The sequence below is a fragment of the Macrotis lagotis genome, chromosome 7, assembly GCF_037893015.1.
Source record: "Macrotis lagotis isolate mMagLag1 chromosome 7, bilby.v1.9.chrom.fasta, whole genome shotgun sequence".
Classification (NCBI taxonomy): Eukaryota; Metazoa; Chordata; class Mammalia; order Peramelemorphia; family Peramelidae; genus Macrotis; species Macrotis lagotis.
Window position 1 is genome coordinate 121,632,460 of NC_133664.1, and position 71,926 is coordinate 121,704,385.

The following is a 71,926-nucleotide window of genomic DNA, read 5'->3' on the forward strand; positions in this document are numbered from 1 at the left end:
AACTGCCCCTGGAATAGCTTTTACAAAGGAATATTTACTTCAAAAGATAAAATCATAAATATACAAACTTGCTGTCCAACATGTGGGCTTCATCTCCCTTTCCCCTTGCACTACCTCAGGCTTGGGGGGGGGGGGATTAGATTCATAGAATAATTCAGTTCCAAATTCCAAATCCAGAGTCCCTTTGGCTTCTTGGGTCCAGCCCCTGGCTTCTTGGGCAGGGCCTCTATGCCAGACTCCCTGACTGCAACATCATGCCTACAATCCTGACTCCAAGGTCAGCATGGATACAACTCCTAAGACAAAGGGCAATCCTAAAACTGATAAAATAAAAGAACAGAATTCCCCCCACCCCAGACCCATTTCTCAAATCTGGGATAAAGGTTGAAAGAAGGTATCCCCTGAATACCATTTGTATTCAGAGAAAGAATTGTGGAGTTTGAACAAAGACCAAGGACTGTTACTTTTAATTTAGGAAAAAACTGATATCTTATTGTCTGATCTTGCTGTCTCTTATACTTTGTTTCTTCCTTAAGGATATGATTTCTCTCTCATCACATTCAATTTGGATCAGTGTATACCATGGAAACAATGTAAAGACGGACAAATTGCCTTCTGTGGGGGGGTGAGGGGAGGGTAGTAAGATTAGGGGAAAAATTGTAACAAATCTTTAAAAAAAAAACAAAAGAAGGTATCTCCCTTTCCAGTTCAGCTCATGGAAGCCACATTGTGATCTTCACCCTCCAGTTGCAGCAAGAAAGAAATTGTTTTAGTCTGGCCTTTTTTGGCCACACAGACAAGGAGGATACCCTACCCATGTGGTAGAAAAAGCATTATACTAGGGGCCTCCAATTGGGAGATCAGGAAATACCCCCCCCCATCAGTCCCCTTATACAAGCATATATATAGGAAATGCAAATTAAGACTGAAGGGCAAAGATAATAAATTCACTCTGCTCTGCAACATCTCACTCTTGGCTCATCCTGATCATTAGGAAAATCTTATTTCAAGGGTAAATTTACCTCTGTATTAAATTTGAGCCATTGCTTTTGTTATCAAGCAAAACAGATCTAATTAATCTTCCATGAGACATCTTTTCAAGTATTTTAAGACAGTTCTGATGCTTTTCCCCACCTTCTAAGGCACCCTTTCTCTAAAACATTTTCAGTTCCTTTAATGATCCTCACACAGTGAGTACTCTAACTCCATCATTCTCATTGCCCTCCTTTGGCAATCTGAATTATCTATGTCCTTCTTAAAGTGTAGTCTCTGGAACTGAATACAAAATGGCAGCCTTACCTCTTGACACTTCCTCTTTTAATGTAGTCAGAACTAACATTTCAATGACACTTTGCAATCAGTTTTATCAATATGACCTCAGTTGATTCTCATAACCACATTTGAGAGGCAGCTGCTGTTATCTTCCCCATTTTAGAAATAAAGCACTTATGAGGCATTTTAGAAATGAGGCACTTAAGTGACTTGCCCAGAGTTACCAACTAGTAAGTGACCTAGAATGGATTTGAAATCAGGTCTGTTCTTACTCCAAGGTTTACTCCACCTAAGTGGCTAGATTTCATTACCTTTCCTCAATGCCATACCACATATTGATTGGGGAAGTGATGACCTTCACTGGAGATCTTCTGGTTTTAAGTTTTATTCATTTTTATTCCGAATATAACACACACACACACACACACAATATGCTTTTTCATATATAATGTAGGAAAGGAAATTATATATTGAAACTGTGCATCAGGGGCAGCTAGGTGGCACAGTGGATAGAACACCAACCCTGGAGTCAGGGGCACTTGAGTTCAAATATGACCTCAGACACGAAATATATTACCTAGCTGTGTGGCCTTGGGCAAGCCACTTAAACCCCATTGCCTAGCAAAAACCTAAAAAAAACCCCCCAAAAACTGTGTATCTATAATATATACTGCTTGTTTTTAAGCATATAATAAATTGAGCATATAACTTTCTTTTTTTAGGTTTTTGCAAGGCAATGGGGTTAAGTGACTTGCCCAGGGCCACACAACTAGGTAATTAGTAAATGTCTGAGGTCTGATTTGAATTCAGAACTCTCCTGATCCAGGGCTGGTGCTCTATTCACGGTGCCACCTAGCTGCCCCAATGCTGTTCTACTAGTCTAGAATACCTTCTGGCTTTCTTTTTGTTCTTTCCTAATTTTAAAAGGAGGAGACCCCTACCCCTACCTATCCCTCTTACCTCCCTACCTATTGCAGCTCCCCACTGAAAAGAAAGGGAGGGAACCCTAAATAACAAATAACTCATGAAAAACAAATTCCTACATGATCACAGCTAAGAATGTGTGTCTTGGGGCAGTTAGGTGGTACAGTGAGACAGCACCCTGGAGTCAGCAGGACCTGAGCTGTGTGGTCTTGGGCAAGTCACTTAACCCCATTGCCCCACAAAAACAAAACAAAAAAAGAATGTGTGTCTCATTTTGCTACTTGAGTCTGGCACCTTTCTGTCAGGAGGTAGGTGATACACATTATCTTTGGTCCTCTGGAATCTTGCTTGAACATTATAATTATCAGAATCCCTATGACTTTCAGTTGTTTGTCTGTAAAAATTGTTATATTGGTTCTTCATACTTCACTATGTAATAGTTCATATCAAGTTTCTCTGAAACCATGGCTTTCATCATTTTTATGGCATAATTATATTTCATTATATTTATATACCATAACTTGTTCAACCATTCCTCAATGGAATGGACATTCAATTTCAAGTTCTTTGCTACTAAAAAAAAGCTGTTTGGGGATGGCTAGGTGGTGCAGTGGATACAGCACCGGTCCTGGAGTCAGGAGTACCTGAGTTCACATCTGGCCTCAGACACTTTCTAATTACCTAGCTGTGTGGCTTTGGGCAAGCCACTTAACCCCACTGCCTTGCAAAAACCTAAAAAAAAGCTCTTTTTACATATTTTTTGTATTTATGAGTCCTTGTTCTCTTTCTATGATCTCTCTTTGGGGATATAAGTCTAGTAATTGGATCAAATAGTATGCAAAATTTAATAACTTTAGGGTGGACCAAGTAACTTTCCAAAATGTGTGAATGTAAAGCTACACTGACAATGCATTAATGTGCCTGTTTTCCCACAGTCTCCAATATGAAAAAGGCTACATGACTTGTTCAGGTTCATATGGCCAGAATGACCTGGAAACCAGATCTTCCTAATTCCAAGATTGTATGATAAATGTCATTTTCCCCTTAAATCATAGCAATAGATGAAACTAGTAATTAATGGAAGTATAATGGGAGTTCATGACCCTATGCAATATGTTGAGCTAAGTTCCCATACCTAAATGTTGCTGGGGAGAGTGGTTCTGAAAAACCTTTGATCACATGTAATAGAAGTTCCTTGAAGCAGCTAGGTGGTCCAGTGGATAGAGTCTGATGTCAGGAAGACCTCAGCTCAAACCTAATTTCTGACATTTACTATTATGTGACCCTGCACAAGTCCTTTTTATTTTTATTTTTTGCCTTAATTATAATAGTTTTCAAGATTATTGTGAGGCTCAACTAAGATATTTATAAAGAGCTTAGCACAGTGTCTGGCCCATAGCAAGCACTATTTTAATGCTTATTCCATTCTTGTATCCCTAATTTGGAGTATGTGAAGATGTTCTGTAATGGGTTCAGGTCTGCTGACCATATGAGAGAGACAGAGAGTTGATTGGATGGCCTAAGGTACATTCAAAAATCATTAGCAGCAAGGAGGTCCTCATTCCTACCTGTATGTGTCCAAGTGTGGAGGTGAAGTTTGAGTCCTCAGTGGGAAGAGAAACTTCAGGTTTTTAGCTCCTTACTAGAGTTGTGTGGATTGGGAGTGCATGACCCTATTGTTGTTCCTATCCCTGTTGTATCTATGTTTTCCTGTTTTTAGTTGAAGGATATTAGAGATGGTTATGAAGTTGTGAGCTTCAAAAGGTCAGAAGAATGAATCACTAGGAGTCCATGCTGGGATTTGCCAGAAGTCAGATGGTACAAAGAAAGTCCAAAGTGACCTGTTTGATCCAGCCCAACAATAACAAAGATGTGGATTCATCTCACCATAAGCCATGCCTTATTTGGGAAGTGAATTTGGTGGAGTGAACACTCAGTAAAAATTGTGTTAAACCTGAGCCCACTCTCTCCAGGGACTGATATGATATAAGAAACGGTGTGTTCCCCACATGTTGAGGAAAAAATGTTTATAACTTCTGTCCTTGTTATATCTTTCCAGTAAATATCCTTTTGTAAAAAACAATTCATGTTGATTAGTTAAATGGAATCAAGGCACTTATTGGGGAAAACATCCAGGAGATATCCTTAGAGAAAGATATGCCCCAATCCCTGAAGGTAATCCTAGAATTGTGAAGGGCAGGTGTAGCGAGTTCCCCTTTGGAATAATGAGTTCAGAATAATTAAAACATCGTAAAAACAAAAAACAAAAAAAAAAGAGTACCAGAGAGGAATGCTGGTCCTTAGAGAAAGAAAGAGTACTACAGAGGTTTTGTTTTTATTTTACACAAGGGAGCAATAATACTGAAAATTGGAAAGAGGGCATTCCTTGCCTTTACTAAGAAACTTTGATTTACAAAGTTGATGAGAGCCAGAAAAATAACTAAAAGAGATGGAGGAAAAAACAACACTCTGGTTTCCCTCTTTAGTGAGCAGAGAGAAGTGGTGGAAGATGGGGTTGAAGGTTCTCCATCATACTGAGGATGGAACACGCCTGAGGATCTCCATGTAGCCTTGGGACTGGGTCCTGCTCTGAAGTGGCAGTCAGCCATCATTTATTAGACACAGCTGCCTTCCATTCATAAAAACGCAGGCGTGAGTCAGAGACCTCTTCCAGTCCGGCTTTGATCAGGAGTCAGCTCACAAGGAGCCCTATGACACTTTCTGTAAGCTGTTAGGATGCTTGGAGCCTCCCTTTGACCTGTCCTATTTCTGCTTCTGGCAGATATTTGATCTGACTCCATCCTGGTTCAATACAATACAATATAGTAACATGCCTCCTCTTACCTCTATCTCTGTTCAGACTATGGGAAACCTAGTGTTGTTATTAATATTATATGGTGTAGGAGCATTAAGATGATCAGTGTTTTCCTAATAGCAACTCCTTGAATTGTCTCTTGCAACTTTCACTCATTGTTCCTAGTTGTTACCTTCTGAGTCCAAGCAGAACAAATAACAGTAGCTTATATTTATATAGCATTTTAAAATTGGCAAAGTACTCTACATATGTTCTCATCTCATCTCATCCTCATAACAACCTTGTGAAGTAGGTGCTATGAATGAATGAATGAATGAATGAATGAATGAAATGGGCAAAGTGCTGTGTAAAGCACCAGATACAAACAGAAACATGGGATAGTCCCTGTTCTCAAGGGTTTAAATTCGGTTGGAGGAGACAATACACATGGAAGGTTTTAGTTGTAGGTTGTGTGAAAAGGTCTCATAGTTCTTGAGGTACACTTTTAAAGCAGAACACAATAACTCTTCTTTAATATAATTTCCATTCATAAAATCATATTTTTTTTTTTAGGTTTTTGCAGGCAAACGGGGTTAAGTGGCTTGCCCAAGGCCGCACAGCTAGGTAATGATAAGTGTCTGAGACCGGACTTGGACCCAGGTACTCCTGATTCCAGGGCAGGTGCTTTATCCACTACGCCACCTAGCCGCTCCTAGTTTCCAATGTCTATTTGATAATGTAAAGGACTTTGGTGACACGAACTTTCTTTGGTAGATGTAACTGTAGTAGCACTAGTTGGAGCAGGTACCAGTTTGAATCTCCATCAAATTTCTTCCTGGGATGATAGCTGATGGCTGTGGGCTGGCAGCATTGCTGTTCATAAGACTTGGCTTCATGGTACTGAGTTATTGATATCCTTAAGGATCTATGGTTTGACTTGTCTGCCCCCCCCCCCTTCTCCACAGCAATTGCCTTCCTAAATGATGGTTATGGAGGCTGGGTTAGAAGAACTGAGAGAGACTGGAGATGAGAGAGGGGCAATCTGCCAGAAAATTCAGTGCTGTGATTTTTTCCCTGGCCAGGGCCAGGTAGAAGAGGATGTGAACAATCAGGTACCAAGGTATGGGTGCAGGCCATAGGAGTTTGTTCAAGAGAGATTGACTTAGGCTTGAGTACTGAGGGATGGTATCATGAGGGGAGTGGATCTTAAGTAGTAGCCTTGAAAGAATCAACAAACATTTATTAAAAGCCTATTGTAGAGGTGGCTAGGTGGCACAGTGGATAGAGCGCCAGCCCTGGAGTCAGGAGTACCTGAGTTCAAATCCGCTCTCAGACACTTAATAATTACCTAGCTGTGCGGCCTTAGGCAAGCCACTTAACCCCATTTGCCTTGTTAAAAAACTAAAAAAAAAAAGCCTATTGTAGGGGTGGCTAGGTGGCACAGTATGGGGCAGCTAAGTGGCACAGTGGATAGAGCACTGGCCCTGGAGTCAAAAGGACCTGAGTTCAAATGTGACTTCAGACACTTAATAAATGCTTAGCTATGTGTCCTTGGGCAAGTCACTTAACCCCATTGCCTAAAATAAAAAAAGTCTATTGTATGCTAGACAGGCACTGTGTTAAATGCTAAAGGATAGGATAGGATTAAAGTCTGGATCTTTGATTTCACTGGCAGAGGGAAATCCAGGAGAAAAACATTTATGTCATTGCTGGCCACTATACTAGATTTGGGCATAAAAATACAAATAAGTCCTTGCCTTTAAAGAGCTTATATTGTTTTTTTTTCTCCACAGAATCTCATTTTTATTTTATTGGGTACACTGAAGGGGATCTATTATGAATCACTTGCTTGGAATATATTACTTAATTTTTAGAGGGAAAACAGGTATAAAATGTCATAGAAGTTTTGGGAGAAAGTATAGGAGAAAATGTATTTCAATATCCTTTTGAAAGTTATCCTATACGAGTAATAACCTACTCTTTCATTTTTAAACATAACAAAATACACAAGAGAATGTACCTTAATTTTCTTTGCTTGAATTGAATGAATCATGTATTAAAATAACTAGCAATGAAATGGATGTTTTGATATCTGGAGAGACATGATTCCAGTTGAGGTGCTTTGTTCTTTTATTATTTTAACATTAACTCATTGTTTAAAAAGAACACTCAATTTTTTCTGTTCTGCATTTGAACTATTGATAAATAACCTATTTACTGTCCTTTTTACTCTACCAAGGCATTTATTTCCTTCTTTGAAGAGGGAGAGTTTGATACTTCCAGAAAAGTCAGCTCTCATGATCTTATGCTTCAAAAGTGGCAAAGAGGAACAGAATCTTGTGAGTCATTGGAAAGTAATGAGGGCTAAACAGGCCATTTTAGGAGCTTACATTCTAAGAAAGGAAGACAACACAAAAAGGAGAACCGAGGGAGGAGGGGAGGGAAGAAGAAAGATGTTATTGGGGCAAGTTATGGAGCTGGCCAGGAAGTGAGGTGGAGTCCTGTATTGGGCCAAGGTAAAGGGTGAAATCACACTTAATAGTGTGATTCCAGGAATGAAGTCCAGTGTCCAGTGTCTTTATATATTTGTCTAGAACATTGTTGTTGCTGTTCATCCTTTATTATTATTATTATTTTTTTGCAAGGCAATGGGGTTAAGTGGCTTGCCCAAGGCCACACAGCTAGGTAATTATGAAGTGTCTGAGGCGGGATTTGAATTCAGGTGCTCCTGACTCCAGGGCCGGTGCTCTACCCATTGTTCCACCTAGCTGCCTCCATCCTTCATTTTCAAAAGGATCAACAACATCCACAAAGATGATAACTTGACTCCCCAGTGAGTTGGATTGAAGTGGAGCAGAGTTGAGCAAAGTCATCACTCACTCTCTCCTCCAGAGTCATCACCTTAATTTAGAAAAGCCAAGGTGACCCATCACTGGAGCAATGAGAATTCAGTGACTTGTCTGGGGTTAATGTGTCAGAGGCAGGATTTAAATATCAGGGATATAAGAGCTGAGGAAACAGACACACTCCTTTTTCTCAAGGTGTTTACAATCTATGGATAGTAGTGGAGAGACAGGTACTGTATAAATACATACATAAAGGGGCGGCTAGGTGGCGCAGTGGATAAAGCACCGGCTCTGGAGTCAGGAGCACCTGGGTTCAAATCCGGTCTCAGACACTTCATAATTACCTAGCTGTGTGGCCTTGGGCAAGACACTTAACCCCGTTTGCCTTACAAAAAAATACAAACATAAGAAACACATGGTAGTTTAAGAAAGCTTGGAGGTAGGTAGGATTTAGACTAGCTTAGAAGAGATGAATAGGGTAGTAGAGGTATGAGAAAATTATGAGCTCAGACACCCCTAAAGATAAAAATTCATTTTTTGTTTAGCAGGTGGTGCAGAGCAAGTCCTCTAAGACTTCATCTTGTGCACAGTTGACCCTCACTTCTCAAAAGCTAAGCCAGCAGGGCAGAAACATCTTCAGATCCTTTCCAAACATTAAATACTAGCCTGTTCTGGAGCAGATTTGACTTACAGGGCCAGGTCAGCCCAAAAGTTCCTAACTATATTGGCTACAGGACAATGGATTTGTTTAACCATAGGAACTCTCACCAAGTAGAAGGGGGTTTCAATTTCCATCAGTGGAATAAGTAGAAACCAAGAGAACTATAGGTCTTGGGGCAGCCAGGTGGCACAGTGGATAAAACTGGCCCTGGAGTCAGGAGTACCTGGGTTCAAATCCAGTCTCAGACACTTACTAATTACCTAGCTGTGTGGCTTTAGGCAAGCCACTTAACCCCATTTGCCTTGCAAAAACCTTAAAAAAAAGAACTATAGGTCTTTAAAGTTATTAAATTAGTGGAGGCTGATAGGAACAGCATTTATGTCTTAGAATAGTGAAAGAACTGGAAATTGAGGAGTTGCCCATCAACTGGGAGTGACTGAAGAAGTTATGGTATATGAAGGTGATGGTATGCCATTGTGTTGTAAGAAGGTGGTACAGTGGATTAAACACTGGTCCTGCAATCAGGAGGACCTGAGACACTTAATACTTACTTAGCTGTGGGACCTTGGGCAAGTCACTTAACCCCATTGTCTTGCAAAAAAAAGAAAAAACAAACAAAAAAGAAATGATGAGCAGGGTGATTTTAGAAAAACGTGATTATTACCTAGCTGTGTGACCATGGGCAAGTCACTTAACTCTCCCATTGCCTTGCAAAAACCAAAAACAAACATAGAAAAACATGGCAAGATTTCCTGACATAATGCTCAGTATAATGAGCAGAAACCAGAGAACACTGAATATACAGTAACAGCAATATCTTTCCAAGAATAACTGAATGATTAAGCTATTCTGGGGAATAGTCTAGGGCAGATAGTTGGCACAGTGGAGAGGGCACTAGATCTGAAGTCAAGAAGTCTCATTTTCATGAGTTCAGATCTAGTCTCAGACACTAGCTGGATGATCCTGGGAAAGTCACTTAGCCCAGTTTGCCTCCATTTTTTCAACAGTAAAATGAGCAGAGGAAGGAAATGGCAAATCACTCTTGTATTTTTTAAGAAAACCTCAAATGAGATTATGAAAGTTGGACACAAGAGAAATGAAAGAACAACAAAAGCTACTCTTAGAGATATGAATATGCAAATTAATTATGAAGGATTTATCTAGGAAAATATTACCTCCAGAGAAAGAACTGATAAATGGAAGTATGTATTTTATGTTTCCATATATATATATATATATATATGTACATATATATATATATATATATCCATATTAATGTTGGCCTTCCCTAATGAGGGGTTGAGAGGGAGGGAAGGAAACAACTCAGAACATAAAAATAAACAATAAAAGAATAGTGAGAGAGAGAGAGAGAGAGAGAGAGAGAGAGAGAGAGAGAGAGAGAGAGAGAGAGAGATTAAGGGGAAAGACAAGGAGGAGAGGGCTGTTTGCAAAAAGTTTGCTTTAACATGTCACCATCAACATGTTCTTGGTGAACTTATTGACTCTTTATATGCCCCCCTGAGCTGGCATCACAGCCTGGCAGCACTGATTCTCTGGTCCTTGACCTTTCTGTTCATCCTGGTTCTCATCCTGGGGGTGGGGGTGGGGGCAAGAGGGAGTTCCAGGGGGAGGTGATTTGGGAAACAGGGAGGGCTCAGGGGAGAAGGTAGATTGGGCAGAGAGCAGGAAGCCCTGCTGCAGAACAAGACCCCCAAGTAGCACACTGGTGTTGAGTAATGAGAAGGTAGCCTCTATAGCTCTTAAAGGCTTCATAAAAAGGATAATGAAAACAAGAGTCCATTTTGTCTGAACATTACTGAGGAAATTTCTGAGGAACTGATGATCTAACCCCAGACTCAAACTCCCTGACTATATACAAACAGCTCTGGGGACAGGGATCAAAAAACCCAGGAGGATTAGAGAGGTCAAGGGTCCCTAATCTCAAACTTTGTCTTTAGGATTTAAGATCCTCACTAATCTTCTAGGGGACCCATAAGTGGCTTTGAGGGACTTTTCAAGGTGGTTTGTGGAAGGGGTGGGGGAGCATCATAATCTATAAGAGGAAGCAAGTGGGTGGATTGAAAGACAATTCAAGAGCAAGATGTCAGGGGAGGAGGAGTTCTACCTGTTCAAAAACATCTCATCTGTGGGGCCATGGGATGGCCCTCAGTACCAAATTGCTCCTGCCTGGGCCTTCCACTTCCAGACAGCTTTCATGGGCTTTGTCTTTTTTGCAGGGACACCACTCAATGCTGTGGTGCTTGTTGCTACACTTCGCTATAAGAAATTGCGTCAGCCACTCAACTACATCTTGGTTAACGTCTCCTTGGCTGGTTTCATTTTCTGCATCTTTTCTGTCTTCGCTGTCTTTATCTCTAGCTCCCAAGGCTACTTCATCTTTGGTCGTCATGTTTGTGCTATGGAGGCTTTCCTGGGCTCTGTGGCAGGTATTGGCAAGGTCTTTGACAAGGCAAAGGCAAGCTGAAGGCAGGGCCCAAATGGTGGGCCCTTCAAGGATCAGGCTGTTGGGTTTGAGGTATACTACCAAAGAAACCTATTGGGAAGGAGAATATTGGGAATATTTTGAGTTTTGGAGTTCATGACACATAGGAGAGGGGAGGAGGGCAGAAGTCTAGCCTGTTCTCACCAAAATGGGATGTTTATGTCCTATACTTTATTCTTTTCTCATTCCATCTCCTCAGAGGATGCTTCTCTATGTCCTGAACTTGAGTGTCCATACATTTGGTTTTCCCTAGAGTGAAAGTGCCTTACCTGAGATCCATGAACTCCTCAAGGGATCTATGAACTTGTATGGGAAAGTCACATCTTTATTTCAACATAATTGGCTTCCTTAGTAACCATGTGTATTTTATGTTTATTTTATGCTATAAAAACTTGCAACACATAAGAAAAGGTTTAGATCTTCTGTTCCATTCAAACCATCTATCATTTTTTCCCCCTGCCTTTCATGCCCCACATGCTGTGTGCCTTTGCTTTATTAGCTTGTCGTCATGTTTGGCCTCAGGTTTGGTGACGGGCTGGTCATTGGCCTTCCTTGCCTTTGAGCGTTTCATTGTCATCTGTAAACCCCTTGGCAACTTCCGCTTCCACTCCAAGCATGCGATGATGGTGGTTCTGGCTACTTGGGTCATTGGCATTGGTGTTTCCATTCCACCTTTCTTTGGCTGGAGCCGGTGAGATTAAAGAGAGGGGTACTGTCTGGTTTCCCAATGTTAGGAACCAGGGGGGCTGGGAAAGGTGCTCAAAATGTGATCTGCTTCCACCAGAATTTCTATTCCCTAAACATTAAAACTGTATTTGGTGAAAATTTCAGGAGCTAAGTGAGGTCCTAGATGTAGGTGGATGAGGTTTAAATGAGAGAAATGTATTCTGCTGTGAAACTAGTCTATATTAAGGCAGCTAGGTGGTGCAGTGGATAGAGCACTGGACTTGGAGTCAGGAGGATAAGTTTGAATCTGGCCTCAGGCACTTGATTCTTACTAGCTGTGTGATCTTGGGTAAATCACTTAACCCTGATTGTCTCACATCCAGGGCCATCTCCAGTCATCCAGATTCATGTCTGGCCACTGGACCCAGATGACTCTGGAGGAGAAAGTGAGAGTGGTGACTTACAGCCCCCCCCAATCCAGTTCATGTGCTTGTCATGGCATCACCTCCCTGATATCATGTTCTTCCAGAATGAAGAACATTACAGTCCTGTATTATGACTGATAGTTACCATGGATGATGAAAACTTTCCTGCCTAGTGGTCAGGTCACAGATCCAGAAATTCTAACTTCCCAACACTTAGGGATTAGTTTTTTTTAATTAAATTTTATTTTTAGTTCTGAATTTTCTTCTTTCCCCCCTTATCTCCCCTTTGAGACAGCAAGAAAATCCAAATCCATTACAAATAGTCAATATGTGAAGCAAATCCTGACATTAGCCATGATGACTTTCCTGGAACAGTCTTTCCCATCCATACCTGATTTCCCCTTGACCATTGCAGGTTCATTCCTGAGGGCCTACAGTGCTCCTGTGGCCCTGACTGGTATACTGTAGGCACAAAATACCGCAGTGAATACTATACTTGGTTCCTCTTCATCTTCTGTTTCATCATTCCTCTCTCCCTCATCTGCTTCTCCTACTCCCAGCTGCTGGGAGCCCTCAGAACTGTGAGTACTTTCTTGAACTGAAGATCAAGGGAGGGGTCTGGGCCTCTGGGAGTGGTGTTGGTCAGGGTGAATGCTTTCTAACAATTGTGATGTGAATCCTTGCAGCAGAGAGAACAGTTGAGTCCAAAAGTGCTTCTTCCCATGAAGCTTCTATATCAAGGCAAGAGATGTAAGACTGGGGACTGAGAAGGTATTAGGAGCCAGGTGTGAGGAACAATCGCGAGTCAAGTTACTGTCCTGACAGAAAAGATATCAGAGATCACCAGCAGTGACTCCCTCCTGGATGAGTCTTTAAATGTTTCCATGAATCAACTTGTGAATCCATCTGGTTTTAGGGATTTTTTTTCTTAGGAAGTTCATTAATGACCTGTTCTAATTTTTTTATTATAATAATGATTTATTTAAATATTTCTTCTGTTCATCTGAGTGTACAGACATAAGACAAGCCAGAACCTGGGGTCAAAGTCTGTGAGAATGACAAGGCCCCAAGTTCTGAAGGCTAGAGAAGTTGGCTCTCCCATCTTTTCCAGGTTGCGGCCCAGCAACAAGAGTCAGCCACAACGCAGAAGGCAGAGCGGGAGGTAAGCCGCATGGTGGTGATGATGGTGGGTTCTTTCTGCCTTTGTTACGTGCCCTATGCTGCCCTGGCCATGTACATGGTCAACAATCGGAATCACGGGCTGGATCTGCGGCTTGTCACCATCCCTGCCTTCTTCTCTAAGAGTGCTTGCGTCTACAACCCCATCATCTATTGCTTCATGAATAAGCAGGTAAAGTTTCTAAGTGTACTTGCTACCACCCCATCTGTTGCTTCAAGAATAAACTTCTAAGGTTTGATTTCTACTCTGGGTCCTTTTCTTGGCAATATTGGAGCTCTCATACACTCTTAGTGGCCTAGGAAACAATTGCTAACTACAGGGAAGGTAGAGGTCATTTTGGCTGAACTTGACAGTGGATGTCCAAGGGATAGCACAAGATTAGTCATGAACAAAATGGACATTCTCCATGTTCTTAAAAAAAGGCTCCGTCCACCCCCAAGTCCTCTTTAAAAACTGGGTATTCAGAGGGCAGCTAGGTGGCGCAGCGGATAAAGCACCGGCTCTGGAGTCAGGAGTACCTGGGTTCAAATCCGATCTCAGACACTTAATAATTACCCAGCCATGTGGCCTTGGGCAAGCCACTTAACCCTGTTTGCCTTGCAAAAACCTAAAAAATAAAAACTGGGTATTCCCCCAAACTTTGTGCCCCAAATTATCTTAATCCCAGTCCTTTCACTTCACCTATTTGGAGCTTTCTCAAGGCCATTGGAGTATAAAGAATGATAGCTCTCTCCTAGGCTTCCTAAAAATCTCTTAAGTACTAAAGAAACTTTGAATCAGGTTAGAGAAGCGCTCAGCCTTAAATCCAATTTTACTTCTCTATGCTCTCTGAACGTGACCTGCACAAGGTTGGTTTAAAGAAAACAATCTCGCAAGGCAAAAGCACTGGAGTAATTGATGGATACCATATTTTCTCCTTCCTTCAAAGGATAATGCAATACTAAGTTGGATACGGACCTACATTCCAGTAGGAGTTAGTTCCACCCAGATCAGTCCTCTCCAGAGTATGTTCTGGGGGGTTGGTGCCATTCTAGCATTAACTCCCGAGTTTGGTTATTCCTTTGGGCAGTCTCCTGATCTGGCTTCTTAGGTTGGGAATCTCCCCTAAAAGACGTATCCAACCCACAACCATCCATGTCCATTCATGAAGACATTACCTTATAATACTTAGTAATATGGGTTAAAACTAGTCATGAATATTACTGTGTGGAGTTTGACAAGTTTTTTTTTTAAGTTTTTGCAAGGGAATGGGGTTAAGTGGCTTGCCCAAGGCCACATAGCTGGGTAATTATTAAGTGTCTGAGACCGGATTTGAACCCAGGTACTCCTGACTCCTGGCCTGGTGCTCTATTGCATCACGTAGCCGCCCCTTGACAAGTTTTTATTGAGCAATATGGCCCAGACCTAAAAGGTTGGATACTCAGGCAATAATCATTTTGATAACTTCTAATATATCCATTTCTACTTTTATCTTAAACACTTTTCTGCAGATTGAAGATACTTTTTCACTTTTTGTATTTTTTCCCTTTGGGTCTGCCTTCTTTCACATGATGAATACGGCAATATTTTACATGAATGAACATGTGTAACCAATATCAAATTGCTTTTTGTCTCACCTGGTGAGGGAGAGAAAACTGATAAAAAAACCCTCAAAAACTTGAAAAACAAATCATTAAGAGTTGTCTAATTGAAACTGGGTAAATTTTTTTTTAAAAGCAGCATTCTGTGAAGGGCTCCATGATACATATAAAAGTTTAAGGTGGGGCAGCTAGGTGGCGCAGTGGATAGAGCACCGGCCCTGGAGTCAAAAGGACCTGAGTTCAAATACAGTCTCAGACACTTAATATTTACCTAGCTGTGTGGCTTTGGGCAAGCCACTTAACCCCGTTTGCCTTGAAAAAACCTTAAAAAAAAAAAGTTTAAGGAGTTCCAATCTAGAATAGCCCCAAATGTAACAAAACCAGGATTATGGATTGGGGAGATGAAGTTTCTCTTTTCTGTAATAGACCATTCAGAATTCTAGATTATTTCCTACTTGACACTGATTTCAATTCTTATCCCTGTAGTTCCATGCCTGCATCATGGAGATGATATGTAGAAAGCCAATGACAGATGACTCTGAAACATCCAGCTCTCAGAAGACCGAAGTCTCCACTGTTTCTTCCAGTCAAGTTGGCCCTAGTTGAGGGATCCCCTAGTGGCTTAACCTTAATCTACTTGGTTATAAGTTTTCAATTTCTTTGAATCCTCTGTTCAGTATCATGTTTTCTTCAAATCCTTTTTACCTTCATCTTAACTAGTCATTTGGCTGAGTTAAACAAACTAAACTGGTGTAGCTTCCATTTTGAAACAATTTCCACATGAGATTCTGAAGGAATTACTTATTTTCACATGACTTGTGGAATTAATCTCATTTAACAATGTATATAGATTTCTTAGTTTATCCCAAGATCCTTTACTCTCCTCCTTTGCTGTTACAAGATCCTGAAAAATGAGGTCAGAAATAGCCCATCAGGCCTAGACTTGCTCTGGCCGATGCTTTAGATAATTTCTGGTAACCAGACTTCTGAGCCAACATGAGCTGCTTTGTTCATTTGCTGAGAGCTGGATGGTTTTTGAACACATTTGCATTTTATTCAAGAAACCCCAACCCCTTGAATAAAAATGACAGACTGAGCCCTATTCATGAAGTTGTCCTTCTTTGGCATGACAATTTTACTAAACATTTGACCTCCAGGAATGTCCCCACAGCTCCAAAAAAACCTAGGCATCATTATGAAAGAATCCAACTGGTATAAATGTAGGTTTGCCTCCAGGAGTGGCTCCTGTTTTGGCATCAAATTAACAGTATGTGTTCCCATTACAAGGGTGTGCAGCTCCTCCTTCTTAGCAGAGATATGCCGGGGAGACAGAATCAGCAAGATTTGTTACCACTGCAGTGGGAGAAAAGACTGCCTATGAGATTTTAGAAAGGATGTTTGCCAGGCTGGTGGCTGGCAGCGTCCAAGGTGGAGTGTTTTCCTCTCTATATCCACCCCATTTCCTTTAGTCCCTTCTTGTGGGTGACCTTGATTATAAAGGTACCAAGTGTTACATACCCCTGGCCTGAAGAGGAGATATATATATATATATATATATAATATATGTATGTATGTATACGCAGATACAATGAATGTAAACAGTTTTATTGAGAAACAGATAAGAACCTGTTTGCATTACAGAATATAAAACTTGGTTTACACTCCATAAAAAAACCAAACACCCAAATCAAGAAGAGAACCAGCATCCACAGGACACATGCTATGGAGGAGTGGCCTGTTTGCTCATCAGCTTCATACTTTCTTGAAACCAAAAAGAACCCAGGGGCTTCATTAGGGATTGAAGTAAAATGCACGCTGCTGAGCACCCAGCAGGCAAAAACTGCTGCTGCTGTAACATGCTAAGATTCACTCTTTGGATGGGTGATTGAAAAACTAGAGCTGGAGTGCGTGTAGGAAGCGGGCTGGGTGACCCCTCCCCAATAACGCAAGACAGAGCTGCATCAGTCAGTTTGGCACTGAAACCAGGGGTCTAGTAGAATAGAGGACCTCAAACCAGGGACTGAACCTAATGGAGAAGAGTCACCCACCCGATCCAGTCTTTCTCCACACAGCCAGTAGAAGATCAAAGTCCTGATCTTGTTTAAGAGTTTTCACCCAGTCCCACCTGATGCTATCAAGTTCTATCAAAGGTCTGTTTATCTATAAAGAGATACATGAAGTAATAAAGGATATATATATATATATACACACACACATATGTCCTTAGTGACCCCCAAAATTGCTCACTTGAAACACAAATGTGTCTTCTTAAGAGGTTTTACCTACAATTAGGATCCCTCAAAAGATATAGTTAGTGTTGTATGAAGCAGGGAGGGAGTCTAGAGTTGAAAAAGAGCCATTTCCTTGATCATATTTAAGTGGAAAACATAATTCCATTCCCAAATTCCTCTTTTCTTCTAAGAAGGTTTGGCAGCCTGCTTAGCCATGTTAAGTTTTATTTTGGGGGTGTGGGCAATGGCACTCAAACCATAGGACTCCTGCCAGGAAAGCCATCTGTTGGGGGTATTCCCATCTCCTTGAGACCTGAGCCATGGAGTTCCCTGGCTGACGCTGAGGTCTGGGCAATTTTCAACTTAGGAGAAAGTGGGAATAAGTGGTTTGCATTTTGAGGTATGAGGATCCCTGGTAAATTCGGCAGCATGTGGTTTTTGGAAACCAGCCCACAAGGATATAATGAACACTGCAACTGAAATTTTTACTAATACTGAAAGAGGGAAATTAGAATTCCCCCATCCTGCCTTGGGGCATTTCCAAGCTCAGCAGCTATCATAAGGTATGTTTTCTGAAGTTTCTCTGCTCCAAACCATGTTCCATTTGAACAGATTTTACCTTTGGGTTCCATAAAAGAAATGCCTTCACTGATCATTTCTCTTGGCAGGTAAAGGCACTTCAATGACATGATTGGAAAGGAGTAAATCATATAACTTTTTAAAGTGGGCATATTAACCATGTACCACCAGGCTGGCCTGGAAAGCATAGGGCAGGGGGGTCTGTCACCCACCTGCCTGCTGATTAGTCAACTCAGCAGATAGTAAAGATGATTTCAACAGCTATTATACAAGTCTGCCCTGGGTATTTCAATGAGCAAATTCACATAGACCTGAGAGAGACAATTAAGAAACCCATCTACTTTTCCTTCAGTTCTTCAGCTGTCCCCAGCATTAGCTTTGTAAAAGGCTTAGATCATACCCATTACATGAGTAATTTTTCAAGTCACTGGTCCTAACCCTTTTTAGCCCAGCTGTGCTTGTCAGAATGAGTAAATGCAACTCTTTTGGCTACACCAGGTTTACAAGTAAGAATCCTTCCTTGCCCAAGACATGATGAGGAGGGTCAGGTGCTACAGAGCTAACCAGTCACAATGAACAGTTGGGAAATGTCATAATTTTAGGCAGACAGTGCCAAGATGTTGTCTCTTTACTATGAAATACAGGGCACATTTTTCTTTTTCCCTCCCCTGGACCTCTCCTTGTTGATCGTAGGCTTTACAAAATTAGTTAGCTAAGTAAAAAGTACAAAAAAATTATAGAAAGGGTTGGGGATGGTGATGAACTAATGTGAGTCTGTGAGTGTGAGGTGAGGATGGGCATCCTTCATTTCATACTCCCAACCAGAACACAAATACAAAAATAAACACAACTTGTTATACATAAAACAAAGTGTAAGTCTAAAAAACACAAGTGTCATAATTACAGTTTCTCATCAGAAGCACAGAATGCCCCTCCAGTTCCGTTGGGAGGAGGAAAAGGGACAGGATATGTTTTGTTGTTGTTTTTTCACTGCTTTAAAGTTTGTAATAACAGTCTCAGTAGCGAAAACAATTTTCATGTGAAACCAGAAGCTGTAAAAAATAAATTATTTTTGAAGAAAAAATGGGTTTTGTCTGTCAACAATTCAGAATTCATCGTGTCGTACTAAGGCTTCGCCGAAATCTGTAGCTTGGCTGCCCACAAACAAATCATACTTGTCAACTATCTCCTCCTTAGTAAGTTTGCCATCCTGAAAGCAAAGATTACATATCAGTAAGAAAGACTTTTTCCCACCACAAGTTCAGAACCATTAACAGAGTACAGAGGCTAAGAAAGATTTAAGATTACAAGTCTACTCTTCACTGTAAATATGAACCCTAATGCCACCAGAAAGTAATCAGTAAGAAATACACTTATTTTACTGATAAGAAAAATAAACTGTGGCAGAGGGAAGTGGGTAGGTTAGTTAAAGATGATTTATTTAGCTTAGTGACAGAGTTTTGCTCCTGGGTGAGAGACCTCTCCAATAGATTAAAGGCAAATACTTCAAAGTTGTTATACTTGTCTGACTATTGTCAAATGGAAATCTGCCTATTAAAACCCCCAAAACCCTTCCAACCTATATCAGAGCTGCTTTTCCTCATGTCAAAGGTTAACAAGAACTAGAAGACAGATTTCAAAAGTAGTTTTTTTCCTCAAATGACAAAGTCAAAAACTAAAGGAGGGCCTTCTTTATCAAAGACACTAAGCTAGAAAATTTTGTGAGACTCTGATTTGGTTTAGATAAAAGAATGAAAATTCTTGGAGTTCTATGAAGCTCTTATTTCAGCTTAATCCAAATGAAACATCCTGGAATTGATTTTACCATACTTGGGAAATTTCTTCAGTTCTGTGTGTTAACCTAAGCAGCTCCTAAATGTTCAAGGACAATAAGATATTGAAGAAATGCCAATTAACACCCCAACACATAGGACTTCCAACTGTCTCTAAAAGAGACAGTAAAAAGTATTTCTAACTTGGAAAGAAAAAGGACAGAGTTCATTAAACAGTATCCAAAATATCAATAATATTCTGTTCCATTTCCTTAAAAAATTAAAAAAAAAAAGGTGACTATAGAAAGGGAGCAGTTACTTATACTGCCAAGTAGGTTACTTTTAACAAAGCGCAGCCTATACTGGCAAGATGTACTTTCACTAGCACTGGGCTAGTGGAGTCTATTAGATGTGATAAAGAAGATAGGTACTGACCTTAAATATCTACAACAAAAATTAAATCCTTAACAGGTTCTGCTAAGACTGCTGAGTTTTATGGGAATTATTCAAGAAATGAACAGAACTGGACTTGGATAACTTCCAGGTTCAGCTAGACTTGCCTTGTTTTGGTCTGATTCATAAACCAGATGCCTGGCCTCAGCTTCTGCATGATCGTAGTCAGAAGGCAGGATCCAGTCTTTGGTTTCCTCTTTATCCATCTTCCCATCACGGTTTTTATCTCGGAATTCCACAAATTGCTCACGTTCGGTCTTCACCCACTCTGGCTCATCAGCATTGCCATCGTGGCTATACATGTCACCTATATGTGTCCAAATTGTACACAAGATTTTCAAAAGTCTGTTCCAATGCCATTCAGAGTCAGCTCTTTCTCCTTCCCATTGAACTATAGCCTATAGATCAGCACCAAATAACAAAAACTAGCTATCCTGAACAAAGAAGCCTCAGTTATTTGAGTTTCAGCACTGTTTTTGCTATTAAACAAGGATTTTTATAACAATAAATAGGATAATTTTACAATTTAAAAAATAAAAAATATGGGAGGACAATCATACTCAAAAAACCTAAAAAGATGAAAAGGCTTACTATAAAAATATCTCCCTGACTGTCAAAGCACCACTGTGAAACATTTCTTTAAAATCTGTATTTGATTTTGCTGAAGGCAAAGTAGCATAATGGTCAGCATTTCAAGGTAACTAGTAAATGTAAGTGGCATGAAAATACAGTGACATCCATCTATGTGCAACATTCTATCATATTCAATTAATGACTATGGACAGATTCTAAGCACCATGAAACTTAAGATCTGAAGATCTGACTGAGGCTAGCATTACTCCTTTAGATTTATTCTATTTTGGGGGAACCAGGCAAACCCTTGCTCTGTCCCTTTGCTACCTTTCACCAAATGACTCACCTCATTTTCATTTCTGATCATACATATGCTAGAAGTAAATGCTGGGTTAGCCTTGGAAAGAAGAAGAACTATTATACACAAGATGATTAGCATTCTGGCAGTGATCAGAAGGTAACTAGTTAACACTCTAAAACAAATTGCTGGGGCAGGTAGGTGGATAGAGCACCGACCCTGGAGTCTGGAGGGCCTGGGTTCAAATCCAGCTGCAGACACTTAATAATTACCTAGCTATGTGACTTTGGGCCAAGTCACTTAACCCCATTGCCTTGCAAAAACAACAACAAAAACCTGCTGATCTGCACTGAGTATATTCCAATGAAATTTCAATCACAACTAACTAAAAATTATCTTTTACCACTTTTTTCATGTTGTTCCACATCTTAAAAGGGGATTTTTAAAAAACTTTGTGCAACTTCCCAAAGGCAAACTTCTTCCTCTTAAATGAATTTTGGGTCTAGCTCACTGCAGTTTGCAATAGTTAACATTTGCATGTATATATATAAATGTGAACATATGTACATATAAACACATATAAATGTATGAGCCAGAAACTCAATGACTGGATGGGACATCCAATAGCATGCCAGGATCAGTACAGCAAGTGTTTCTTCATCCATTTAGTTTTCCTATATAGTTTATTAAGACATTTTTTCTTGAATATTCATGATTTCATTAAGAAAGATTCCAATAATCTTTTGAGGCTGAAGCAATCAGTATATCATCTAATAAAAGAAGCACCTAGAGGGCTATATGGAATCCTTCTTCCACTTGAAACTTCATATAAAACACTGCCATGACAAGGTTAATTTATCAAGAAATCTCATATAATTTTAAAATATGTATCAAAGATTCCTTTGTTGGAGAACAGTCCTTAAGGACACTTTCTTCTATAATCAAATGCTTTTTGGTTAAAAAAAACAAACAACAAATATGGTCAGGTGATCTTGTATTATTTGCACTTTCAATCAAACTAACTGGAACTCTTCCCAGTCAACTGCTGTATAATATGCATTACTGAATAGGGCTAATAACTCTCCAAATTCCTCTCTAGCAAACACAAAATGTTATTGTTGCTCAAGTCATATCATCATGACAAACTACTCATGACCCCATTGAGGTTTTCTTGGCAGAGATACTGAAGTGGTTTGCCATGTTCTTCTCCAGTTCATTTTACAGATGAGAAACCTGAAGTAAACAAGGTTAATTGACTTGTCCAGGGTCACACTAGTGATTGACTAAGCTAGATTTGAACTCAAAATGAGTTTTCCTGACCCAAGTCTAGCACTCTATCCATTGCACTTTCTAGTTGCCCAGGATCCAGTAATAAGAAGGTCAAGCAATGGCCATTTTCCAAAATAACTTCTGCTTCTCTGAAGAACAGCTAAATCAGAATTAATGAGGGCAGCTATATATGGCATGGTAGATAGAGAATCGGCCCTGGAGTCAGGAGACCTGCTCAAATCCAGCCTCAGCACTTGACACTTACTAGCTGTGTGACCCTGGGCAAGTCACTTAACTCCACTGCTCCAACAAAAACAAGCAAAAAAATAAAAAATAGGAATGAATAATTTCTTTTTTTTAGATTTTTCAAGGCAATTGGGTTAAGTGGCTTGCCCAAGGCCACATGGCTAGGTAATTATTAAGTGTCTGAGGCCGGATTTGAACTCAAGTATTCCTGACTCCAAGACCAGTGCTCTATCCACTGAACCACCTAGCCGCCCCTAGGAATAATTCTAATCCATTTATTTTGAATTCCTGTAATTGAAGGACCCAATCTGAAAAAAAAATTAATTTTAATGAAAGTCAGAATATTCAATATCACTTAGGTGCTTTTTTTCAATTCATGGGGTTAAAAACAAAATGATCAACTTTCAATATTCAACAAGTGGGACTTTCCTAATTTCCATAGAAGTGGCAGAAGGTCTTTACCATTAAAGATCTCTTAGGTCAAAGCTGCTTTGTTAAGGAATGTTCATGTGCAAAACTGCACATATTCTCTAAGAATATGCATTTTCATACATAAATCCCTATCCTATCCCAGATGGAGAAGATTCTGCCTATTAACCAGCTGAGAGCTTAAACCTAAAGCTTTTCTTCCTGAAACTAGGAATACTCTGAATAAAGGGCTGAAAGTTCTGAAATCTTGTGACTTAGGAGATCAACACTAGAAAAATCATTGTTATTCAGGTATAGAGAAAGGCAGTGTGAAGCAGAGAACTAGCCTTGGAATCAAGAAGACCTGGGTTCAAATCCTGATGAACACTTACTTAAAAGCCTCATGAATACACTACTTAAATCCTCAGTGCTCTTGAGCAACTCTCTAAAATTCCAAGTTGTAGAAAAGTTGACAACTTGTACTGCTAGGAGTTTCTTCATTTAGGAGTTCCCAAATGAAGACCAGTCTCCATCAGGTTTTTTTAGCTACCTAGATCAAAGAGTAAGAACTCAGTACCTAAAAGAGAAAAGCCACAATTTCCTGGAAAACTGCTACCTTACAAATCTTTCCAAGCATGTCATTTACAGGGGGCAGCTAGCTAGGTGGCACAGTGGATAGAGCACTGGCCCTGGAGTCAGGAGTACCTAAGTTCATATCTGGCCTCAGACACTTAATAATTACCTAGCTGTATGGCCTTGGGCGAGCCACTTAACCCCATTGCCTTGCAAAAACCAAAAAAAACCCCTAAATATGTCACTAGCCCCCAAAAGCTCTCTCTCCTATCTTAAGTGGTTCAAAGTCCTTTATGGAGGTGTGGGAGAAAATGAGAAAATGTCAGAATTACTCATCTAAATCCATTGTAAAGTCTGAAGAGGTTATTTCTGGAAACACTAAAGCTCAAGATAAAGTTGTCCAATGCAATTTGAAAAAACTATTGGTATGCCTAGCCAAGGACTAAGGTCTCTCCTTCAGAAATGAACTTTCATTTAAAAGGAAGAATTTCAGAACCCTAAAGTGACCTGTGAAACTTATTTATTAATACATGACTCTGGATATACCTAATTAGCAAGAACAGATTGCTAATTGCTGTTAACAAAGGACAACAAAATTCTATAAAATGTGGAACAAGCAGATGCTATCTCTTAAACAGCTTATTTGAGGAGTCACTTATATAACCACATTCTGACATCGCTGCTCCAAAGTTTCCTACTGCTCTCCTCTATTCCTCATCACATACTTGAGTTTCCAAAGATGCAATCTGGACTCAGAATAATTTTTTTTTCTGTACCTTAAGACAATATGATAACTACTATTAAATGTCAATGCACATCTGTTGCTAATATCAGCTACTAGAATCTTCCTCTTTGCAGGAAAAATTGCTAACAATTTTGACTGGCCTAAAGGTTAAAACTATTCCTCTAGTTGGGCACAACTTCCAAAATTTCTCAGCTTTTTTTTTTTTTGCAAGGTCCAAGGCCACACAGCTAGGCAATTATTAAGTATCTGAGTCTGGATTTGAACTCAGATACTCCTGATTCCAGGGCCAGTGTGCTCTATCCACTGCGCCACCTAGCTGCCCACTTCTTCTCAGTTTCATTAAGGAAAAACTGTTAAGAGGAACTTACCAATGTATTCTTCTAGATCAATGAAACCATCAGCATTCTTATCTATGTCTTCCATTGTTTCCTAATGAGGAAAGGAATAAAGTTAGTCTATAGTTGTGAAAACTTGTGGAACTAGAAGTATAATCTAACTTCAAGTATAAAACAGCAACTACTCACATATACATATGTGTAGCACTTTCCTTGTAACAAACCTTTGACCAGTAGTAGGACTATTATTATCCCATTTTATCAATGAAAACTCTAATCATCAGAGTAGTTAAACATCTTGCCCATAGTCACACATTCTGTAAGTTCTGGAGCTGAAATATGAACCCAGGTCTCCAGAATCCAAGGTCTAGACTCCATTACAGAGATGAGATTAAGATTAAAAAAAAAAAGACAGGGGTGGCTAGGTGGCGCAGTGGATAGAGCACCAGCCCTGGAGTCAGGAGTACCCTGAGTTCAAATCCGGCCTCAGACACTTAATAATTACCTAGCTGTGTGGCCTTGGGCAAGCCACTTAAGCCTTGCAAACCCCCCCCCACCCCCAAAAAGTGACACTGAGGATACTACATCCCAAAGTCAGTTTCATCCCCCTTCTCTTTATCTGTGATTCTCACAGTCTGCCAGTGTTAAATGGCTTCTAAGATGATCAAACATGTTTTCCTTAACAAGTTCAATTCAGTTTTTTTTCCCAGTCATGTTCAACTCTTCAAGACCCAATTTGGGGTGGTCTTAACAAAGACAGTGAAGAGGTTTTGCATTTCTTAGTCTTATTTTACATAATATCAGGACTTCAAATAACCTGGTAAAAAAAATGTTATTTAGGGTATAGCTAGATGAGGCAGTAGATAGAGTACTGGTCCTGGAGTCAGGAGGACCTGAGTTCAAATCTGACCTCAGACATTTAATAATTACTGAGCTGTGGGTCCTTAAGCAAGTCACTTGACCCCATTGCCTTGCAAATACCAAAAAAAAAAAGTTATTTATAGCATGGCAAAATTGAGGTTCACTACAAAGAAACTTGTTTCCTCAAGAGCACAGGGAAGTGTCAAAGCTCTGACTAGCCTAGCCACTCTATACAGAAGACCATTCAGTCAAACACACTGGAAAAAGGATAGAGAAGAGAAATACACAGCAACTAGCAGCATGGATAGTATATAACATGGAATCACCTGGTTTGACACCCACCTGAACAACTATATCTTTCATGTAGTCATACTCTTCAGGGTGGAGAAAAGCTGTGAACTCTTCTTTTGTGGCAATGAGATCTCCATCTTTATCAGCCATTTTGAACCTTCGCTCATCTCTCATCATCATCTGTTTATAGTTAAACCCATCATCAGGGTCTGGATCATCTAGACAATAACAATAAGTCATATCCATTAGAATCCCAGAGAACAAAAAGTGCTAGAACAGGGAACACATCAAGGTAAGCACAAACCTCACAGCCTAAATACCAAGATATATTATATTTTAGGCTGAAACAACAGAAGATAAAAAGAATATCAGACTCTGGCTTTATGTTACTAGCTGTTGGCCAACTGGAGGACCGGTTACTAGACTAACATTGAAGACATCATCTTAATTTAGACTCTATATTAATAGTAGAACTAAAGTTTCTGACCACTTTACTGTTTATAAATGCCTGTATTGAAGCAGAATGAGGCAGCAAAGAGTTTTTTGTCTCTGGAGTGGTCCAATTCCTTCCAGCTAGATCCTATCCAAGTTAAGAGGCTAGATTCTAAAGGTCCTTTGACCTTAATCCTAACCTTAGTTAAGTCCTAACCTCTCCATGAGTTCATGTAATAGATTTTCCATGTATTGAAAAGGTAGAAATTTAAAAGCTTGGCTCCTTTTCCTTTGGAGATGCCATACTTGGTACATTTGTTGTTCCCAAACAAAGTTCTAATACTCATGGAACTACTGGAATCTAACATGGAGATGTGTCTACCCTTGGAAATAAATTCATAAAGATTTTTTAACCAGTCCATTATTTGGACCCACCCAAGACTTTTAATAAACTGAACTGAAAAAAAAACCCAGCTGAATTAAAAAACAATTTATTTTCTATAGATAATGCTGCTCCCTCTAAACTGAGAATTATGAAGGAACCACTAAAAAATAATAAAAGTTTATTCTCTGCCTATCTCACAAGATATTATTGTGAGGATAAAATAAGAGGACAGGCAGAGTGCTAGAATTAAAAGTCAGAAAACAGCCTGGTTTCTCAGGGTTGGAGAGATGGCCTCTAAGGGCTTTCTATAATCTTACATAGCAGAACATGCTTAAAAGTAAAAAAACATTACAAAAGTGTAAGGTATTATTATTACAATAAATAAATCAAATTCAATTAGATATGACGTCAACTTTATAAAAAGAACTGTGGGCCTCTTCAGAAGTAATACTGCACTGGCGACCTACTAAAGCAGTTCTGAGACCAGCTTTTCCATACACTTAAAAGTACAGCTGTATAAATGTTACAGCTCTATTTTAAGAGTATAACTGAAGCTTCACTCCTTAGTCTCAAAAAATTCCATAAGATCATAGGATACAGACCCAGAATCACATATTTAGAGCTGAAAAGAATTTTAAAGGTTATAGTTTCTTCTCTCCACCCTCTGCCCCTTCCCCCCTTATTTTTTTACATATAAGGACACAAGAGACCCAGAGAGATTGAATGATTTGTTCCTGATCGAATAGCTACTATGTATCAGGTAGTATTGTTCTTCTCAAGTATAACACTTTTTAAACTCTATACCACACTGTCAATAATCTACACTTTCATTGAAAGGAAGTGACACAGGGGTGGGGGGGTGGGGGGAGAAAGGAAGTGATAATAAGAAAGACCAAAGACTTGTTTCAAATAGCAAGTCATCTTTTCACTTCTAAGCAAAATATAGCAGCAACTATGAAAGAAATATATGTAAGATACAAGATTAATATAGGATACTTAGTAAACAGTCTTTATAAAAGGTAAATAAAGAAAAAAAGACTCCTAATCCCTTGAGAGCCATACCTTCCACACTACGGGGAGAGATGCCTTATAAAGACATTGCTATTCCCAGCTAACGCTTCAGAACTGTATAATCTGTCCACAGAATTACAAATACCCTTTATGTTGAATCATCTTCTCTGGGAGGCAGCAGACCTCTCAGAGAGAGAGACACACACACACACACACACACACACACACACACACACACACACACACATACAATTTTCAGTGAAAAAGGTGAAGAGAGCCACCTCAGACTGAACCATCATTTATTATCATGCCATTCTGCTTAGATCACCAACAGTTTAATATTTGTTCTTAATACCAGATAAATCAGGAAGACGTCTGCATGCCAGCTATCTAGCCAGGAAAGCCATACTTGATGGCTCACCATCTGCCTGACTTCTGAATACACATGTTCTTAAATTAGGTGAAGGGATCTGTGAAGTTCTTGGCTAGAAGCCAAGCATTTGAGAGATTTCCACTTTAGACTTAGGAATGAGAACAAGCTGGTCAGACATGAAAGCCTCCTTATAAGAAATGCATCAGGTCCTACAATTAATACAAACAGTTGGTTCTCTAGCAGTAAAAGATCATTACACAGGCATCAGCTGTTAATATGTATGTGTTTGTGTGAAATAGACCATGTTAAAAAAAGAAGCTTGCTTAATTTATAGGCTAAAGGTATATAGGAAGGAATGACTGTCAGTATCCTATCTACAGTTAATGTTACCAGGGCAAGGGAGGCAATCTCACTACTCCTAACTCTTCCTGAATAAAATTCGTAAAGACATCAACACAATGTTTAGCAATAAGCAATCCAAAAAGTGTTAAGTTGTTAACAGGTGGTTTATCATATAACAATGTTAAGGCTACCTATACCAAGTTAATAGAAAGCAATCAAAAGTACCATGAGCCTGAAAATCCAAAAGGAAGGATCAAGCTTCAGAAAGATTTGGGAGAAAACACTCCACAGCAATTAATTTCATCAGGAAAATAAAATGACTCTATTCAACCCATTTTGTAATTTATTCATCATTATTTACTTTGGTATCTAGCATAGTACCGTGTGTGTGTGTGTGTGTGTGTGTGTGTGTGTGTGTGTGTGTATGTACTTTCTAATAAACATTTTTTTCTTTTATTCTCACCAATTATCATGAAGATAACTGATGTGATTTCTGAGGTGTAATGCTGTTAATCGAATGGCACGAAGAGCTGGAGCTCTTATATTTTGTGCCACAAGCTGCTCATGTGAGATGATGTCTACTACAAATAAACCTTTGTGCAGTATATAACGGGGAAAAAAAAAGGGTCAGAGAAAAACATACTTTCAGAAAAAAAGTTGAACCTGTAGCAACAGCAAAATCACAGGAGCAAAAAAAAAAAAATCGCACATGCTTAAAATTATTAAGATATAAGTAAACCAGCTCAGTTTTTTGAACTGAAGTTATTAAAGGCACAGCAATTTTTTTTATCCTTTCCCTATTTTGCGACCCTTTTATTTGATTCAAGAGTCAGCCTCTGTTAGGCCGACATCTTGCCCCTTACCCAGGTAAGTGCCATAGGTCACGTTTCTGTACTCATCCCAGGAGATTAAGCCGTCTTGGTTCATGTCAAACTCCTGCCATTGGCGTTCAACATTGTCAGACATGTATTTCTTCTGGGTGTGCTTAAGCCAGGATTTCAGCTCCCCCTCGGTCACAAACCCATCTTTATCCACGTCTATTTTATCTACAATCATTCTACAAGACAAAACAGTTACGTTTCAAGGTGCCGGCTTCACAAGACTTTTGCCCAGACAAGACCTACCTAATATGTAGCCGTAGGTGGCATTTTTATATTCCTCCCAAGAAACGAGGCCGTCCTCATTGAGGTCATGCCCCTTCCACTGTCGCTCTACATCCTCGTAAATCCAGCGCTTTTGTGCAAATTTAATCCAGTCTTTGAGCTCATCCACAGTGACAAACCCGTCCTTGTCGCCATCTATTTTACTTACAATCTTTCTGTAGAAAATGTAGAAAAATCCAGCAAGAGGTTAAAGGATATAAGGTTCTAGATTTAGCAGTGCTGAATGTTGTGACCACATGTGCTGATCTATACTACAGCAACAGAAATAAACTAATTGTCTCTAAAGCTGAATAGCCAGTGCTGGAGTACTTAATAAATTCATTATTACTCATGAAATGTTTCACCAAAAAAAGTTAGGGTCTGCCTCTTCTAGCACTGGCATACACGAGGGCAGCCCAGGGTGAGGGTGGGCTGAAGGCCATAATCAGACTACAAGAGTACAAGTATGACTTCTTCTAGGTTCTCTAGACTTTAGATCTATTAATACTGTATAGTCCTCAGGGAGGAAAATTCCAAGTGCTTGGTAAAAGCACAACCACTGACATAATTTTTTTTTTTAATTCATGATACTTTAAGATTTAAAGCAGATTTCATTGAGGGGAGAGAGAAAATGTTGAAAACACTGTTCTGGGATAACATCCACATCCACAAAGTTCAGGTGCACAACAAACCAGGGGAAAAAAAATCACGACTGCTGCAGTTTAGTCCAGGCAGTGAAAAGGGTACTTACTGTAAGGGGAGTAGGTTGACTGGAACAAGCTGTTAAATTTGAATTTTATGTATAGCTATAGAAAAAGACAGCTTCCAATAAAAATGTACCCTTTATAGATGTAGTTAACTTAGGACAACACACCCTTCAATGTGAGTCTGTTAAACTAAAAGTATCTTGGGCTATAAAATGGCTTTCCCTTTTTCATTAGTCCTTCCAATCTATCCCTGTTTTACAGGAGGCATTATGTACATAATCCCTACCACTTCAACAATTATATAAAGCCACCAGCAAAGTAAGCCATGTAGCTGCCTTGTGCCACAGCTGGAGGGGTGGCAGTTCTGAAAGACACTCTCCTCAGTGACAGCTACTGTCTTTTCTACTTACCTAAGTTTCATCCTTTAAGCTTTACTATACAGGGATGTCAAGCAAAAACCACAACTCTTCAGCAAAATAGACTTAATGCTCTGGTTCATGCTAAAGAATTTCCAAGAAGATGTTTGGGAGGAGTCAATGGGTCTAGGTTTAAGTCTACCACTTACTAGCTGAGGGCCTTTGAGAAAGTCAAAACTTCAAAAATATTTCTTCCTACAAAATGGGGAAATTTACACAATTTACATAGTAGGAGGAATAAAATTAGTTATTTCATTTCATGCAAATTGGAATGGCTATGAGTAAAAAGGGACTAGATTTGTGATTTAAATGGTATTAAGGTACTTCTGGGTGAGGACATTCACTCTTACCAATGCAGGTGAATTATTTCCTCTGCAAGTTAAAGAGTTTTAGGAAAGCTGCTTAGAGTGCTGAGAGGTTAAGAGATTGCTCAGGTGGGGTGGCTAGGTGGTGCAGTGGATAAAGCACCGGCCCTGGAGTCAGGAGGTACCTGAGTTCAAATCCGGCCTCAGACACTTAAAAATTACCTAGCTGTGTGGCCTTGGGCAAGCCACTTAAGCCCATTTGCCTCACAAAAATCTAAAAAAAAAAAAAAAAAAAAAAAAAAAAAAATTAAAAAAGAGATTGTTTAGGGTTCCATTTCTTGGCATGTAAGGAGGGAGATAGGACTTGGAGCCCTGCTCTTTCTGGCTTCCTGAAGTTCTATCAACTTCACACAATGACTCTCACTTTCACATAAATATTTTAACAACAGTAATTTGCTATTCTGTTTATGGAAAAGTAATATCAACGTTTGGCAAAATCTTAACTACAGCTATATTATACCCGTAATTAAGCTCTGAAATTTTCCTACAAGAGCGATGAGCTTAGAATGATACTAGTTGCCAATATAAACCACAGTACAATTAACTAAAAGTCAAATTACCATATCCACAGATCAAGAACTACCAAACTAATAAAGAGGTCATATAGTACAACGAGAGAAAGATTCTGGGAATAAGGGAACCAAAGATGGTATTCCTTTGAGACTCAATTCTATTTTCATTACTAATGGAAGCATCCTAACTGTGGCTTCCTCATAAAAGATTAGGGTTTTTTTTTTTGTTACAAGGAAGAAGTGTGGTATATACACAAAAGATTGTGATATTTAAACAAAAGATTAAAACTTTAAAAAAAATTGGGTGCATGAGAAAAATGGAGAATCCTATTTTAGAAAAAGTTTTAAACTTTGAGCTGAATAACTTTTACAAATTCATAGTGTTTAGATACCACAGATCCTTCAAGAAACTGTAAAATTACTTATGTAGATATAAATTACCATACAAATATTTAGACACAAATGAGATTGACAGCTTTGTACTGCAATTAATACAAGAAAACGAAAAATATTTATTTCTAAGTTCTATAGCACAGAGGACTTTTTTTCTATTTAAAAACACTGGATCACAAAGGAAAAAAGTAAAATCCTTTGTTAAAAAAATTTTAAATTTACAACAAGAGAAGCAAAAATATTTTATTTATTCATATTCTCTATTATGGACTGTTTAAAGAGGAACTGACCAAATGAGAACAAAGAGAGGAGAAAATGGAGAAGGGGAGAAAGGAAAAGAAAAAAACCAACTCACAGGATTGAAGTCAGCCAAGTGGTTTGCAAAAAAGAAAAACCTGTTAAGTGCTATGTAAACATTAGCTGTTATTACAAAGAGAGATAATCAAAAGCCAACATTCAGAGAGAAAGGTCTTCATCTAGTGGCTGCTTAAGGTATTACATTTATACTTAAATATATCACATATTTGCGACAATAAGCATTTCAAATGCTTCTCTTAAAGCACTAGTCTCATAAACAGCTCAAAGTTCGGGACCAAAATATATGGTTTATTTAAATTTTGTTTTCCACTAATATCCAATGACCTCCTTGGACTTAGTTTCCACACCTTAAAACTGAGGAGGTTGGTTTAGATGATCTCTTTAGTTCCTTTCAGCTCCCTATCTAGAATTCTAGAATACTGTATTCTAGACAGAATTAATCCTGGTTTATTGAATTTCAAGTCAACAGATAAGTTTTGCAATCAAGATTGTCAGCAAAGCCACTCTCATGAGAACAGAAACCAAATCTCTGGGCCTTTAAAAGTTTAAGAATAATCCTGGGAAGTGAGTTATATTAAGGCAAAGTGGGCTAAGCATGGCACAAAAGGAAAATGGAAAATGGTTTGAACTGGCAGACAGGTGCTTGAAGGACAATTGAAAAAATACACATTAGGTGGCACAGTGGATAGAGCACCAGTCCTAGAGTCAGGAGAATCTGAGTTCAAATCCAACCTCAGCCACTTAATAATTAACTAGAGTGCAACCTTGGGCGTGTCACTTAACCCCATTGTCTTGCAAAAATAAAAAAAAAAAATACACTTACCATCTATCCAAGAAGATTCATAAGTTACAAAGCAAGCATGCAACTGAACATGAAACTTGTGTATTCTGTTTAACAACATGTGTGTGGCACTTGTTCAAAATAAAGCTTATTTTTGCCATGGACTCTGTTGTTGGAAGTCTGGTGAAGCTTATGGATCTATTCTCAGAATAAGGTTTTATAATAACTGAAGGAAATGTTACATTTCAGTGAAAATAAAGATGCAGTTTTTTTCCTTATCCAAGTTTACAGATCAATTGAAATAAACCTTTGCTTGATGAAGTAAACATATTTGATTGTTTCTTTCATCATTCCAAGATATATCTCCTTTTTTGTGAACAAGTTTGTAAGGAAGGTTTCAATACCTAACAAAAAAGTAATCTAGATATATTCCTTACAAGAAATCCTATAACAAATAACTGGAGTCAAGCATTTTTTTTGAAGGTTACACAGGAAAACAGGGCTTAAATCTTAGAAAAAGCAACTTATATGAAGAGTTCCTGGTTCAATTTAAAATTTGTATTAATGCAAAACAATATTTTCTACCTCACTGACATAAAAACCTACGGGTATGTAATTTTGTGATAAATGAAGAGAATAACTGTTTCTTCCCTCAGGGTCAAAAACCCCCTTAAAGATCTTAGAATAGGGGAAAAGGTTCTTGAAACAAACGTGGCTTAATTATAACAAAACAACTATCACACTTATAAAGAAAACAGGAATAGTATTGCAGCTTGACACATTTATCCAGAAGAGCCCCCAACAGACAGAATAAGGAGTATAGTATTATATATAGTATATATTGTCTCTAATGAAATGCTACTCTGATACATCTTACCTGGCAAGAAAAACTTAAGTGATAAAATATTTTATCTAATAGTTGAACTCAGAAGAAAAGTAATAATCACCTATATGTAACGGGTGATATTTTTCAGCTCTGGAAAATACATGAAATTTATTATCAGTAAGGAGGTACCCTTTTGCTAATGAAAGCATGAATCCATTCAAAAATTTCCAATTTAATATTAGCTAGGAGAGGATATGCTCCCAAGGTCTATGGAAACTGGACTTACAATAGTTTTTAAACCAAAGGGATATGGAACTGAAAAAGTTCAGATCCCAAAAATGACAAAAGGAAAGGCTTCCAAAATTACCATGGTCCCACTCTGTGTCAATTCTTATATTCTAGCACTAAAAGCTATAATTGGCACAAATCTATAACCACTAAGCTTTTTAGCAGCAATTGGAGTATCTGGAGGCTAAGAAGCTAACAAAGAAGGCAGTTTTGAGAAGGCAAAGAATTCAAAGTATAATTTATTACTCACACAGGAAGTGTGACCTCAGATTTTGAGATAGCATGCTGTTGATTAAAACTAATAAAATAGCATTGTATCAAAATAATTGTCACATACAAGGAAAAGCCTTTAGCTGCTCTTCTTGTTATGTTCTACCAAAATATAATGGTATGAATTATTTTGTAAGATTTAGGGAAACAGGAATGGCATTAATTCTGTAGCAGGGCTTCAGAGATTACACTTAATATAGATCTAATGGACAGGAAAGTTAGAGAAGAAAAAGGGAGAATGATTTAACTATCTCTCTCACGGCTAACCCCTTACCCAAGCCGTTCCTTGCTTTCCTCTGGTGTCAGTTGATCAAAGGTCTTTGCCTCTTCCGCACCAAGGAACGCATCATGGTCATAGTCAAAATTCTGAGCATCATCATGAGGTTTGTCACTGAGCTGAGGCTCATGGTGTACTCTTTCCTTCTTCTCTGTGGGCTTGCTCAAGGCACAGACTGTACACAGGGATAGGCACATGAGAAACTGTCGCAGGTCCATGACTTGATTAGACCTTAAAAAAAGGAAGTAGAGAATTCATATAGCAGTTAAGTATGTTTTCCTCATTTTAGCATCAATTTGCTCTTATTGTATGAACCTGGACAAATCCCTCAAGTCTTCATGTTTTACATCTTAAGAAACAGGATGGAGCACTTAACAGATAAAATGTACTACAGTTCTAAGGAAATGTTGTGTCAGATTCCTCTATTTGTCCACAGATTGAAAGTAAATTTGTTTCATTTTGTTCAACTTCTCTTCAAAGCCTATGGCCTTGGGGAAAGTGGTGGTGGGAGAGAATTTAGAAGTGAAAATAAAACCAAAACCAAAACCTACCAAAGCATAAAGGCAAAGTACAGACAGTTTCAGTTGAAGGAACAGATCAACTTGCATTGAAACTCCTAGATCCTACTATCAATTTAACTAAAATTAAGAATCTACAATTATATTCATATAATACTTAAGTATGAGCCTTAAAAAATTAAATAGGACAGTTCCTTCACTCAAAAAGTTCATATTCCAGTAATTAATACATTATCTTCTATCCCTTAAATATTGTCTATCATCTCAGCTAAATATAGAAAGTTGCACACTCCTTCGTTCTCGAAGACCATGATATCTGGGAGGTGAGGCCATAACATGCATATGATTTGGATGTGTGGAAGGGGGTGCTGTGCAAGCAAAGTCATCAGCCTCACTTTCTCCTCTGAAGCCATTTGGGTCTAATGGCCAGATATGAATCCAGGACAACTGGAGAAAACCCTGGATGCAAGGCAATCAGGTTTAAATGACTTGCCCAAGGTCACACAACTAACTAGTTAAACCAGAAATCAAATAAAGAGACAAATAACAAAGAAAAAAAATTAAATTTCATTAGTAGAGAGGAGTAAATGATATGTCACAATTGACTAGAGGTATGAAAGCTCAGGGGAGGGAAAATAATGGCTAAAGTCATTCATGTGAAAGTCATTCTCCTCCCATTCAACCTTTTATACTTTTCTGAAGAAAAAAAACTTCACCTAGATTTGTCTCAGTTTTTCCTCTCAAAGGATCATAGATTTGGGGCTGAAAGGGTCCTTCAAAGTCATCTAATCCAACAAGGGAGGAATCTGAGGCTCAGAGAAGTTGGGATTTGATTTTGTGTCAATCATTCATGGAGTCAAGTGGCAGAATCAGGATCTGACTCCTCACCCAGCACTTTTCCACTGGACTTTTTAACTAACCCACAAGTAGATTGATAATTTAAATTATTTCCTCAGTACTGAGAGCAGGTTTGTGCTCATCCACTGACTCATTCATTCACTCATTACCTCATTCACCATTCCAGTGGTGAATAAACTTGTCTACTTTGAAAGACAACAGACTGGTAGCTGATTGCAAAGTATGTGGTATAGAACAAAGGGGAGTAAAATGGCCAACAAGGAATATAAATCTACAACCCTGCATAATGAGTTCAGTGCTCTTACCAGAAGATTTTTAATTCATCAAATAAGAAATCATTGGTAGAGGATCTGGTTTATGTCTTTATCTCTTTATAAGTCAATTCCTAAACAAACCATTTTTTAAAAAGGAAAAAACCCTTTGACTTTAATTAATGACACTTTAATCAGGACTGAAATCAAGACATAGAAATTTCATTGAAGTCTAAAGCATAGTTTACAAGACAGTCACAATTAAAGAACTTATTCTGTAGATATCTGAGAAAGGAACATTTATCTAATACTACTCCATTAAGTTCTATGATTTAGCCAAAATTTGGGAAACAGGAAGAAAAAGTCTGAAGGGAATGGAAGTTGGAGGGTTGAGAAGGGATAGTACCCTAAAAAAAAAAAATCAATGGAAGCAGAAAAATGTACTTTCCTCCACATGTGAATTTCTGTAATCAATCAACCAACCAAGAGAGTCTACTATGTACCAGGCACTATGCATACAAATATAAAGAATGAAACAAATCCCTACCCTCAGGGGATTTAACAATCTAACAAGGGAGCCAATAAGTATATGCATTCACATACGTGTATATATACACATGCATGCATACACACATATATACATATACATACATGCATATATATATATATATATATATATATAAAACAAAGAATAAATAAAAGTAGTCAAATATAAGATAACCGAAGGTGGAGGTTCCTAGCAACTGAGGGATCAGGAAAAGTAATGCTTGAGTTTATTTTTTTTTAGATTTTTTTTCAAGGAAATGGGGTTAAGTGGCTTACCCAAGGCCACATGCTAAATAATTATTAAGTGTCTGAGGTTGGATCTGAACCCAGGTACTCCTGACTCAAAGGCTGGTGCTCTATCCACTGTGCCACCTAGCTGCCCTATGCTTGAGTCTATCTTAAAGGAAGACAGGAATTCTATGATCAGGAAAGAGTCCATTTCAGGCAAGAGAGTCAGCCAGTGCAAAGATATAAGACAGGAAATGGGGCAGTATGAAGAACAGGGTGCAACCAGATCATTCTGGGGGAGAGGGAAGAAGGGAAAAATACATCTAGAATGTTCCCAGTTTTCTAAACTGAATAAAGTTCTATTGTATTACCTTACATCAATGTATTTTTTAAACCACAAAATATTGCTTTTCCCCTAAAGCAGCTCAAAGGATAAATCATAAATATATTAGTTAAAGCCAAAGGAAGGAAAAAGAAAAGGATAAATCATAAATATATTACTTAAAGCCAAAGGAAGGAAAAAGAAAAGATAAAGTAAAAAAAAAAACAAACAACCTTACAACTGAGGAAGTCAATTGCACTAAGGTATGACCCTGATTCATCATTAAAGATTTCTGGATTATCAAAGAACAGAAACAATGTGAAAACCAACAAACCAAAAAAACCCCAAAACAAAACCCTTGAAAAAGAAGAGATTTATTTATTAAGCCAAGTTTTTCATGCAGAGAAAGGTTTCTAGAACACAGGCCAACTAACATGGTAGATCAAAATTCTTTATGCAGGTGGTATGGGAAAACTCTTCCTATTGTCTTTTCTAGACTGAGATAATAGTTTATATTCAGTGTTAATGTTATGAAAATTGTTTCTAGGGGTGGCTAGGTGTCGCAGTGGATATATTGAGCACCGGGCCTGAAGTCAGGAGTACCTGAGTTCAGATCCAGCCTCAGACACTTAATAATTACCTAGCTGTGTGGCCTTGGGCAAGCCACTTAAGCCCATTTGCCTCACAAAAACCTAAAAAAACCCTTTCTTTTAAAGTACAATATACTATTTCTGTTAAATGGCATTTTTTGAATGACACAGAACCAGTTAAACAAGAAAATAAGAGAGAAATAATAAAAAAATTAAAAGTCTCTTAAGAGTCAATAGAGCTGTTTTAACCATCTGGTCAAATTAAATGTTTAGAATGGTTTTGGGCAAGTGTCATGATCATCTTGTACTAGATACTATTTCTGTTCAACAAAAATACAGAGAGTCAAATGGTAAACTTTTATTCCAAAGTGGATGATATTCAGGTGATATAAAGTCAGATGCCAACAAAACTGCAGAGTTAGTAGAGACCTTGACTACTGGTTAAATAAGCAAAGGATTTTAATTTCTTAAGTTTTCTAATATTAAACTACATGTTCATGAGAAATTGAAAAATTGTATATCAATAATTCTAAAAAATAACAAGTATTACAGCAGGAATCAATGTTTAAAGCCTACTTAAAAAAGTGGGCATGACCTAGAAGGAAGCTTAAGACTTAACATTTAGTAAAGTTAATACTCTTCACATGAGATAAAAATATCTACATTGCTTCTCTCTCACAAAACTGATAGAATCAAATGAGATGACACACAAAACATTGTTAACCACAAGGTTTTATAATATTGGCACTGATTTGGTTATGCTCCTTTTTTAATAGTTATCTATTCATTTATTCTGAATTTTACAATTTTCCCCCTAATCCCGCTTCCCTCCCCCTCCCCCCCACAGACAGCAGTCTGTTAGTCTTACATTGTTTCCATGGTATACACTGATCTAAACTGAAGAGAGAAATCATATCCGTAAGGAAGAAACAGAACATATAAGAGATAGCAAAATTATATAAGATGATAAAGGATGTTTTTTTTTTTAAAATTAAAGACAATAGTCTCTGGTCTTTGTTCAAACTCCACAATTCTTTCTCTGGATACAGATGGTATTCTCTATTGCAGATACTCCAAAATTGTACCTGATTGTTGCACTGATGGAATGAGCAAGTCCATTAAGATTGATCATCACCCCATGTTGCTGTTAGGGTGTAAAATGTTCTTCTGGTTCTGCTCATCTCATGCAGAAGTAGTTCATGCAAATCCTTCCAGGCTTCCCTGAATTCCCATCCCTCCTGGTTTCTAATAGAATATTAGTGTTCCATCACATACATATACCAGTTTTTTTAAGCCATTTCCCAATTGATGGACATCCCCTTGATTTCCAATTGTTTGCCACAACAAAACAGAAATGCTATGAATGTTTTTGTACAAGTGATGTTTTTACCCTTTTTCATAATCTCTTTAGGGTATAGACCCAGTAGTGCTATTACTGGATCAAAGGGTATACACATTGTTTCCCTTTGGGCATAATTCCAAATTGCTCTCCAGAAAGGTTGGCTGACTTCATAGCTCCACCAATGCTCCTTGTTCTTAATGTTATCACCTGGATTTGAATGCATTTCTTGTTATTATACTTGTATGACACAAAGACTTATGAACAGGAAGAAGGAAATGAGACCTTTTCTAGTTTTAGTTAAGATTACCATCCAAATACTATATAACAATCTTGAAATTGTTAGGTGCTATCATGTGGTAGCCCAAAAAACATTCAGAATTTTTGTGCCTCGAGGTTTACTTGTGATAGAACACCTTTCTTCTAAGAATACCCCTTCCTTAGGTCCTGTTCTCTTCCATAATTTCCTTTGTTGGATTGGAAACCTCCATACTTCAGGCCTAAGAGTGGTGAAGTGCTGCTTCTCTAGCCAATAAGCTTCCTGCTCATGACATCATTATTTTCAAAAACAATCCGATGTGCTCTGAGACTGCCCTTCATCCTACAAAACCCATGGTCTTTTCAGGTAGTAATATTGCTCCTCTTGACTTGCCCAGAGCTTCATTCATGAGAGCCAGCTTAATTAAGAGGATAATATTTTTGTATCCCCTTTCTGGGCTTAGGAAGTATTAGAGGCTGCAGATACTCAATAAATGTTTCTTGATTGAACAATTGCTGTGACTGGTTCTGAAGATTTATGTAAGGGGCTGCATTTGTTTTGAAGGTCAAGTGTCAGTTGTTGTCAGGTAATAAAACCTCTTTAATCCCATCCCTCAGTTTCTCCACAATTTGAAAATAATCCCAACTGTTTGTTACCTATGGGACCATGAGAAAAATACTTAATTTCTCTGAGCCGAAGTTGACACATTTGTAAAATGAAGAGGGCTGGACTGAAGATTAAGGGTTCTTAATCTTTTTTATCTCATGGACCCTCCCCTACCCCCACCCTTTTGGCAATATGAAGTCTGATTCCTTCTTAGGACAACGTTTTTTTAAGTGGTTGAAATAAATAAGGGGCAGCCAGGTAGCGTAGTAGGTAAGAGCACAGGTTTGGGAATCAGAAGGACCCGAGTTTAAATCCAGTCTCAGACACTTAATAATTACCTAGCTGTGTGATCTTGGGCAAGTCAAAAAAAAAAAAATGAAATACTAAAAATTTCAGTTGGGAGATTGGTGAAAATCAAGATGTACTTTTCCTCCATCCAATTTAGGACCCTCAATTCCAATCTATTTAGACCTCCCACCCCAAACTATCCATAGAACCTTTGAGAAGTGGGTCTTTGGACCCTAGGTTAACACCTGAAGGGTGCTAGATGATATGTTGTAGAGTGATCTCAATTTTATACAGGCTGAGTTAACTCAGTTAACACTCGGAGTAGAAAGGACCATTCTTAGTAATAAAACAGGTTTGATTTTTCTTGCTGAAGACATAAAGGGACCAGCTGATAATCAGAAACTGATGTCTGAAGTTTCAGCAAATATCCTTTGCCCCTTGGGAAAAATACCCTTTTGACCTTACAAACTGTGTAGTCTTCTAATCCTTTTTAAATAAAGTCATTTCATTGCAATTTATGGTCCACTAGTGCCTCACTGTATTCTAATCTTGAGTTTGTGTCACCGGCCTGGTTGGAGTTGGGCCTATTCCAAAATAACCTCAATCCTTTCTAGTTCTAAATGAGTGATATGACCCAACTCCTGCAAAGAACTAGATCAGTAGTGTCAAACCTAAACAGAAAGAGTGAGTGAGTGAGTGAGTGTGTGTGTGTGTGTGTGTGCGCGCCCGCCCGCACGCCCGCACTAAACTGTACCTAAGGATCCTGGTGGGTTGCATAACCTAGAAAAATCACATCTTAATATTATCTGTGTTTTTCTATATTCTTGTTAAAATATTTTCCAATTACATTTTAATCTGGATCAGATACTCTGAGTACCAGATGCCTCTGGACTAGAACATAGAGAGGTTTGGCACTTAGAACCCTTTGAAACCCCACACTAATTTTGAGAGTCAGAGAATGTGGTTCAAATTCCAGGTCTGACATTAATTTCCCATGTGAACTTAAGCAAATTTCCTAACATTTATGGGTCATGGTTTCTTTATCTGTAAAATAAGGGGGCTTGGCGGGGGGGGGGGGGTACAGGCCTTTTAAGATCCCCTTCACCTCTAGTTAACTGCTGATTCTTTTTTTAAAAATTTATTTTGGGGGCAGCTAGGTGGCTCAGTGCACAGAGCACCGGCCCTGGAGTCAGGAGTACCTGAGTTCAAAACCGACCTCAGACACTTTAATAATTACCTAGCTGTGTGGCCTTGGGCAAGCCACTTAAACCCATTTGCCTTGCAAAAACCTAAAAAAAATCTGTAAGTAGAGTAACCTTGCTCTGAGGAAAATATTAAATAAAGGACACAGGAAATGTGGGAAAATTCAAGTAGTAAATAGTAAACTATAATATTTAACAAGCACTGCCCTCACAACAATATATTAAGTAAACAGTGCATATCTTCATTTTATACAGAAAGATCAAGTGACTTGCTTAGCCAGCTACTAAGTTCTGAAGCAACAATTTGAACACAGGATTTCTGTTTCTAAATATATGTTCACTTACATTATACCATATTCTCTAAAAGTCTTAACTTATTTTTAATTGTTGTTCAACTTTCCCCCCCCAGTTTTTCAGTCTTGTCCAACTCTTAATTACTCTATCTGGGGTTTTCTTGACCTTACAAACTGTGGAGTCTTTTAATCCTTTTTGCAATTTATAGTCTATTAGTGCCTTCACTCCATCTCCAGTTCATTTTACAGATAAGAAAACTGAGGCCAATAAATTTAAATGACTTTCCCAGAATGGAGACAAAGCTACTAAGTGCTGAAGGTGAGTCCTCCTAATTCCAAGCCAGGCAATCTATCCACTCTACCATCTAGTTGGCTCTTCTAATACATTAGTAATAGCTTAATTTTTATAGCTGATTTTCATGAACTGTTTCAAGAGATGGTTTAATGACTTGTGGCATGAAATATTATTTATAATAAATAACCTAGGAATTGACTTTCCTTAAAAAAAAATCCAATTTGTCTTATGCCTCTCCTCTTTGTTCCCCCTTAATCTAGTCATTTAGGTAACAAGTTATTTGTTGACAGAATGAGATCAACTAGGGGCAGCTGAATGGCACAGTAGATAGCCCTGTAGTCAGGAGGATTCAAGTTCAAATCTGACTTCAGATACTTAATAATTACCTAGCTGTGTGACCTTGGGCAAGTCACTTAACCCCATTGTCTTGCCAAAAAAAAAAAAGAACGAGAAGTGTAGTAAGTCAGAATATGACTTGACTAAACTCAATATCTGGAGAGTAAAATGGCAAATCACTTCAGTATCTTTGCTGAAAAAAATCCCATGAACAGGACAACAATGTTAAGGAAGATGAACAAACCCTTTCATATCAGAAGGTGTTCAATACAATACAGGAGAGTAGAGGGCAACTGCAAGTAGCTCCAGAACTAATGAAGTGTCTGGGTCAAAGGCTAAAAGGAAATTCTGCTGCAACAGATACATCTGGTGATAAAAGGAAAGTCCAGTGTTGTAAAGATATAGAGTCATGGAAACAACAAACATGAACTTGAACAGACTTCAAGAAATGATGGAGGATAGAAGGGCCCATGGTCTAGGGTAGAGGCAGAGAATATCAGGCAGGCTATATAAGGTCAGAGAAATCATTTGAGTGGGACTTGAAATTCAATAAATCCAAGAGCTTTTGAGGGCTGAATTAAATGTTTGACCCAATATAGCTGGCTATTTTTAAGTTGATAATTTTGTATGGTTGGTAAATGATGTTATAAATATCCAAATGGCCCTTGGCAGAAAACAGGTCCCTCACTCCTGGTCTATGGGGTAACAAAGAATCAAATACAACTGAACAACAAAAACCCTCAATAACAGCTTCTAACTACCATTAACATTTCAGTTTTAAATTCATTTTTATTTTCAGCACTCAATTTCTTTCCACCTTCCCCAAAGAGGGGGAAAAAACACACAACTGGTTACCCATATCAAGTAAAACCAATCCCCGCACTGGTTATGCCCCCCCAAAAAAGTCTTATTCTATACTCAGACCGTTACCTCTCATGTTTCAAAATGAGTTCTCTGAAAGTGTGACAAGTCATTGTTTTGCTCAAGTTCCTAAGTGTTTCAAAGTTGCTTGTCTTTTACAATATCATGTTACTGCATTAAGTGTTCTGCTTAGCACTTTGCAACAATTCATTAGTTTCCCCTGGTTTCTCAGTAATCACCCCCTTCATTTCTTTTAGCATAATAGTATTCTATCACATTCACATAGAATAACTAGTTTGCCTATATCCCCCAACTGATGAATATTCCCTCAGTTTCCAATTCTTTGCCATCTTGAAAAGACATATAGGTCCTTTTGTTCTTTTTTTTTATCTCTTTGAAGGTATAGATCTAGTAGTGATATTGCTAGGTGAAAATGTATGTAGAGTTTTAATAGCTTTTCTGGCACAACAAAAATTTTCTAAGGAATTGTGATAAACAATTATTCTGATAGGTCAAAAACCTAATGTTCAATGCTAAATCATGGAAGAAGTGAATGCAGTGACATTACATTACATCTCCTTTGCTGAGCTAGATTTGGAAGGGAAAAGATTTCCATAATTAATGAAAAAGGGGTACACAAAAATAGTCATCATTTCAACCCAAAGAAATGAATTAATGGATTCCAATAACCTTTCCAAGAAAGACAACTGCTGTGAAAGTCAAATTCATTTATTATCTACAAAAAAAACACAAGATCTTCCCTTAAAAAGATCCTCTTAGAATTCCTGTCCCCCAGTCATCCACAGGGGACCAACTTCAGTGAAGAGGCCTACCATTCCTGTCATTACTAACAACTTTCAATAATCTTCAACTGCCAGAGTAGGAAAACCAGCCTAGCCAAAGCGACAAGGTGCCAAGTAAAGTCACTGCTAAACACCACAATCACCACCATCAGGCAGTATAGCACCTACTTTGCAAGGTGCTGAGCACTAAATGAGGTAATATTTGTAAAGTGCTTAACACATAACCTAGAACATGGTAGGGACTTAATAAATCCTTAATTTCTCCCTTATTTTCCCTCCAATCAACAAGAGAGTCCAAACAAAACTAAGTGCCACTTGCTGCATCTTTGCTGTGTTTGGGATAAACTTATTTTAATATTTCAAGCCATTAAGGTGCCTCATTTCATTGTAACACAACCCTCAGTTTTGGAGTTAGAGCCAATACTGGTCCTGTTACCAGACCAACCTAGAAATCATCATCCAGGTGAAACAAATTCTGCAAAGCCTTCTATCCTTGTCACCATCCATACCAATTATCAACCAACTCAAGAGCACTGAGTACAGTAGAAATAGATTTGGCATAAATAATAGAAATGACAGTAAAGAAAATATATCACTATCTGCCTTGCCACAGTACAGTGAACAACACCATGCCTTTTCATCTGCCCTTCAGCTGAAACTTCCCATAAGTGTTATCTCTCCCTGTAAGAATTAATCTCTTAGGAGTAAGGATTGTTTTTCTATTTGCATCCCTAGTGTTTAACACTGTGTTCTGTATATAGTAAGTGTTCAATAAATGCTTTTTCATTGACACAAAGATGCCTCTGATCCACCATGTGTTTTGAGTTATTTTAGTTATTTCTTAAGTAGTCTTGTCTGTCTACTATCAGGGGTTCTAATCTGGGGTCTGCCAGCTTTTTAAAAAATAATTTGGGGGGGGGCTAGGTGGTGCAGTGATAGAGCATTGGCCCTGGAGTCAGGAGTACCTGAGTTCAAATCCAGCCTCACACACTTAGTAATTACCTAGCTGTGTGGCCTTGGGCAAGCCACTTAACCCCACTGCCTTGCAAAAAAAAAAAAAAAAATTTGTTGACTATTTCAATATAATTAGTTTTCTTTATAGTCCCTACGCATTTTATGCATTTAAAAACATTCTAAGAAGTGATCCACAAATTTTTATCAGTGTTAAAAGGTTCCAAATAACACTAAAAAAAGTTAAGATCCATTATCCACTTGCTTTAACTTCATATATACTCTTTATGATCAAGAACATACATAACTAATAGGATCTAAGAGTGTAAAACATTAACAGAACAGTGAAGACTGAAAAAAAAATGACCCTGAAATCATTAGTACTCTGAAATAAAATGTACAAAATCAAATAAAAATAAGTTCTAGAAAATATATTATTTTTCCTATATCAGCTAAACAGGTGTAACTTTACATTACAGAAATAGCCAAACAAAAATACTAAAGAGGTAGGAAATAATGACTTAGGCTCACCTTGTGACCTCGATAATCAACATTTTAGTTCTCCATATTTTAATTTTAAATGATAATATTTGTCTAAGAATTTTAGAAACCTGATTGAAGGGTATTTTAAATATTAAGCTGTCCATGAAGCTTGCTGTGATCAATTCAAAATAATCTGGCCTCTATCTAAACTCTCAGAATTTACTGTCATTACCTAATGCTGTAGTTATGTATAGACCCATATGCCTTATCTCCTATAAGATTGCATATGAAGAGATACCCACTATTTTCCAGTAGGACTCTCCTTTGACTTGGCTAGGATCCAAAGCCAAATAGATCAATATGTTATTTCAGCTGTTCTAAGTGAAGGACATAAGCTTCACAGCCATCACTATTTACTATTAAGTGTTCACATTAATATACAGCACTAAACATTTATTATCTACACAAAAATAATCCAGGAAATTAGGAGCCTGGAAAACATTTTTTTTACTACTATTCCTCTGTTTTCCCCTGGCAATCTATCAACTCTTTCCATGTATTTATGATTATGATATATAGGAAGTGGTGCACTGGAAAAGGAGCTATATTTAGGGGCTGACTATAAACTATGACTTCAGGCAATTTTTTCAAGCTAAAGGTGTATATATCTAAAGTTTCCATACAAGAAGTCCCCACCAAATAGGAATATTTGTACTACCTACAGCACTGAGCTGTTGTAAGGAAAATCCACTATAAACTGTACTGCACTGAGTTATTATATATACCATTTTGTATATGAGGCTCTCAATAAATATTTGATTACTAATGAGTGAAAAACCACTAGCATTATTTATTAATAATTAAACGTTACCTTCAAACCTGTCAAGAAATCTGTTTTGGGGTGGCTAGGTGGTGCAGTGGATAGAGCACCGGCCCTGGAGTCAGGAATACCTGAGTTCAAATCCAGCCTCAGACACTTAATAATGACCTAGCTGTGTGGCCTTGGGCAAGCCACTTAACCCCATTGCCTTACAAAAACCTTAAAAAAAAATCTGTTTTAGCAGCCTATGTAAGCATACCCAAACAACATGCAAAAATACTGTCTTGAGAAACTTTGAGCAATTATGCTTTTAGTTTTCCTAATCATATTATTACTACTCGATGAGAACCTTAGGAAAATTCTAATGAAGACTGCTGATATTCAGCAAAAATATCTTATTGGTTCTAATACTGTTGTTTGAAGTTCAAACTCATTTCCATTCACATACAAATACATTCTAAACAATTTCACCTGGAAATATTCTGATGTAGGGGTGGCTAGGTGGTGTAGTGGATAGAGCACCGGCCCTGGAGTCAGGAGTACCTGAGTTCAAATCAGGCCTCAGACACTTAATAATGACCTAGCTGTGTGGCCTTGGGCAAGCCACTTAACCCCATTGCCTTGCAAAAAAAAAAAAACCTAAAAAAAATTCTGATGTAGAGGGGCCTTAGTAGTCATAAATCATCTTTACCATCACTACGGAGGCTTACAGTAAAATGGTGTGACTATATGGGTAAGTCATTTATTGTCTCTACCTGTGTGTTGCACCATTCTTTCTTTAAATTTAAAGAGGAATTCACCAGAATATGTATGAATATATGCGGTGAGAGGATAAGTGAAATTAAGTAGCAAAAACTTGTGTCCAGACTAGGTTGACAACCTTAACTTGATTCAGAACAACAGATAGTTTAAAACTTTTTCCTCTCAGCAAAGAGATTTTGGACAGAAATGGGGATCTCATTGTAAGGAGGTAAGGGGCAGGCTCCGGAGGAAAAGTGAGTAAGGTAATTAAGAACATCATGAAACTTAAAAACGATGGGGTTCAAGTCTAGATTTAGTCACTGAGTTCCTGACTCAGAGCGAGTCATTTAATCCCAGACTATTCCGAAAAGCCGCTGTAACGCATAAGGGATTCCCGGGGTGGGGCGCGGGGAAGGAGGTTCCCGAAGTCAATGAAATGGGGGGAGGAGGGAGAGAAGGAATCCTTTTCCACACATCATCTTCTCTGAGCCTCGAAGCCTCCCTCAAGTCTAGTTTTGCGGACATTACTGTTTACATACGCTGGTTTTCTCCGTTCTATCTGTGCCAACATCCCAACTCGGGGGCCATAAGCCCGTGTGTCCGGCAGTGTGTGGGCCGTGTGGTTGCTCGCCCCAACCTGCACACGCGCGCACACACGGGGCACACGCACACGCGGGGCACACGCACACACACGGGGCACACGCACACGCGGGGCACACACTTCTCCCTGCCCGCGCCCCGGGCCGCTCGCTGCCGGACGATCCTCCGGACTTGCCGGGGCGCGGCTCCGGCCGCATCCTTCGCTCTCTGGCTCCGCCACCTGTGGCGGCCCCCGTGCCCGGGCCTCGGCTCGCCGCCCCGGCCGCCCGGGCGCTTCTCTCTTCCCGCCCTCCCCAAGGACCCGGATCGGGGCCTCCCGGCCGCCCCCTCTGACCCGGCCTCGGGGCGAGGGCAGGGGGCGGCCCCGGGCCCTGCAGGGCCAGGGGTCCCGGCGGGCCGGCAGGGGGTCGGGGCAGGCTTACCAGGCCGGCGGGGGCTGGCGAGGCCGCGGGAGGGGCAGGGGCGCCTCGGACGGGCCGTCGGTTACCGGGGCCGCCGCCGCCGCACTCGGACCGGTTCGCCTCACGCGCGCACGCACCACCCAACCGGAAGTGGGCGCGCGCGCCGCCCCCGCCCGCGGGACCGGCTGGGTCCGGACCAATCCTCGGAGAGCCCGCCCCCGCCGCCCGGCCTCCTCGCGCGGCCATTGGCCCGACGGACGCGCAGCCCCGATTGGCTGGAAAGCGCCACGTCCCCACGAGCCCGCGGAGTGGCGTGGACCCGCTTCCCGCCCAACCGACGCCTCTGGAGGCCGTTGCTGCCCGCGGGGGGCCGCGCGTGCCTGGCCCCGGAGCCCCCTCTGCCCACCGCCGACGGCCCCGCGCCCGCACCTCGTCCCGCGTGGCCGGCCTTGGGAGCCCTTTGGGGCGGTCAGCCGCTTCCTCCCCAGGCCCATCTTGCAGGTGGGGAAACCGAGGCGAGCGGGCTGAGTGACCTGCCCGGGAGCGCGCACCCCGAGTGTCCGAGGCCGGACCTGCCTCCAGCACCAGCTCCGGACACTCTTCATGCCCCTCATTTTACAGATGATCACACTGAGGCTTGGAACTCGGGGAAACACAACTATTCCGGGGCAGGGGTGAACTCGAACTCAGGTCCTCCCGCCCCGCATCTTAGAGTCTTCGCTTTGCTTCAAACTCTGGCCTCAATAGCATAGCCAAGATCTGAGAGGCCCGTGAAGCATATTTATTTTGATTTGTTTCTCTTAAATTCGGTTGTCGATTCAATACTTGGCCCAGTGGGGGTGATGATCAACCCTGAAGGACTCACTCATCCCTTCAGTGCAACAACCAGGGACAATTTGGGGCAATGGAGAATACCATCTGTATCCAGAGAAAGAATTATGGACCAAAGACTATTACCATCAAATAAGGGGGAAAAAACCGTTATATTATGTAATTTTACTATCTCACTTTATTTTTCTTCCTTAAGGATATGATTTCTCTGTCATCACATTCAACTGAGATCGATGTATACCGTGGAACCAATGTAAACACTAACAGAATGCCTTCTGTGGGGGCTGGGGGGAGGGAAGCAAGAATGGGGGGAAATTATAAAACTCAAAATCTTCTTTTAAAAAAATACTTGGCCCACCAGCCACAAAAAAAAGGAGGGGGGGAATGGGGAGATAGATGCAACCCTTTCTATCGTGGCAGCTTTGGTACAAAGGCTGGTTGACCCCTTTCCCCAACCTGGGATGTTGTGAAGGACATTCCTGTTCAAGGACAGATTAGGTAACCCCTGAGATTCTTACAGTTTTGAGGTTTTAGGATTCTAAAAAGTGCCTGTTGACTGATATATCTTCGGATTGTTAGTTCACAGGAGTTTACCATTTAATTGGGACAAGATAGGTGAAAAGGTTTAAAAGTTAATCCAAGGTAGTGCATCAAGTTCTCTGCTGACATGTCATTTGAGGCTACGGGGATGAAGCTGGCTGGATTCTCAAAAATGACGTCAGCAGAGGGCAAGTTTTGGAAGTTTTGTTCAGATCTGGGAAGAGTAGACCAGGCTAGCTAAATTCAGAGATCATCAATGCAATGAGATTATGATTTTGGGGGGGTCAGGGGGACTTTGAACTCATGTCAGTCAAGGGGGAAACTCAAGAGAATTCCATATTGACAGTCCTGACTGACTAGAAGTAGGACAAAAGCAAAATAAATAGCTGCCTGATACCTCTACTGAATACAAGGAGCATGTTTTAATCTTTTAATAAATCTTTGTAACTTGCCTTTTTTGTTTTAAATCCCTGGAGTTAGTAGCAATTAAAAACCACCAGAAAAAAAAAAACACCCCAATGGGGTGCAATGTACATATTTACATTTTCTTCCCCCAGACTCCAAAATAGGAGCAAAGTTGGAAATTTGGTAAGGTAAATTTCCCTTTTGTTTTTCTCATACTCTTTCCCTATAGTAGCAATAAATAATTATAGAGAAAACCTAAGAAAATAGTGGGCAGTTAATATCAGGGACAAAAGGAGAAGGTAGAAGCATGGTTGCCCTTCCAAATCATTTGAACCTGATTGAGAAGAACTCTGAATGAAGAAAGGAAGAACAAGTTAAAACTAAGAGAAAACAGACAGACCACACCCCAGGGCTTGAATATGTATTTTTTTTAAGTTGGGAGTCCACATCATATTTTAAAAGTGCTTCCAGATGTTCAACTTTGACAAGACAGTCTTCTATTCCTCCCCCACCCCCCACAAGCTCTCATGATTAAATGCAACGATGAGTGATACAGACAGAAAATCCAAGAATTCAGAATAATAAAACTATAATTCTACTGAATCATCAAAGAAGACTTCAGAAAAAGGGAGAACTTGAATGAAACCTTGAAGGAATTTAATAGACAATTTATTTCCATTAGTATTTATTAAATATCCACTGTGATTAGAGTGCTGTGCTGCCTTTAGAAAAGAAAACATTTTAATTAAGGATGGGATTGCTTCCCTAAAGGAACTCAGAATAAGCTAAGTATGTGTATAATACACAAATTGCACAATAATATTTGCATAGAATGCCTAAGCAGATTAGTTTGTAAAGTTCAAGGTAGGAATTTTTACCTGGGAGAATCAGGGTAGACTTCCTGAAGAAGTTGGCATTTGAGTTACACTTTCAAGGATGGTAAGAATAGGAAATAAGAGCTTAGAGTTTCAAAAATTAGAATGCTTGCTTTTTTCTCCATTTAAAACATTATATAATATTATATGGAATGGCTCTTTAGGAAAGGGAAGGGAGATACTGGGAAAAATTTTAGGGATGTAAAAATAAAAGATATCAGCAAAATTCTATTTAAAAATAATAAAATATGGTTTTTACAGGGATGGGCAAATAATGCAGGTATACTAGAGCATTGAATATGTGGAAGGGAACAACATGAAATAAAAGCTGGAAAGGGTGGATGATACCAAAATATGGACAACCTTAAATGACTATGCAAAGAAGTCAGTATGCAGTACTTCTTACATCCAACTCGTCCCAGTAGAACCTGTTAGTACGAACTTCAGATTTTTTTCTTGGCCCAAGTGTGCAAAATCTTTAGAGTGTACTTCATAGCCTTGAATTAGGGGCCTACTACTTTCTCGGTCCTCATGAAGGTTCATTGATGGCTTGTTATAACACTCCAGCTTCTATCAATTGCCTCAAAAACTGGGTGTCCTCTGGGTAGCTAAGCTTGAACTCCCCAAAATAATGCCCCCTTTTCTTGTCCTGTGTCACATCTTGAAGACAGTCCTCTCCCAGGTATGCTCATAACCACTCATCCAGAGTTTAGTGCTACTGTATTTGTTTGCATTGATGGAATGTGTTGCCCTAGAATGAGTATTGGACTAAAAGAAGCTGGTACAAGTCTCAGCTCGGCCACTTCTCTTTCCAATGCCTCATCTTTTAAAACGAGGTTTTCCAAGGTCCCTTTCAGTCTTGCATCTGTGATGCTGTGACTACAGTTTTTCTAGCAGAGTGACTTCAGTCAATCAAGTTTTTACTAAGCACCTACTGTTCCAATTCATAAGGAATGTATATTCTGATGGGAAAAAAACCAATAAGGAAATGGATAAGTCTATACAATATAAATATGAAAATAATTATAAACTCAGGTGGGGTGGAGGAGGGCTATTAGCAGTAGAGAAGAACAAAATAGGTTTCTCTAATAAGGTGGTAATTATGCTGTTTCTAATGAAAGGAGGGATTCTTTAAGGTGGAGGTGAGGATGCATGCAATCTAGGTTTGAAGCCAGTACAAAGACAAAGAAGTGAGACCGTCCTTATATGGGGAACAGAGAAAAGGCCAGTTGGATCATATTGCAGAGGGGAGGAAGGGGGAGCAATATACAAAAAAGGGTTGGGGTCAAATTGTGAAGTGTTTGCAAAGCTAAAGAGAAGAATTTATATTTGATTCTGGAACTGATAGGAAGTCACTGGAGCTGACTGAGGAGGGCAAACAGCATAATCTTATCTGTGCTTAAGGAAAATGACTTTGGCAGCACTGGAGAGGGTGAACTGAAGTGGGCAGAGAGATGCAGAGATATCAAAGAAGTCATCCAAATAATCCAAGTGAGAGGCAATGAAAACTTGAATCAGCCCAAGAGGCAAAGAAGGGATTCAATTGGAGAAGGGACATTGTGGAGATGGAAACAATATTTGACAACTGTAATTGACTGTGGAGTAAGAGAGAATGAAGAGATCTGGGGAATGTCAACGTTATAAACCTGGGGAGACTAAAAATATAATGATTCTCTCCCCAGGAGGAGAAATTTGGCAATTTTCTTCTCCCTTTTTCTCTATTCCCCCCACCCCTTACCTCTTCCCTAGGTATTTCCCTCTTAATTTCTCCTATTCTCTGTCTTCTTTATCCTCACCAGTTTTATTTTAAATGTCCATTTGTTTTAAACAAAACTAAGAATATTTGTTCCTAAGGCTTATTAGAGTTTTCTTTTTTTTTCCTGTGTGGGAGGAGATACCTGGGAAGATAAAGTATAAAATAACAAAAAAGAAGTCATCAAGGCATCTTTTTTTTTAAAAAAAAAAGAAATGTAGAAAAGAGAACATAAGGAAGGTCAGAAGGAACCACAGACAAACAGGACAACTTTGAAATCTACAACTTAAATTTATCATTTACTTGAAAAGAAAGTTGTACATAATAAGAGATCTGTAGTTTTATGTCCTCTTTTTTTTCTGTTCTATTATGTATATAGAAATGCTCATTTTATTTTATGTTTGTTAAGTACAGAATAAAAATGGAATTGACCAAAAAGAAGTGGATAAAGAATCCTGATAAGGATGATTCAGTAATTGTTATAGCAATTGAATATGTATGACAATTTAAATGTAATTAATTAGAAAATAAGTTTAGCTGGCTTCCTTCTTTCCCATTCTCCTACCCTTTCTATCTTCTTGTTTCCTCTAATCTTTAGATCTCTTTTTTTTTTTAGTTTTTTTGCAAGGCAAATTGGGTTAAGTGACTTGCTCAAGGCCACAGCTAGGTAATTATTAAGTGTCTGAGGCCGAATTTGAACTCAGGTACTCGTGACTCCAGGGCCAGTACTCTATCCATTACTGCATCACCTAGCCTCCCCAGATTTCTTTCTTATCAACTAGGGAAAGAATGAAAATAAGTCTTCTTATTTACTATTTACAGGATAACTACCCTAATTCTGATCTCCATCTCTCAGTTTTACAGCCAGGACCTTGGAAGTTGACTGTGTACTGATTGAAAGTCCAGGTGACCCAGATTTCTGTGGGTGCATTTCCCCCTAAAGATATGCTTATTTCAATCACTGAGGCTAGAAAGTGTGTAAAAATTATCTGGGATATCTACATGGCCTAATTTAGCTCTGGGGAGAGCCCTGGGTACTCAGGATATGATACCTTCTCAATACTCAGTGGTATGGATCCAGGCAAATTGAGGTAAAGGCAGGGAACTTACAAGGTAGCTGGAATAATTTCCCCATACAGGAGGGATGCTGCCAAGTGACTTCTATCCATGAGGAAAGGTTTTGGTCACCATGAAGCAATCCTGGCTTTTCCTGATTTGCCATTCCCCACCCCCCCCACCCCACCCCCACTATCCTTATATAACCCCAGCAAAGAATAAAATACTAACAATTGTGTATCTGAAGTGGTAGGGTCTGAGGAGAAGAAAAAGTTGAATGAATTCTCTTTTGTGTCTGCAAAGTTCAGATAGTTTCCTTTTACAAGTGAATGGTCCAAGGTTAGTCTGAGATAAATCTAGTGCCAGATTTCCTGATTTTCCCAGTTTATTGTCTTTTCAAGTCAAACTTGTTTTATGTCTGATGGTGTTTCCATACAAATAGCTCAGGTGACTTCAATATAACTAACCTTTCATTTAAAATTTTGATCTGCTTTTTGTGATGACAAAAAATTGGAAATTGAGGGGATGCCCATTAATTGAGAAATGGATGGACAAGTTGTGGTATATGAATGTGATGAGTTACTATCATTCTAGAAGAAATGATGAGCAGGCAGATTTCAGAAAAATCTTAATCTACATGAACTGGTAGTGACTGAAGTAAACAGAACTTTGTACACAGCAACAGCAATATTCTGTGGTGATGATCAACTTTGATAGACTTAACTCTTCTCAACAATATAGTGGTCAAATACAAATCCAAAACCTTGTGATGGAAAATACCATCTTGAGAAAGAATGAGAGTTTGAAAGTAGACCAAAACATGCTATTTTTACTTTTTAAATTTTTTTTTGCTTTTTCCCTTTTGTTCTGATCATTCTTTTGCAACATGACTAATATGGAAATATGTGCATTATATGCATAACCTATATCAGATCATTTACTATCTTAGGGAGGAAAGGAGGAAAATTTGGAACTCAAAATCTTTACAAAAGTGAAGGTTGAAAACTATCTTTACATGTGATTGGAAAAAAATATTGTTGACAGAAAAAAATTTGAACTGTTGCAACTCTGAGTTGGAAAGCTCGATTCTCTTTTGGTTTTGGAACAATTCCCTCTCTCCTCCTCCATTTCCTGTGATTTTCCTGAAACAATTACTGTTAGTCCTGTAAGTTTATTAGCTAATTCAAAAAGCAAGGAGATATAATACAAAGATTATTAGACTTGGAGTCAGGCAGCCCTAACTCAGATTGCTATTTCAGTCCATTTCCTCATCTTTAAAAAAGGGGATAAAAACACCAACAGTACCTGCTTCATGAGATCTGTTTCAATGCCCACATAACATAATGTTTGAAAAACAAATGTTTACACATCTGCCTTTTTTTAAATTCCCTTGGTTTTCCCAAAATAACTGGAAGAAGTTAGATATATAATCTCTGTTGACAGGAATGTGATGCTATCTGGAGGAGAGAGCTCTGAATTGGGGGGTGGGGAGGTCAGAACATATTATCTCTAGGATCTCTACAAACTCTAGGATTTTATTAACTACTCATTTCTTTCCACATGTTTAATTTTTCTGGGTTCAATTCAACAAACATTTATTAAGTGCTTACTATATTCAAGGTACTATGAAAGGCACTGGGGTACAACAAAGAGAAAAACAAAAAAGCCCCTGCCCTCAATGAGCTTACATTCTGCCAGGATATCAGCATGTACACAGATAAATAATATATGCATAGTAATCTCAAGAGAGATAAACAAAGAGAGAGAGAGGGAGAGGGAGAGCACACTCATGAGGGGATGAGGGGAATGGGAATTGGGGACAGGTAAGTATGTAGTACCTGAGTTGTACACTTTGAAGGAAGCTAAGGGTTTTAGAAGTTGGAGGGGAAAAGGAGTACATTCCAGATATGGTGAACTATATCTGCTTTGTTTGCTTTCTTATCACAATGCCTTGTATTAAAGAAGCCCTTTATGACTTCTTAATTGCCCAGATTGCTTTTCCTTAGTTTTCTCATTAAAGACAGATTGTCAGAATAGTTGTGTAGCTTGGCCCATTTTAGTACCACTTGTCCGATTTCCATCATAATTTTTAAAGGGTCTACCTTGAAAGTCTTAGTTTTGTTCTCCCTTGGGGCAGCTTTGAAATTCATCCTTTCCATTGGTGTTTGTCTTAATTGACTCTAGGTTCCATGTTTGGTCATTGCCTCTGCTGTCACACCTGTCTTCTCTGACCGTCTGGTTACCAGCTGCTGTTGATGCTGACTGAGAACTACAAGTTGCCATTAGCTTCTGCTGTTCCTAGACACCTCTGCTGGGTAACCCTGATTCTCTCCAAGGCCATCAGCCACCTTTTCAGAAGGTTCCAGACTGCCTTCCCTCTTGTTGACCTTTTTGTTCCGCTAATCATCCTTTTCTTCCATAGTTGAATACCTTCTGCTTCGAAATCCATTGTGATCATGGCTGTACCAGCTAATTTAAGACCAAAAAACACAGCATTAAAAATGTTCAAATTATGCAAGTAAATACAGCAACTTGAACAATTGAATTCTTGTTCTGGAACCTGGAGTATATAAATAAGAAAGGAGATAATTCTTTGAAATGATATAAAACAGGGCAACATGATTTATTATTACAGGGCAACATGATTTATTCTTATCACAACTAAAAAATCCTGTGTTTAGTCTTTCTTACTATGAATACTTTATTATAATAGAATAATGTGATGAAAAGAGTACCCAACATGGAATCAAACTTGAGTTTGAAAATTGGCTCTGAGGGGGTGGCTAGGTGGCCCAATGGATAAAGCACCAGCCTTGGAGTCAGGAGTACGTGGGTTCAAATCTGGTCTCAGACACTTAATAATTACCTAGCTGTGTGGCCTTGGACAAGCCACTTAACCCCCTTTGCCTTGCAAAAAACCTAAAAAAAAAATTGGCTCTGACCTTACTAGCAGTATGATTTGGACCTCAACTTTCTCATGTGCTTAAAAATAAAAGGATAATATGTGCATTACACCCTACACTCCATAGAATTGTTATGAGGAAAGTGTTTATATACCTTAATATTCTAGAGGAATATGAGTTGAAGTAGGGAAATAAGCACTATCCCAATACTGTACCACTGACCAGAGTTTAGAACAACAAGATACAATATTGATGCATCAGCAAGAAATATGATTCAGAAGTTTGAGAAGTGAGTCTAATTTTCTTGTCTCTTTTATACAACGCTGAGTTGCTTAAAAAAAAAAAAAGAAAAGCCATTCACCTATGCTGGGTATCTGACTCTGTCACTGGTGCTACATTCTCCTATATAGGATCACAGATAAAAGTCATACTTAGAGATCATGTAGTCCAAACCTTTCATATTTGACAAAAGACTAAAGCTAAGACTCAAGAGTTACAGGACTTAATCAAGGTAAGTCAAGGTAGTAGCAAAGTCAGAATTCAAATTCAGGTCAGAAGATCATAAATATAGATCTGGAAAGGCCCAAAGATGCTATGTTGGCTCCAACCTCTCATTTTACAGATGAAGAAACAAAGACTCAGAAAAGTTAAGTGTCCTGCCTACAGAGATAGTAAACTTCAGAGGGATTTGAATTCAGATCCTTTCACTCCAAAAACTGTATTCTTTCTACTGAACCACAGAGTCTCCTCATTCTGCTATTAGTTATTTGGAAGCATTGAGAGCCATGACTTTAATTTGAAATGACTAGATTTCAAAAAGAACCATTGAGACCTAGTCTGGAAAGGAAGAGCATATTTTGACTCTGTCACTGGTGCTACATTCTCCTATATAGGATCACAGATAAAAGTCATACTTAGAGATCATGTAGTCCAAACCTTTCATATTTGACAAAAGACTAAAGCTAAGACTCAAGAGTTACAGGACTTAATCAAGGTAAGTCAAGGTAGTAGCAAAGTCAGAATTCAAATTCAGGTCAGAAGATCATAAATATAGATCTGGAAAGGCCCAAAGATGCTATGTTGGCTCCAACCTCTCATTTTACAGATGAAGAAACAAAGACTCAGAAAAGTTAAGTGTCCTGCCTACAGAGATAGTAAACTTCAGAGGGATTTGAATTCAGATCCTTTCACTCCAAAAACTGTATTCTTTCTACTGAACCACAGAGTCTCCTCATTCTGCTATTAGTTATTTGGAAGCATTGAGAGCCATGACTTTAATTTGAAATGACTAGATTTCAAAAAGAACCATTGAGACCTAGTCTGGAAAGGAAGAGCATATTTTTTTCCCTAGGTGTCTTCTGTAGCTCTCAACTTGGACAAACAATAGATAATTCAACAAAAATTTGTTAAATAGCTAACTAAATAAACCCATGTCAGATAAATGAAATAATGAATAAGACATATTCAGTGGGAAAAGGAGAGAAGAGGAGCAGAAGCCATAAGTGTGCAGGCATCCTGCCTCTCCTTCCCCACAGTCATCCTCAAATATGCCATCCTCTTCCCCACTCCCATCTATCCCCCTAAGCCCAAGTCTCAACAGAACTCTCCATGCATCACCATCATTAGGTTTTTTTTAGAAGAATCCAGCTTTGTGATTCCAATGATGCTGGAATATTCATTCCACCTGTGCTGATCAGCAACTTATCAGATAAATTGTCAAGCCAGAACATGATTCTTATGGGCAAGACAAAAAGTAACCATTGAAAGAGATGAGACAATAGAGTCTGACTCCATCTCCCCTAACTTTCTTCCTACTTTATGTAGGTATATCAACAGAGTATACCAGGAATTCCCCAGAAAGCTGTAAAATTTCAAGGTATCTCTTTTGGAATCCCAGAGGGCTCCAAATCTCAGCAATTAGGCCAGATGGAAGTATTTAGCAAAGAAGAGGATTAGGAATACTTGTTATGGGTTCCAACACCTCAGCAGATGCTTCTACTGACCAGATATTCTGTAGAAAATTCAGGGCACCCTATGGGTCATAAAAAAAACCTCACTATAATGCCCAAAGGACTATAAAACCCTTTGACTCAACAATACCCACTTTGCATCCCAAAGAGATTTTTAAAAAAGAAAGAAAAAGAACTTAGATAAATAAAAATATTTATAGCAGTTTTTTTGTGGTGGCAAATAATGGGAAATTGAGGAGCTATACATTAACTGGGAAATGACTAAATAAGTTGTGGTACATAGTTGTGGTGGAATACTTATTGTGCTATAAGAAATGAATGGCCAGATATTTTCAGAAAAACCTGGGAAGACTTTTATGAACTGAAAACAAATTGAAACGAGTAGAACTAAAGAACAATGTAGCAAATAGCAAAATTGTGTAATGAATGATTTAGCTATTCACAGCAATACAAGAATCCAAGACAATTCCCAGGTACTTATGAAGAATGCTATCCATCTCTAGAAAAAGAACTGATAGAATCTGAAGGCAGATCAAAATATTCGTGTGTATTTGTCTGTGTGTGTGTGTGTGTGTGTGTGTGTGTGTGTGTGTGTGTGTGGTTTGTGGTCTGTGTTTTCTTTCACAATATGACCTAATCTAGAATTTTGCATGTTTGCACATGTTTAATTTATATCTCATTACCTGCTTTCTCAATGAAGAATAAGTGGAAGAAAGAACAGAGAGAATTTGAAGCTCAAAGTTAAAAAATAAAATGTTACATGCAAGTGGGAAGAGAATAAAATATTTAAAGCTATAAAAACCCCAATCTCACTATTGCAGAACAATTTTTGTCTAGATACTTTACCTAAGTCTGTGGACCAAAGTAAGTTGTAGAGGCTGCCAGAGTGCTAAGGAGAGACAGTGGTTGTATCCCAGAGGGATTTTCTCTTTCCCACATACTATGAGAGAAAGAGTCTCTCAAGAGTAGGTCTCCATTTCTTTGGATGCTTTCTTGAGAGGAAAGTTCTTGTTCTAGATTAAAAAACAAAAGTCAAGGAATTTTATTTCCAGGTTAGGTCATTCAACTATATGGGTAAATCATGTGCCTGCTTTCAGGGGTTAACAGCACTCTCCCTTCTTTTTCTTTTTTTAAAAAAATGATTTATTCTGTAAAAAAGGAACTATAATGTAATTAAATTTACTTTGCAACTATTTTCTATAGATATTCTTGCCTTGAGTAACAAAGAGTTAGCCAAACACTCAAGGGTAGGGAGAATTTATATGACACAAGCTGAAAGAGACCTGAAAAATCTAGTCCAACCCCATATTCCTTTTATAGATATAACTTCATTTTTGAGACACTGAATAAGAATGAAAAATAAAGAGGATAATTGGAAAGAGGGGTCAGCTACATCTCAAGATGGTTTGATTAACATCAAGTTTGTCTGATGACAGAACTTCTCAAAATTTTTTTTTTCCATCCAGATCTGTGATTGATTTCATTCCTTTGGAGAAATCTCAGTGTGGAAACTCCTTCCACTAATGCAGATTGACAACTTATGTGATATAGAGAGTTGCCTGAGGCATTGATAATTTAAATGACTTGCTCATGGTCATACAGTAAGTCGATATGTATCTGAACCCAAGTTATCCTGACTCCTGAGTTATCACTGCCCATGACATATTCAGAGAAGGACTCTGTGAGAAAAGATGAAAAACTTGTTAGTCTTACCTCTACATAGCTTGGATTTTAGAGAAATACTTTCAGACCTCTCATCTTCTACTTCTAAATATTTAAATTTGCCATAATATGACATTCTCAATATATTCCAAGCAAAATTTGCAAAAATGGCTTATATGCTCCCTGATGTAGAGAGGATGTTTGTATATAGTTCAACCAATGTATATTAGAAACTATTCTAGGAGCTAGAGAAATGCAAAGATGAATAAGACTGGAAACCTGGTGCTGAGGTAATTTATAATCTAGCAACAGGAGAGATAACATATCTATACAAATAGCCATAATACAAAGTGCTACTGGAGTTGCAAAGGATGAGAGATTACTTATGACTGATGCAATATTTTAGAAAGATTTTATGGGAAAGGTGAACTCTATATTTGGTCTTTAAGACCAAGGATGATTTAGTGGCAAGAGATCCTACGATTGCATTCCAGATATAGGAATAGAAGTAGGAATGAGCAGAAATAGAAGTCTAGAGGGAAGTATAGTGAGATAAGACAGGAAAAGTAGGATGGAACTAGATTGTGGAGTGCCTTAAATGTTCTCTTAAAAATTTTGAACAGGGCAATAATAATCAGAGGTATACAGTAAATATATTTCCCTGCAGTGATGTTGTACTTACTCTGTGTAAGAGACTTATGGCAGTATTCTTAGCAGAGGATAATAAGGACTTGAATTATGGTAACAGTGGCATTGACAGAATATGGAAATCAGCTTCTTTATCTGTAAAATGAAAAAGTTGGACTACATGGCTTCTGAGGTCTCTTCTAGTTATACATCCATGATTCTGTGATCAATGTGAATGAAACTGCAAAGGTAGAGTGTACAGGGCTTCACAATTGATTAGAGATGAGGAGCAAGAAAGAGGTATAATCTTGACTCCATGGTTTCTGGTCAGTGAAAATAGGAAACCAGGGAAGTTAGGGAAAGAAACAAATTTCAGGACAAAGATGGTAGAATCTGTTTTAGACATGGACTTGAATCATTAACGGGAGATTTAGGAATATATTCCAGCAGACTTTTAGAATTCAAGCCTGGAACTCAGAGAAATGATGTCTATACTGAATATAGAGAAGTAAGAGTGAAAGAGTTGAGTTGAAGGAATGAGGTTGGATGAACTTATTGAGGGAAAAAATGTAAAGAAGTTGAGTGTCTGACTCAGACTTGGGGATGACTAAATTTAAGAGGTGGGAGGAGAGAGGGAAAAGTAAAAAAGGTAGGAATTTGAATTGCTGCTTTAGGTGAATTTTGGGACTATATAAATTGATTATGTTAAACTGTGATTTCCCCTCTTCTCTCCCTCCATCCCCAACTTGCCACTCTGTTTTAGAGACCAAGTACATTTGATTGTACTCAGGTGCAAAAGGTCTTTGGATATATCTGTCCCTGTATAAGGGGCAAGACAGAGAAGGAAAAAGATTGAAGATTTTGACTATACTAGATATGGTTATGGTTTTTCCTCTGCAACTGTTAGGGTGATTATAATTTACTCTTGATTTCACTTGAATAAATTTCATAATCTAGATGAGTAAATGCTTTAGGGAAGAGAGAAATCATAATTGCATTCCCCAACTGGGCAGACATTTTTATTTTAAAAAGGACTTTCATATACAAAATATGTATTAAGTAGTTCTTTTTGAAGTAGCAAAGAACTGGAAAGCAAGTTCTACTCATTTATTGAGAAGTGGCTAAACAAGTGATGGTATATAAATTTAATATAATATAATTACATTGTAAGAAATGATGACAGACAACTTCAGAGAACCCTGAAAAGATCTGAATGAATTGATGCAGAATAAAGCAAGCAGAACCAGGATAACAATTGAAATAGCATTATGAAAAAAAAACAACTTTGAAAGATTTGAGAACTCTGATGAATGGAGTGTCCAACCACATTATTCCAGAACACTAATGATGAAGCATGCTACCCAGAGATGTGCTAGATTCAAGATGCAAAATAAAATACACATTTCAGGGAGAGGGGAAGGAGAAGCCATATATTTTTGGATATAGTTAATGTGAGAATTGGTTTTGCCTAACTATGCCTATTTGGTATGATAAACTATTTTTCTTTTCCTCCTGTACTCCCAAACCAACCCCATGAGGATAGGGTTAGGGAAGAAGGAAAAGGAAGAAGAGGAGGAAGAAGAAAAGAAAGTAATCATTGGGGAATATTTATTCCCCCTAAAGAGAATAGAAGAAAGGCAAAAAAAGAAGATAGACAAGCAGGACACATCTTTCAAAGCTAAAGGGTGAACTTAAAAAAAATTAAGTTGTACATAATAAAAATCTGCAGGTTCCTGTATCTTTTCATGTTCTACATATATAAGGAAATATTAATTTTATTTAGTGTTTAAGTTCATAAATTTTTATTATGCCCCAGAGATTTTTTAGAAAGAAAAATATTAATATATTTTAAAAGCAACTCTTTTTGTAGAAGCAAAGAATTGTAAATTAATCATTCATTGAGAAATGCTGAACAAGTTAAGATGTATGAATATGATGAAATACTTTTATGCTCTACAAAAATGATAAAGGTAATATTTCCAGAAAATTTTGGGAAGACTTGTATGAATTGATATAAAGTGAAGTGAGCAGAACCAAAGAACCATTTATAGAATAATAATATTGTAAAAATAATCATATCTGAAAGACTTCCAAATTCTTATCACCACACTGATCATAATTCTCTAGGACTCATAATTAAACATGCTACCAAACTCTAAACAGAAAAGTGATGGACTTAAGAGTAAGATAGAAATTTTTTATGGACAAGGCTAATTTGTTTTGCATAACTATACATATTTGTAATGGGTTTTGTTTTTCTTGTCTTCTCAATGCATAGGGGAGGGATTATTTTAAAGAGTATTTTTATGCTTAAGAGGGAGCTATTTCATTCCCCTAGATATTAAATGGTAACTAGTAAAGATATAAAAAACATGAAGGAGGTGTATCTGAGTACTTTTAAGTTTTCTGGGAGCTGGTATAGTTCATTATTCCAGCAACATACAAAGTGACTCCTGAAAGTTAAATAGCTAGCTCCTCCTTAGTACCACACTGCAGGGGAGAAAAGCAGTTGCCTATTTGATGGTCCTCTGTTTCCCTTCTAAGGCTCAGTCATGGACTCTTCTTTTTTAAAACTATCCCATATCTTCCTAAGTGATCTTGTCCTCTCTCTCTCTCTCTCTCTCTCTCTCTCTCTCTCTCTCTAGTAGGTTAAATTATCTCTATACCAATGATTCCAAGTCTATAAATCCGAATCTACTTCTCTAATCTAAATTATAGCCCTGAATTGATAGTTCCCATTTGGACTTCTTGGGTTGGATGTCCCACAGGGATAACTCAAACTAAAACAGAACTCATTTCTTCTCTCACTTGCTACACCCGGCCTCTCCTTGCATTCCTTTCAGAACTTGTTTTTTCTTGTTGAAAGCTCTAGCATCTTCCCACTCAGATCGACTCACTGCAACCTCCATTGTCATTCTCAAGTCCTCACTTTCATATATCCAATCTGTTGCCAAACCTTGCCTTTTCTTCCTTCACTTTATGTCTCACAAGTAAGTCCCTTCTCTGCAGCCACAAGCTACCACCCTAGTGTGGACCCTCATCAACTTTCATCTGGACTTTTATGATAGCTTTCTATTTATTTTTCCTGCCTCAAATCTCTTCCTACTATAATCCATCCTCTACTCAGCTGTTGAAGTGATTTTTCTAAAGCACCTCCCAATTCAATAAATTCCACCCTTTGTTCAAATCTAAATTACTCTGGTTGCCATTTAAAACCCTTCACAAGTAGTCCCTTTTCCTCCCCTTTCAGTCTTATGACCTTTACAAACCCTTTCTATTTACTTAACAATCAGTTGCCCTGGCTTGCTGGTCAGAATGCCCACTTTCCCATCTCTGGGATTTTGCACTGACTGGCCCTCCCCTTGGCTTGGAATGTTCTCCCTCCTCATTCCTAACTCTTAATTTTCCTTCAAGACTCAGTTCAGACTCCATCTTCAGGAGGAGATCCTATCTTATACCCTATGTATATCTTGTATGCACATAGATGTCTTTGTGCTGCTTTCCCATTGGGATATGAGTTCACTGAAGACAGGAACAGTGAATGATATCCCCCCCTTTTTTTGAATTCTCAGTGTTTAGTACATTGTAGGTACTTAATGCTTATTGCCTGTGCCCATGAATGTCAACTGCATATGTGTTTATTTACAAATTAGTAGCAAAATAAGTTCAACTTTGTGCTAAAAGCATGTAAGACAAGAAAGAACAGAAAGTCTTGGATATAAAGTCAGAGGACCATAGATCAAATCCTGGGCCTGGCACTTATTTGATGGCTGATCTTGGACAATTCACTTAATGTATCTTGGTCTCAATTTTCTCATATAAAGCACCATTTAATGACTTCTAAAGTTTCTTCCAGCTCTATATGTCCTCATCCCCACTAGACTTGTAGCTTCTTGAGGCAGAGATGGGTGGATGGATAGAAGTTGAGAAGATACCATGTTGCTAGTTTTTTTGTCTCTGTACTATCATGCTTATAAAATTTTGTATTTATTCTTAATTTGTCTCCAGTGATTAGATCTAGGAGGGGACTAGAGGTGCTTCAAAAGGACCTGAGAAAGTCTGGAAGCAGAAAGACTAGACTAAATTTATGGCAATTTCAAAATGGATGCCTAAAATATCATATTTAGGGCTTCCTTAAGGAAGGATGACCCTATAAGTGAAGGAGGTTAGAAAATTAAATTATATTCTTGGTTCCTAACTGCTGATGCCAGGGCTTGGTTCTTTACTTTTGGAGAATTGTTGAATATAGGGAACACAAAAGAAATCAGAAAGTCATGGAGCCAATTTAAGCAAGTACCAATTTCCTTCGTGTGTGTGTGTGTGTGTGTGTGTGTGTGTGTGTGTGTGTGTGTGTGTGTGTGTGTGGAGAGAGAGAGAGAGAGAGAGAGAGAAAGAGAGGTGGACATGCATACCTGAGTTGCTTATCTGAACATCTCTGATGACCTCTTTGACAGCTTTGGTCCTGATGATCCAAAATATTGGCCAATCGAGAAAAGAGACAAAAGGAAAAGGAGAGATCATTGAAATCTTATTTCAAACCTGGTTTCCAATATTATTCTCCCAAGTGCAAATGCTTAGGCACAGATAAAAATGGAAATAGCTATGTTAGTGAGTATGACCTACTTAAAAAGTGACTTGAGAAGTGAGAAAGCCAGGGGATTGGAACAGAGAAAAGCTAAGTTCTGTCTTTGCTGAGAAGGAGTGGGTCCTTTTCCATCTGCTCACATTCTATGGGAGTGGAAAATTTATTCATTTGATCTCTTGTAAATGTAAAAACAATCTTGATTGTAATCAAGCTAGTGCCACAATGAAGTTAAGCTTTTTAAATACAATTTTTTATTCATATTTTGTTTGATGCTTCTTACAACCCAATCATTTCTAGATATCTCTCCCCCTCTAACTCATTTTGTAACTCTTTCCTTTGGACAAAGAGAAATAGTAAAGCAAAATTAATCAATATAGCAACTTCATTGTATGAAAGGTTCTGCTCCCCAAGTTATCATCTCTCCAGGAAAAAGAAGGAAATTAATTTCCTTGTTTTTTTCTTTGGGACCAAAATTTTATTAATTTTTAAGACAACTTAATAAATTCATAAAACAGTGAATTTTTTAAGTAATTAAAATTGCAAAGATGGGAGACTATGGACATGGTTTATACATGCTTTCAGATGTTGTTGGATCTATTGGTTGTTTTTATTAGAATGCTTCCCCCCCACTTTTAAATTTCTTTTTACAAGGAATGACTAGACTGAGGAGAAGGGAGAGAGGATTCTAAAATCATTGTGTCATAACTACAAAAGATATCAATTTAAAAATTTTAAGTAATTTTTTAAAGCTTATGAAAAAAGTTCTTATTGACCTGTTTGTACAAAAATATTTCTGCCAGCTCTTTTTTTGTGGTGTCAAAAGAACTGGAAATTGAGAGGATGATCCTCAATTAGGGAATGACTGTGTAATATGATTATAATGGAATACTATTGTACTTTAAGAAATGAGAGTGGAATGATTTCAGAAAAACTGAAAAGACACAGACTGAAGACAAAGTGAAATTAGCAGAACCAATAAAACATTGTACATAGTAATAGCAATATTGTATAATGGCTTAAAATGGCTTAGTTTTTCTCAGCAATACAGACAAGACAATTGGAAAGTACTCATGATGAAAAAAATCTGTCCCTACCTGGACAGAGAACTGATGGGACCTGAATACAGATTAAAGCGTACTATTTTTCACTTTATTTTTTTTTGGAGTTTTTTTTTTTGTCCTTTGTCTTCTTTCACAACATCACTAATATAGAAATATGTTTTACAAGACTGTACATATTTAGTCTATACCAATGTTTCTTTTCCCTCTTAATGGAGGGCAGCCGGGAAGGAGAGAATTTAGAACTCAAAATTTTAAAAAAATGAATGTTAAAAATTGTTTTCACCTGTAATTGGGAAAAAAATAAAAATTTTTTAAAAGCCCTTATTGAAGAAACAGTGATTTGAAAAACAAATTTGGAAAGTCTCTTGTATGAGGTTAAACAATGAGAATAAAAATTTCCAGGAATTTTTCTTTTTAACTCAAAAAGTAGTTTGTTTTTAAAATTAGCTACATATTTATTGTGTATTTCTTATCTTTCTCTTAGACAAGTCATACTTATCAATCTTTCAATTTTTCAATTTGCTCTTGGATTTTCAATTTGCTCTTGGTTCAGTTTTCTCAGCTAGAAATAGTTACAAAATGACATCAGGCTACCTTCTTTTGTTGTCTGTAACATTCCTATTACCTTGACCCAAAACATAGGGATTTTTGTCTGATTTGAAGGCAAGGATTGTTTTTAATGTCTCTCTGGATCCCCAGCTCTTAGGATATGGAAGATACAGAATAAATGTGCTTTAGGGACCTCATCTGACTCTTTTCTTTTTCCCATATCCTCTCCTCTGCTTTATTATGAGCAGGACCAAGGATTTGTCACACTATAAATTCTATACAAGTAAAAAAAAATACGGTCAACAAACATTCATTAGATACTTATTCTATGGACCAGATACTATGTGTGCTAAACTAAAGTGCTGACCCAGAATTCATCTAAATTTAGCTTGCCACTCAAAATGATATGTAAAGACCCATCAGTTTTAGATAACTTTTATCAGTCACCTAGGTTAATCATTTCAGTCCTGGACTTCCAAATCCCAGGACATTCTCCTTCTTTAATAGGGAGTAGTCTATAGTCTTCTTTGCCTCCTACTTCTGTTCTCAACCTAAGTTTGGGCTCTCTTTTTAAGAAAGGAATTTTAAACCATTTTTGTCTCATGTAACCCCCTCCTCTCCTCTAATGAAGTCTGATGAATCTTATGAATCCCTTCCCATAATCTTATTTTTAAATTCATAAAATGAAATCTAAAGGATTACAAAGGTAACTTAGTTATATTGAAATAGTTAGCAAAATATTGAAGAAAAAAGTTACATTTAAGGTGAACCTGCTCAGCATATCAACCCCTGCTCTGAGACTTCCTGTTTATCAAAGAAATACTGTATCTGATTTTTTAAGTTTCTGAGCTATTGCTCCTCATTCTCCAACAAAAGTCTCCACTCTTGATTTTGCATTTGTCATCTATCTATTTCTTATGATCTCATTCCTGTTAAACTTTCCTCTGTCCTTGCTGAAATCCCTCCCCCAATGAGTGTCTCTTATCAGACTGGTGAGATCCTGGCTTTTCTTTCTATCTTGCCACTCATGACCTTCCCTCCCTTGAGGTAAGGACACTGTTCCACTACACTGACTCAAATACTCAAGTCTAGGAGTTTTAAGTTGAATTATCCTTTGTAATACCAAGGAAAAAGTGATATGAGGAAAGAAAAGATGCCTCAATTGTCCTGGACTTCTTACTAATTGACTTCTCAGGTCTATCAAAAATTTCCTTTCCTCTAGGGCTCCCTCTTATTTGTCTTAGTGGCAGAAAAGGAAGGCAGGAGGTGGGATGCACTTACCTAGATGCTTTTTTGTTCTGCCTCAAGACTTCAGACTCTCCCTTGGCCATAAGAGCCACCAGACTCTCACTTGGTCCAGCAGGTGCTGGGCTGCAAATTTCAGGCTGGAGAAAGATATATGGTAAAGTGAGGGGCTACTAGCATACATGCTCTTCAGTCTAAAAGGGATATCTCTTGTCTCTCTGCCATGTTATGGAGTCCCCCCCAGCCATGTGGGAATAATCATTTCCCTTGCTGATTACTATGAAATTCAAAATGTGCTCCATGGTGTGGGTCTGCTATTGGTTCACAGAAGACCCTATCTATTTTCACACCCCAGGTCTGGATTCTTGCCTGTTAAATGTATTGTTCCTATCCAATACTTTTTATTGTACTAGAATAAATTCATAGCATTTCTGAGTAATAAAGCTTTATGCTTTCTATTCATATGGATGGAATAATTTCTGTTTCTCTGAAGAAAAAAAACCAACCCCATATTTGGTTGCTTCTGGGATGTACAAATAGTTTCTTCAGTTGATTAGTGCCCTCCTGTATTACACCCTCACATTTGTAAACATTAAAAAAAAAAAACTCAGGGAAGGCTGTCTGCAGACTTACCCACTATAGAACTGAGTAATCTAAAGCTTTCTCCCTTCGCTGCTAGAAGGTGAGATTGGATGACCTCTGAGATTCCTTTAGTCTCTGATTCCATGATCCTATGATCTCATTCTTGAAGATTAGGACTCTAGGGAGCCCACTTACTGTTTCTGGGGTATTCTCAGGAGAATCACAGGGGACCTTGGGTACCAGGCAGTGGGTCACAGGAATACTTGGGTCTTTAGTTGTAATAGACAGTCCTTTCTCCAGAATATACAGCAGTCGGACCCAGAAGTGGAACACAACTTCAGGATGATCCAAGTGCAGTTTTAGGTAGTAAACTTTTTCAGCAATTGTCCGGACCCTCAGGATACGCTGAGACCAGTCAAAAACTTGGAGTTCCACAAACTTTAGTGGGAGAATCCTGGGGACATAAGAGAAGAGATACAATGGAAACTCCTCCACAATACACTCATCCTTTTTCATGGGGTCATATCCTCAATCAGCAGGATTAGGGACACAACGAGGAATTTCTCCATGAAATCTCATAAAGTGATCCCCCAAAATCAAGTTGCAGGTAACAAAAGGGGGGAAATGGCTAAGGGAAGGAAAGAGAAAAGGCAGAAAAGGAAAAAGAGCAGGGAAGAAGAAGGGAAAGAGAACGAGGGAAGTGAAAAAGGAGGGGAGAAAATTGAGAAGAGAAGAGGGAGGAATAGGTGGACAGACAAGACACAGACAGATAGTTAATGGAGAAAGAGGGTAAGGAAACAAGAAGATTATGGGACATGAACAGTAGCAGGTTCAAGGCTAGGAAGGCTCAGGACCAGAAATTTAGCTAAGCAGGAAAGTGTGCAGATAACATAGTTCTCGGCAAAGCAAAAGGGCCAAGTTTAGTTAGGTAACACTAGAAGAGAGGAAAGAGCAACAGACAGTTACATAGATTTGTACAAACATGTAGACCTCAGAGTCCAGAGTCTGGAAACTAAGGTTCACCAAGTTTACCCCTTGCCTATAGGGCAGGTGAACTTTGATCCTAGGTCAGAGGCTCTAGTCCTGTTTTATGTAGTCTGCTGGGAGCTCCAAGTCCACAAACCTAACTGTGGCCAGAATGTTACAAGGCCTCCTGGGGGAATCCAGTCTTCTAGAAAGCAAGGACAGTGATTCTAGTATTACTTTACAAAAAGGGAACCAAAGGAGAAAAAGAGAAAGCAGAGTAACATTAGACTTTTTCACTCACTGCTATCTCCTCCATATCCTTCTTACCAAAGAAAGTGGTTGGGCTCCAGCATAGGTTATTCCTCCCTCTTCTCAACCCCAAAATGTCCCTCTCCCCACCAGTGAGGGGAAACCTGTCAGAGATACAGAGGCATGAGCTGATGAGTAAGACTGCCTTTATGGGTGAAGAGCCTAATAATGAGGCTCATTCAACCTACACTTATCATCCACTGAGGATTCTGGTAACTGCTATTCACCAAATTCCAGGACATTCTCTCTCCTTCCTTAATAGGGTCATTGCCTGGTTTATAGTCTTCCCAGCTCCTGTTCTTGCATTAGGGGGCTTCAACATTCCTATAGATATTCCCTCAATTTTTCCTCCTTCCTCCTGTTTTTCCCTGGCTTCTTTCAAGTCTCCCCTAAAATCCTGCTTTTTGTCAGAAGACTTTCCCAGTCTTGCTCTGATTTTACCTTCCTTCCAAAATTACTTCAATTCAACCTGTATTTAATCTTCCCCATCAGACCATGATTTCCTTGAGAGCAGGTACTGTTTGGGGCCTTTCTTTAGAGTCCCAGCACTTAACACAATGCAAAATTTTATTTTATTTTTTTAAGGTATCTAAATTTTAGGACTGGAAAAGGATCTTAAAATTTATCTAGCCTAGCCCTCCATCTTACCCATAAGTACAAAAACCCCTAGGCACTTACTCAAAGTCATGTAACTTTCCATTACATCTAATGACAAGGAAAATTTTCCTATAATTAGATTCAGCTCTAGTTCATGTATTATCTTCTCTCTCTCTCTTCAGGTGGTCTGTTTTCACACCCCTAGCCCTTTTCCTCATTCATCAAAATTTTTTTTTCTTACCTGTAAAATGAGGAAGTTAGACTGTTTGATTTATAAATTGTCTTGAAGTTCTGACATTTTAAGTCTAAGTTACTGGACCAGAAACCAATACATGATCTGGGGACTTATATATATATTTTTTTAAATCTGTGATTCTGGCATAGTGAAAAAAGCACTGGACTTGGAACTTAAAAGACATAGGTTCAAATTCTAGCTTGACCATTTCCTGGCCATGTAAACTTAGGGAAATTACTTAAACTCTCAGAGTCTCAATTTTCCCAAGTACAAACTGAAACTGCAATGCTTTTCCCAGATCTAACATTCTATGACTCTGTAATTCAATTTTAGAGCATGCTTCCTCTCAGGCACTTATTCTTTTCCTTACCTTTTAAGGGTGATAGTTGGTGCTTCTACTGGACTGATCCACTTTGGAGATTGCCCTTTGGGCCACTTGACTTTGGCCATCAGGAGGATGTTGGGAAGAGGCAAGCATGGCACTGATGAGGTCACACCAAGAGCCATAGTTGTAGAAGCATCATAGATGTTCCTCCAAGTCTTGTACTTTGTGACCTGAAATGCAGCCCCAAAGTTGTGAATACAAGCATTTAACAAAAAGGGGTAGAAGGTATTTTCAACCATGTTGGTTGAATTGAGAGTCAATTAATTGAGTTAACTTTCGGCTGTCTGTCTTGAAGACTGGTCTGCACTGTTAATCCTACAAGAAAATTTTGGCCCTAAATGTTTTTTACTTTAGTCATTTTACATATGTCTAGTCTCTTATGATAACATAATTATTCACTGGTGAAGCCTGAGGATCCTTTCTCTAATCATATTTTTAAATGCTTAAAATGAAATAAAGGATTACACAAAGGAAACCATACACTTGTGAAAATAGATATAATTTTTTTTCCCATCCAAATCCACAGAAACTATGTATTGACCACATGGACTAAGATTAAGACTCTTGGACCTCTGGTTTAGAATATTCAACTCTAGGTACTTGATCCTTTTATCTGAAGGACTCATCATTTCTGTGAAGTTTCATATTTAATTTGGAATATTATAAAATTGAATTGGCCTTATTATATTAGTCATACTTTTGTGCTAATGGCCTAGGGTTGGAGGTTGAGTTCCAGTCTCATCAATCCCTAAGTGTTATAATGACCACCAACCTCTACCCAAAAGTTCTTACAGATGAACCAATATCCTGCATATACAAGAAAAGGGGCTTCAGGGGCCTAACCCCTTGAATTTTTTCTGGGTCCTCAGTCTCTTT

General features: G+C 38.5%; 3 protein-coding genes across 5 annotated transcripts in view; 1 reads left to right on the top strand and 2 right to left on the bottom strand.

Annotated features, from left to right (window-relative positions):
- Positions 1 to 10,589: 10,589 nt before the first annotated feature.
- Positions 10,590 to 15,457, top strand: OPN1SW (opsin 1, short wave sensitive). The gene is made up of 5 exons (XM_074193754.1): positions 10,590 to 10,944; positions 11,523 to 11,691; positions 12,507 to 12,672; positions 13,203 to 13,442; positions 15,338 to 15,457. The coding sequence occupies exons 1-5, from the start codon at positions 10,599 to 10,601 to the stop codon at positions 15,455 to 15,457; spliced, it is 1,041 nt and encodes a 346-aa protein (XP_074049855.1). The 5' UTR covers positions 10,590 to 10,598.
- Positions 15,458 to 17,923: 2,466 nt separating this feature from the next.
- On the bottom strand, positions 17,924 to 48,102 carry CALU (calumenin). 2 transcript variants are annotated; one of them, XM_074193753.1, is made up of 7 exons: positions 47,936 to 48,102; positions 34,321 to 34,554; positions 28,892 to 29,085; positions 25,537 to 25,703; positions 24,367 to 24,427; positions 19,994 to 20,193; positions 17,924 to 18,871 (listed from the first exon to the last, which is right to left on the bottom strand). In XM_074193753.1, exons 2-7 carry the CDS (start codon positions 34,539 to 34,541, stop codon positions 18,767 to 18,769), a joined length of 948 nt encoding a protein of 315 aa, XP_074049854.1. In that variant the 5' UTR covers positions 34,542 to 34,554; positions 47,936 to 48,102; the 3' UTR covers positions 17,924 to 18,766. The 2 variants fall into 2 exon arrangements, with proteins under 2 accessions (XP_074049854.1, XP_074049853.1); XM_074193752.1 differs by lacking the exon at positions 28,892 to 29,085 and adding an exon at positions 29,153 to 29,346 and having other exon boundaries at positions 47,936 to 48,097.
- Positions 48,103 to 55,411: 7,309 nt separating this feature from the next.
- LOC141492971 (Golgi-associated RAB2 interactor protein 1B-like) overlaps positions 55,412 to 71,926 on the bottom strand; it is a 16,893-nt gene continuing 378 nt past the window's right edge. Inside the window, exons 2-7 of one of the 2 annotated variants that reach the window (XM_074193756.1) lie at positions 71,036 to 71,220; positions 68,754 to 69,012; positions 68,013 to 68,116; positions 64,949 to 64,998; positions 59,094 to 59,260; positions 55,759 to 55,843 (exon numbers count right to left, since the gene is read on the bottom strand). In XM_074193756.1, the coding sequence (XP_074049857.1) occupies positions 59,094 to 59,260; positions 64,949 to 64,998; positions 68,013 to 68,116; positions 68,754 to 69,012; positions 71,036 to 71,220 (765 nt within the window). In that variant the 3' untranslated portion in view covers positions 55,759 to 55,843. Of the gene's footprint in view, positions 55,844 to 59,093; positions 59,261 to 64,948; positions 64,999 to 68,012; positions 68,117 to 68,753; positions 69,013 to 71,035; positions 71,221 to 71,926 lie in introns of both variants that reach the window. The other variant, XM_074193755.1, reaches the window with a different exon arrangement.

Coding starts and splice junctions, on each gene's coding strand:
- CALU (XM_074193753.1), bottom strand. CDS start 34,541: ATGGACCTGCGACAGTTTCTCATGTGCCTATCCCTGTGTACAGTCTGT. Junction 20,194..24,366: donor TGATCTAGAAGAATACATTG/GTAAGTTCCTCT, acceptor GGACACATATAG/GTGACATGTATAGCCACGAT. Junction 18,872..19,993: donor ATGAATCAGACCAAAACAAG/GCAAGTCTAGCT, acceptor CTTTGCTTTCAG/GATGGCAAACTTACTAAGGA.
- OPN1SW (XM_074193754.1), top strand. CDS start 10,599: ATGTCAGGGGAGGAGGAGTTCTACCTGTTCAAAAACATCTCATCTGTG. Junction 10,945..11,522: donor TTTCCTGGGCTCTGTGGCAG/GTATTGGCAAGG, acceptor GTTTGGCCTCAG/GTTTGGTGACGGGCTGGTCA. Junction 12,673..13,202: donor TGCTGGGAGCCCTCAGAACT/GTGAGTACTTTC, acceptor CATCTTTTCCAG/GTTGCGGCCCAGCAACAAGA.